Raw genomic sequence first — 70,210 nt, 5'->3', positions numbered from 1 at the left:
CGATACTTTTATGTAATTTTCAAGATTTATCTTTTATTCAGAAAATCTGATTTATTAAACAAAACATAAAAATTTGGAATACAATCTATTTTTGAGTTCTGTTTTTATTTTTTCTATATCTTTGTTTCACCAATTTCAAATTACTTTCATATTTTTATAATTTTTTTTTTGTTTCTTTTCTTTTATTATAATATTTAGTTGGAGAAGAATAATTTTAATATATATTTTTATAATGATTACACAATTACCATTTTGGGGTGTTGTGTTAAATGTAGTTATGAAGAGGCTGTTAATCTTTATACGCCTATGGTTTTTCAGTATCAATTTCAAAAATAACCATCTGAAGTTTGTATTATATTAGCATTACAAAAATTAAATTTGGATTTTCAATGAGAGATTAAATAATATTCTGGAATTTGTGAATTTTGTTTTCTCAATGTTTGGCTACATAATCAAAGGGTTGGCATTAAGCCTAATTCTTTCTTCTGATGTGACTTGTTTTCTTGCAGGTTATCCAATATATTTTATTAGTGAGAATGTTTCTCCAGGGAAGCAAAAGCTATCAAGACCAAGAAAGAAGAGTTGTGAAAGTGTTTTGCTGCATTTCTGCAAGTTTTGTTCATATAGCTCGTATAAAAGACATGATGTGACCAAGCATGAACGTATCCATACTGGAGAACGACCTTACCGGTGTTCGCATTGCGGGAAAGCATTTACACAGAAACAATCTCTGAGTGTACATTATATGACACATTCTGCAGGAAATTAAAAGAATAATTTCTTCATATATCTAAATCTTTTTTTTTTACAAATATTTCTTTCCCATATTCTCAAATTCAGATTTAAAATATATCTACATTTATATTTATTTCCTAATAAATGGCTAAAAACAAAATACTATTGCAATAATACAACAGGGCTAGACAAATCCCAGGTCACTATTGCAACTAAAAAATTAGTGTTAGCACCTAAAATTTTTCATGTGTGAAATAAATTGAGTCTGAGAACAATAAAAAGTTCTTGGACTTTATTTAAGTGTTCCTGCTTACGTGGGGAATAGGTCATAAAAGCCCTAAAGAAATACCGTTGGCCTTTTTTTGTCCGGAAAAACATTGCGAAAAAAATATCCTCAGCTCTCTTGAAAAATTGACTATCACCTAAGTTTTTATTTTTTTTTTGGTTTCCAATCCTTGCAACTACTGCCTTTTTTGCTTTTTTAGTTTATTTTTTAAACAAAACATTTTACTTTCAACATTCCTTTTTTTCATATTTTTGAATGGACTTACTTCCTAACATTTTTCATTTTGCTTTTTTCAAGTTAGACTTTTAGATAAATAAAAATTTAAATAATTTTAAATACTGTAACTTGTTTTTGCTGCATATTATTTTTGTCTGTTTTGTGTCATCAAGAGAACCTGTGCATTTTTTTAGACTTAAAAAGTCCAGTTTTATCTCTGAAATCTCAGTGGTTTCCAACCTTTCATGGTTTAAGGACCCTGCTGGAAGTGCTAGTGTGACTTACCCACTTGTATATTGCATCATAAAAAAAATGTTGGTATCTCCCATTACTTGTTTTTCTGACATTACTTATTATTTTTCATGTGCCATAGACTTGAAACCACTGCCCTGAGTACTTGACATGCATCCCTTTTTGTAAGTAAATCAACGTTTATAATGTAATGTTTCTTGGAGGCTTAGTCTTTTGAAAATTTGACTCTAATCGAGGTTTTTATATATTTTTGTGACTTTTTTCTCATTCCCAGATCAATCCACTCTATTCCAAAATATAGTTCTCGAGTGAATACTAGGATACAAGGTATACCAAGTGGAAGGAGTAAGAAATCAAGTATTTTTGAGACTATCTCTGCAAATTCTGTCTTTACTGTTCAAGCGTCTTTTGTCTTTATTGTTCAATACATCAAGTGCGGCTAAGCATGAACTTCGTCATATTGGAAAAAGACATTACAAATGTCTGCAGCTTGGAGAAACATTTATTCAGAAATTGTCTTTGAACACATAAAATAATTCATTTTGAAAATTATTACGTTTAGAGACAATTATTACGTTTACTGCTTTCTTGAATCAAGATTTAATAGTAAAACAAATGTTCTTCACATTATTATTTAAAATGCTCAATATGTAATCAATAATATATATCTTTTCTAACAAATTAAAATCAAAGTGTATATGTATCATTGCTTTTAATTTTTTTCATTGAACATACATTTTTTGCCTTTTTTTAAATGAAATTACTTTATTAAGCTTTGCTTTTATCTGTTTAGTAAAGCCTTATTTTTCCTTAAAGGAAAATTTTTGCATGATTTTAATTGCCAAAACATTTTTTGCTTCATAGGTTTTTATTTTGCATTGTCAAAAGAACATTTATAAGTACTTTTGTTGAAAGTGAGTGCAGATTTGTGCATTATTGATGTCATTTCATAGTACCATAATTTCCTATATTCACATGTGGAAATTTTATCCGCTAATGATGAAATCTTAAGCAGTTAAAAGAGTTTGAAGGTCACATCACTATTTTCAGAAATAAAATGGTTCCCTTCTGTTATCCCAAACAAAATATTTTTAACAATCTGTTTTTGAATTCTTATCTATCGAAAAAATTATGTGCAGATATTATGCAGTGATATTTCATCTAAGCTTAAATAATTAATTTATATTCTGTGGATTATATATGCAGGAAATTGCCGTAGTATCTGGAGTAAAATCCCCCTTCATATTTATGCCCTAGCGCAGTTCCGAGAGTGACTTTAACCTTTTACCAACGTAAATCACTAAACCCTATTTTTAAAATGTCATCTTTTTAAATTAAGTAGACTTTCTTCCAATTTTCAGCAGATGCAAAGTAAGGGGTATAGGGAAAAACATTTATGATTGAGATATCAATTTTTTTTACTTATCTGAGCTTCTCAATACTGAAATAGGAGGCTTTTTATGAGGCGAGATATATTTTTAATACCACTTAAAGGGTTAAAGTCAAAATCTTCTAAAATATGCTGTGGCTGCTAAAATATAAGTGGGTACTGTGAAGGCAATTGCTTAGCATACAGGGCGGTAACAAAAACATTTTGCTGATATACGAGCCTCTAGCAGCTGCAAAAATCAACTAATGTAAATGAAATTCGAAATACAGGTGTTTACGAATATGAGCTTGAGAATAAGAAGGAAAACAAAATTCTAGCTCATGTTTACAACAAAAAAAACTCAAAATTCAAATAGCAAAGCACTTTTATTCATTGAAAAATGATTGGCACAGTAAAAAACAGTGAATGGTACTGAAACGGTATTCAAAGCACCATAAATGCCAATGCAGGCAAAGAAATGGTTTGTTGCGCTAACCGCCCAGTAGGGGACCAAATGACTAATGCATCAAGCCCTTGGTCAGATCTTTTTTCTTTGTCTTCGTCCTGGGCCAGCGATTATGGTGTTACAGGTATTGTTTCACGATGTTGTTCATGGTTTTTTACTGCGCTGATTACTTTACAATTCATAAAAGTGAGTGCTGCAATTCAATTATTTTTTTTTCAATTAGGTTACATCAACCAAGGGAGCTAGAGTTTTGTTTTTCTTTTCATTCTCAAGCACATACTTGAAAATACCTGTATCTCAAATTTCATTTGCATTAGTTGATTTTTGCGACCACACTGGGCTCATATATTGGCAAAGCTATTTTATGAATATATACCCTGTATATACAAAAACTTATCTGGATCTGTCTTGCCTATAAGCAGATTATTTGTGCTTTTGTCTGTAGAATTTCAGTTTCTTACAAGCATTGACAAAAACACTGTGAAAAGAAAATTGTTTTCTCGAAATACAGTATAGTGAAAGCTTGACATTAAAAAGTAAACATAGTATTCTTGTGAGGTGGTTTACAAGATGTTGCTATACAAACAATGTGTTTCAGAATAAAGAAGACAATATAAAAGCAATATCTATGAGATGGAGCAGGGTATCTTTGTTTCTCTTAGTTTGCCTAATGGGTCTTTGGGTGAGTTCTAACTGATAAAAAAAACGAACTAAACTGTTCTAATGGTGAAATAGCATTGCAATGAGCTCTGTGATTGTAGTACATGTTGTTGAGCTTTTCTTATTTGTGTGTTTTAATGCAATGACAACTAGTTCTGTGGAACAAAAGTTTGCAAAAATTATTTTAACAAGTTCTTTTTTTATTTTGTCAAATGGAAGATGGTAGGAACTACTGATATTATATAGGGTCCCTGCTATCTTATGCTGAGGGGGAAGGGAGCATTTTGTCTCAGACACGAGATTGTACATGCTGGGAATTGGTTGATATACCACTTGTATGAAATGCTTGCTACTCTTGAAGTTCAATAAACCAGATAAGCTTTTTGTCTTATATCTATATAAATACAAAATTGATTTTCTGTATGTTTATGTGTGTGTATATTTTCTCTATACAAATCTACAATTTTTGTCTGATCTTTGCTAAATTTAGCATATAACCCTTTCAGCTTTGAGCATTAATTTTTTTCAAGTTTTCAACATGTTTTGCATTTTTTATCTCAAAAAAATTTAATAAAAACATAAATATTATCAACTCTTTATTTTTTCAATTTCTTTTTTTTACAAGAAATAATTCACTTGTTCAAATTTTTTCTGCTAAGATAATGCAGGGTATATTCATTTTCACGTATAATTTTTTTCATAATTTTATTTCTAAATCTTATGTAATAAACAAATTTTTCCTAGAGGCACTCCCCTAAAGTGCTGCCCTCTAATGGAAGCTCCCAAAGTTCATATTCACCATATTTCCAAACTCAAAACTTATTCAATCCTTCAAGCAAAAAAAAAAATCTATAGTGAGAAAAAAAAAGTAGCAACCACACATTTGTGTGTGTAGAGTCTGAAAGGGATATACCAAAATTGACCAGACTTGAATGATAGGCTACTTTAAAAGTTTGTCAGAGCTGAGGAAATGTCTCAAATGGGCAAAAACTTGTCAAATAACAATGGTTTGTAAGCCTCAACTATGAATTCTGGAATGTGTACTTTGGTTATTACCATTGTTCCCAAACAATGCATTTTCAAACATGTTTATTCCTTTTTAATGGTTGTCCATTATTCCTTTGTCACTTCTTCAATGTATATGGAGAAAACCTGGGCAGGCCCAGGTATTATAGCTAGTATTAAATATAAGCCTATATACAGAGGGCTCAGAAGCCAATCAGTGTATGTCAATAAACATTAAAAATGAGATAAAGGATCTTTTGTTATACCATGGTCAGTATAAGTGAAGCTATCTGTTGTTGCAATATAAAGACAGCAACTTGAATGTTTTGGCAACTAAGTTTTAACAATAAAGAGGCAATTGCAATATGAAAATCATTTTCAGAAAATTGACTTATACTCTCTTCTCTGAATCCTCCATATATTATTATTGTAATAAAAATAAAAGTTTTATTTTCAAACTAAGTAACAATGGCGGCTCGTGGCTAAAAATTTCCTTTTGTGGGGGGTGGGGGGATCAATTGATTTGTATTCAGCAGCTTTAATCAGTACTTGCAGGAATTTTGTTATAGTTGAATTATTGTTGTGTTGGATGTATTATTTTTCACAGAAAAAAATAAAGTGCATTATTGTGTGATAACATTTCCGCAATAAAGCTTGATTTTCATCTAAATTAAATCTAGTTTGGATTTGAATGAAAGCTTTCGTTGGTTTTGTGCTGTAAAATCCTTTGCATGGAAATGTCAAGTTGGAAGGAGAATTCGCTGCAATATAACTTTTGAATAAATGATGTAATCACTGTAGGCAAAAACTTTAAAATGTTCTGCCTTTTCTTGTATTTGTGGTTTGTCAAAAAGTTTTATATTGCATGGAATAATTTTTTTTCCCTATCTGTCTATTTCAAATTTTTACTGTGTAACCTTGCCAAGCCTGGTGGCAACTACCATCATAAATTAAAGGTCTATAACTGATATTATGGGAATTAAATTTAAGACTTAATGCATAAATTAATTTTTCAGTGTGTGTGTGTATACAAGGGTGCATAGTTACTAGCATGAACCACATTTTATTGGTGAACTGTTCATTTAGAGCAGTGATTCCCAACTTGGGCGATGGAATGTTCCAGAGGGCAGTAGAAGCAGCTAGTATAACATAGGATCGTATGGGTTAGATTGCGTTGGGAGGTGATGGGACAAAAAAGGTTGAAAACTATGATTTAGATGCATACTTCCAATTAGGAAAAGTATCCAAACAACATGTAGAATTCAGATGCATTATTCATATTGCAAGAGGTTTTATAGTTATTAAAATAAAAAAAACAGTTGACTTTTTATATGGGCACCCTATCCTCAGAAACACAATCAGAAAGCTGCTGCCCTGTCTCCTGGTGCCAACAAAAAAAATTCCACAGTTTTAATTGCTTAAGGTTAACTGCTGATATGTAGTTTCCCCCAATCTTTCTTTGTTTTTTGAAGTCAAATATCCCTCGAGTATTGCCCTTGTAAACGTAATTTTTTTGTTGGCATCAGGAGAGACAGGGCAATAACTTTCTGATTGCATTTTTGAGCACAGGGTGTCTGTATGAAAAGTTAATTTTTTTTTATTTTGATACCTATACAACCCCTTGCAACATGAATGATGCATCTGAGTTCTATGTTATTTAGATTTTTTTTCTAAATAAAAGTATGCCAGTGTTCACCTATAGGCATCTAGATGCATGATTTATGCATCAAAATTCAGTTTTACTCCTACAGATTTCATTGAGGAGTAAAATACTCCTTTCAATTTTAGATTATTTTTTCAATACTTATTTCTCACTGATTAAAAAAAATACCCCTTAAAATTTTGGGGAGTGAAATTGGTCTTCAAAATTATATTTATGACTAACACTGGCCTCTAGGATCTACAGTTTGCCAGTAAAATGCGGGGCGAGCTGCTAGCTATGCACTCTGTATATATTAACACTCCTAAGTTGATCAAGTTTTTGTGTGTGTTATAATTTGAAAATGTTATTTCATTTAAAACTTAATGTTTCTAATGAGTTGATGTTTTTTAGAATATATTTTTCTAATGATTTGGAAGTGTTTCTAATTCTATACATGTTTTTTTTATAGGTTATGTGAGTTACAATAACAGTGAACTTGTCACTGATATGTTTCAGAATCAACCAAGACAACGAAACAGGACTGGCCGTTCATTTCATTACTGCAAATTTTGTTCTTATCATACATATTACAAATCAGATGTGACTAAACATGAATTGATTCATACCGGAGAAAGACCTCACAGATGTCAACAGTGTGGAAAGACTTTCTCACGGAAGGAGAATTTATCAAGACATTATCTCATGCATATTAGTACTGAATGATGATCATAGTCCAGGGTGTGAATTTCATATTTAGTGAAGGCGTTTGTAATATATATTTCTTATAACATTTTGAAGTTAATCTTGTATTTTTTTCTTTTAATGTCTGATTGATTAAATCAAAAATTGATGTGTTAGATGCATTAAATCTTTGAAATGTAATTTACTTGCATTATTGTCTTTATATAAGTTATATCAATATTGTAGCCATTATAATGGAAATACATTTTTAGCACAATGTAAAAATATAAAGTCCAACAATGTTTGCTAAAAATAAAACATTTATTGTACTGTACAAATATTTTGTATTTTTAGCAAACATCAAACTTTATTTTTTGACATTGTAGCCATGGTTCAAGGTTAATTCAAAATATAATACCCATTTCATAATTGAAAAACAATCAGCTACAATTTCTGAAAATTTGTTTTTTATTTAGTATTGGATAAATATATTCAATTTAATATTCCTTCCCCTTTCTGCATATCTGCATTGTCACCATGTAAATTTAAAAACGTTATATAGTGTAATGAGTTTTTAATACTAGTCTTGTGTTCTCTTTGCGATCAATTTATTGTTCACTTATTTAATTTTGACATATTGATAGTTCTTTATGAATATGGATTGAAACACAGCAAATTATTTGCAATGACAATCACATGTTCTGTACATTCATCATCATGAGCGACGTTCTCTCTCCCTGAGTTAAAAATTATGTTTTAAATTTTGCCACCATTACCTTACAGAACAAACCAAGCACAACCAGGCTCTGTCGCATTTTTTATCCATAGCATTGTTGAGCTCATTGCAGATGATTTGCTGTGTTCAATTAGTAAATTCATAAAGAATGATCATCATGTCACCATTTAGTGTACTAGGGAGTGGCAATGGAGAAACATGAGGCTGGTATTAAAAGACTTATTACACAATATTTACATGGTGACTACGTAGAAAAGTTTAAGTAAGATTCTTTGTTAAATATTAAATAAAAAGTTTTATTTTTTCCTAATATTTTTTCTGACTGGTTATTTTTCAACATGAAACAGGTATTGTATTCCAAACAACCCTTATACATACTGGTATTTATTCTATCGGGTTTTCCTTATAATTTCCACATCTTTCATGTCCATTTTTGTATTCGGTTTTAAAAAAAATACTATCTCAATGTTTTTTTGAAACAGAACAAGTAGTCTCATGAAAAATGAACTTCATAAGTGTAAGCATCTCACAAACTACACACTTCCAGTATTTATATATTTTTTTATTAAATAGGCTTATGTATCTGCATAAATTGAAGTTGATATTTGTGCATGATTTAAGTGGAAATTGGCATAATTTTGTGTGCATAATCCTCAGATAAAAATTTTCTGTCTGCGAGTTTCATCCACCAATTATGAAATCTTGAGAAATAGGAAGGGTTTTCTGTCAATATTTTTGTTTAGAAAAAATTGATTCATTTACTTGCATCTGTTGTTTTTGAAAATATTTATTTCTACTCCAACGTCTTAGAAAAAAAAAAGGCTGTATATAATATATGCAGCAGTCTATATTCTTCACTAATAAATCCAGAAGTTTTAATCATGGGCGAGTAATGACTGTAATAGCAACATGCACTAAATACTAAATGAAATTTTGTATTAGGGGCACTAATGATATATTTTAATTCTGAAACGTGAATATCTTTATTCTACGCTTATTATTATTATTATTATTGTAGTTGAAATAGCCATTAGTTTTTTAATATCAACTTTATTCTATGTTGCACATTTTTTTTTATTTTTCACCTTTTATTATTCCATTAATTTATTTTCTGCTACATCACATTGTACGGCCATTTTTATGACTTATTTGAAACAGTGTGACTTTATTGGTCCTTGTAAAACTAAAAGCTGAAATTTAATCTAATATCTAGAATAGTTGTCTAGAAACTTGAACTAGGAAACTCCCAAAATGCTTTTGTTTCATATCGTATAGTCTAGCTTTATATAGGATGGGATTCTCAAACTTTTTCCATCTTCTGCACCCCTTACCCTAATCAAAGTTTATTTGCAGCTCCCCAGAGCAGTTTTACAAAGAACCTTTGTCAGGATGCTGCTCTGTGGCTCTCTTGACAAAAGTTGTCAGCTCACAGTTTGAAAATTTCCCTGATATCGGAAATCAAGGCATTGTTGCAAAGCTCACTAGGTGTTTGCTATGAAAACTTGAAGCAAATGCAGCACTCTCTCAAAACAGTTTGATTCAATGGGATGGTGAAAATTTTTATTTTATACTTCACTCAAAATTGTTGGGACACAGAATAAATGAAAGATGTTTTAACAGTTTTTCTGTGGAAACAAGTTACATCACTTCATTATTTTACAAGATTTATTCTGTGTGATCACAATGGTCATGAAAATCAATTAATTACAAGTTTCAACATTAATTTGATGTGTTCTCGGGTGCTGAAATATAATTTCTCAATTATTAGATGTTTTTAAGAATTCTATGTCATAACAAACATTAAGCTGATGTTGAAAATTATGTTTCGCGAGTTAAAAATTGACAGTGCGCCCCGTGTGCTTAAAATATCAGATTTTGTTAATTTGCTATGATAATTAAAATATTCACAGGTGTTTTTTCCTTTAGGTGCTTTTGAAGTATTTATCGATGCCTTAACATCTGTGAAACCTTCTCAACCTACTTCAATGTACAGATGCAGATTCTGTCCTTATTCTGTGAAAAGAAGAGCACATATGATACGTCATGAGCGTACTCACTCTGGTGAATGTCCATTCAAATGCACTATATGTGGTAAAGCATTTGGTAGAAACGATTCCTTGCAAAGACATCAGCTGGTGCATGTGAATAAATAACTGTTCAAGATGACGGTCATAAAATAAATGTCCTGTGAAAGAAGACTTGAAGGAAGAATGTGTATATTCAGAGATATTTTCATTGATGTTTAAGAAATTTTGAACCAGTGTCATGTTTGTAACATAAACACAACATATTAATCTTTTTAAGCATTTAAATATTTTATGAAAGCAATGTTATGGTTTGGAAAACTTCATTTTTGTTCACTTAAATTATGATGAAAATAAAGATTCATCTAGCCCAGTGGTTTTCGACCTCACTCTTGATCTGTGTGTGATGGGTTGTTTAAGAGTGCTCAAAAAATAATCAGCAATGACATAATGATAATAACATACACTAAATAAAATTTATTGATTTTTTTAATCTTCTGTAATTTCCTGCATATAATCTGCATGTGCTAATTTCATCCACTTAATGTGATCTGAAAAAAATAGAAGGGGTTTTTTGGTCACTTTGTTTTCTGGGAAATGTCACTTTGTTTTCTGGGAAATGTCAATCCTGCTGCTATCTATACCGGTACATTGTTGTCTTAGGCAAAAAATAGTAATTTACAAATCATTTTTTGAATACAGTAGACTCTTGATAATCTGACAGTGTTTTGATGGGTTTCTCTCGAGCGTAGAAGAGGAAAACATGTCACTGCACGTCTATGCTCAAAAGTTTATTTAAAAATGGGCTTTTTCAACTAACTTCCAGTAATTTTAATGTTTCACAACCCTCATCTGATATGAGCCCAATCAGCAAGAATCTACTATGTATTTGTTTTTATTCCAACCTCTGAATATAAACGCTGCTGATGAGATATGCAGCTACTTAACCATCGAATACTAACTCTAACTGCCTGAATGTCTATGCTTCTGAGATGTAGAAATTTAGGCAGTTAGCATGCCAGATTTTATCCATTTTTATTTCAGTTAGTATTCTAGAATTCAATATGCTTTATGAAATTCAAATTTTTTTTAAGGTGATCCCATGCTTTGTATGCAGAAAATTATGGTATAATATAATTTATATAGGTACTCTTTGGTAATTTTTTAGAAAGCTTAATTATACATCTTACAAAACATGCATCACACAAAATGCTTCATGGCATGGAATTGATAGAAGATGTATGTATGAACAATGCATCTTTTTTTCTGTAACGGCATTGAAAGTCACAATGTTAGTTTCTTATAATTTTATGAAATTTTTCTGTGATTAAAATTGCAGTGAAAATCAATTTATTTCAAATCGAAGCTACAACCTAATTATCGAAATTGATTTTCATTTGAGAGATGATGACTCATGCATTGAAGCATAATTTTATGATGGCTAATTTTCGTTTCTGAATATTGTGTGCTATCTCATAAATATTTACTGTTTCTTGATTGCATGAGAGTAAGCTTTGCACTTAGGAAACATGGCCTATGGCATAAAATATTTTCATGGAAGTGCCACGTTTTTTTCAGGGTGGAATTTAACTTTCATGTAATAACTGTTTTCTCATATCCCAAGAGCAAATAATTATTAAAAATTTGGTAATGATCAGACATAATACTGAGCAGTTGAAATTCTGTTCAATTTGTATTTTAATGTTTTTCTATAATTTTCATAGCTAATTTCTTGAAATTTTTTTTTATTTTTTTAACAATTAACACAAGTAGCATATCGGAGTATGTGCCAGAAGCCTAAAAAATATATATATATATATGTATATTTCTCTAAAATGTAAGCACTACAGTGGATAAGATATAAGGTATATGCTGAAAATCCTTTGTCAATTGTAAAAAGTGGCAGTGATTAAAATTATTCGATTTTGCTACAGTTACTAATTTTTTTTGTTGTTTTTTTCATAGGTGTGTTAGAAGAGTTTGGTGATGCACTGTTATCCATGAAAACTTCTCAACGTACTCTCTCTCCAATGTACAGTTGCAGATTTTGTCCTTATTCTGTGAAAAAAAGGGCAGATGTTATACGGCATGAACGTACTCACTCTGGTGAATGTCCATACAAATGTCCCACCTGTGGGAAAGCTTTTGCTAGAAATGATTCCTTGCAAAGACATCACCATCAGGTGCATGCAAATAAATAACTGTTTGAAATAACCATGAGACTTGATGGACCATGGAAATATATTAATGAATGGGGAATAGGCCTATTTATATTGTTCAAAACTACATTGACATTCAATAATCTATGAACCAATATGTTTGTACCATGATATTCTAACTGTTGACATGCGAACATGTGGTGAATGATTTTTTTAAACTATGTTACAATGTGGAAAAATTGTTTTGTTACACTGAATTATCATTAAAGTAGCTATGTGATAGCGTTTAGCTACCATCCTTCTATATTTCTCAGGCTAAAGAGCCATTGGCTGTTTGAGCATTTCCACCTTACTTGTGATTGGGCATCTTCAGGAGATATTTGTGAACTTTAAAATGTAACCAGAATTTAATCATACATTTTTTTCTATGTGTTTATGCAATACGTTTTCCCCAAATGTAAATAGTGCATCATATTTTTGGGTTTTAGTTTGGAATTTCAATGTTGCAATTTTGCTTCATAGTCACATGTGATCCATAATATGGAATACATCCAAAATTATATTTATTATTATGATTATTAATTTTTTTCTCCATCTTGACGTTTGTGAAATATTTAACACAATTTTGTTTATTATATATATGTATTTTGCTTGGTTCTCTCATGTGTAAGGGATGTCTGTACAAATGCATAATAAAAGGCAGTTTTGGTTGAATATCAGCTTCTGTTAGATCTTGATACTTTTACAACTAAAATATTTGTGTTATTTTTCCCTTAATGAATCTTCTGAACATAAATATTGTGAATTTACCTCCAGTGTTCAGATTAGTTATAACTTTTCACATACTTCTAGATTTTAATTGACTTATATATCATAATTATAGTTTCATTATACAGTTGATGCTCGTTTAAATGAACTTGTATAGACTTGAACAAGTGAACTATAGTTTTGCAAAATAGAAACTTTATGAAACAAAAAGACATTCAAAGAAATGGTATATAGTGTAGGACTGGAGGAGTAGTTCATGAAACGTTTCCGGTCATAAATTGGAGGTTCATAAAATCAAGTGTCTGCTGTATGTAGCATATTCACTCTTTAGAAATGATCCATAAACATATTCATGCATATAAAAGTTTTTGCATGCAGTTGAATTTTCATTTCTCAAAATTCTTTTGGCAGTTATGTTACATCAAGTTCATATAATTTTCAATGATAGAAATAATATTAAATGACATATATTAAATTTATTTGGAGGTACTGAGAATTTGAGTTATGAAGTTAATTTGAAATTTGGCTGCAGTTTTTACTTTGAATTATATGAAGCAGCTTCATATAGCAATGGGGACAGGGGTGGAATTACATGTGCAAAATGCAGAATATGGGATAGTAAAGTAATCCTTTCTGCCTTATATAACCACAAACAGAGAAACAAATGCAAATACACTGAAAAATATGATTGGTTCAAAAAATTTCGTATTTTTCAGTGTATTTCCTTTTTCTGTTGCTTTGATTGTGAATAGCTGATATTTTGGCTTTTCAATAGAGTATATTTTTGTTTCAAGGTTTCTGAAAATAATTTTTTCACATCATTTGAAAAGTTGGTTCTGTTGCAGAAACGCTCACATTTTAGTAGAAGTAGCTACCAAGTTTATCATAATTTCATTAATTAAGAATCTTGCATTTTCAGAAACAGTTTTAATTTTTACTTGTGAAAATAGTTCTTTTTCTCTGTCTAATCTGTTGTATGTATTTAATTGCAGGTCTTGAGATTCATGAAAGTTTATCTCTATTTTCCCAAACATGGCATGGACAAACATTAAAGCCATCCAAGCTACCAATAAGACACTTTTGTAAATTCTGCACATATAATTCGTGTAGAAAAAATGATGTTGCTAATCATGAATTGATTCATACTGGGGAACGACCTCACAAATGCACGCATTGCAATAAAAGGTTTGCACGAAAGTTTGCTTTGAATAGACATCTTCGCGTCCATGTCAATAATAAGAGCTTCTAATGTATATTATCAAGTTATCTGATGGTTTCAAAAAAAAAAATGTATCATATGCGAGCTTTCTGCTGGGGCAATGAGTGATTCAGATATATAATATGTGAGGTTGGTTTTGTATCTGTTCTTATGCCATGAAGCCAGGTTAAAAGAGAATCTTGGTAACAGGATAAGGCTGGGGCAGAGTTCTTCCATTCATGTATAATTCTCAAGATATTCTTTACAAATTTCACGTGCCAGTTGTGTCATTAGCGTGCTCAAATTATTAATTACAGTGCAGGAAACAATCAAAGTGTGACAAAATAAATTATTCCAGACAGCTAACAGAAGATCAAGTGAAGGACATAGCAAAATATCTGTGTGGATTATTTCTTCACAGCACTGTCGTTTCAAAAACTCTGTCCAGGACCTATAGTTCAGAATTGATCCCATATGAGTGAATTATTTCCTTGCTGCTATTCAAAACCAGGTTCCAGATCCAAGCCGCGGGTTTAAAGATTTTTGTTGTATAAAACATGGACATGCACGTGTGTTCAGCATATCCTTTTGAATATAAACTATAACCACTTATATTGGAAAGACAACAGTGATGTGTTTCAAAGTTTTAATTATTTTTAGAAAAGTTTCAATGATTCCAAACAAAATAGGTGTAAATATAATTTATAATTTTTCTTGCCTCAAACCTTTCACCTTAATTTGATACTATGCATCTGTACTTAACGAAATCAGTGATAAAACATCCTTTGTACACTGAAACTTGCACTAAATTACATAATATTAATCTTGTATACAGTCGACCCCTCTCGATTATGGGCACCCATGGTGCAGAAATTTTTGTCTGCTAAAATGAGTGTACGTTAATGGATGATACTCCATTGATTCCTGTTGATGTAAGTTAAAGCGTCCGGTATGGGAGGTTCCACTGTATCATATGGCTTTTAGTTCACAAAATTCTCTGTAATGATAATGTTGTATCAAGTTTAATTTCATCCGTAAACAAACTCTTCAGCAGTAATTTTCTCTGGTCTCTTGAAAATTGCCAATTAGGAATTTCACTGTATTACTATATTTCCCTTGTATGCATTAGCTGGTATGCTAAAAAGTTTGAGTTTCAGATTCAGGAGGCCCGAGCTGAATTAAGTTTTAATTCAGTCCTTAATTCTGTTTTATATGTGAAAGTAAAGGACCTGCTCAGTTATTTAATAAGTTATTGTGTGTAGGTGTATCACATATATTGCAATATTAATTGCATAATAATCTAACAAATAGGAGTATGTGAATACTTACCTATGTGATCCAAACACTTGTGTGAGTATTTACTGATCTTTACACAATGACAGCAACTGAGATACAGTGTCTATTTATTCCTTATTCCTTACTTTTGGAACACAGGATACTTTGTGCTGCTATTGTTATCACACTTTAGAACTAATTTCAGAATATTTTGATACACCCTTGTATGTGTGCATAAGTTATGTATATTTTACAGTAAATGTGATAAATCTGTTATTGTGCATAATAATCAGTTATTATGCATACTCACTAATCATTTTGGTGAGGTGGATAAATATCCCTGAAATAATGTTTACTGGCGAGGATGCATAGTACCATACCAAAGCGTTGCATTGTTGGTAAATGTGATAAATCCTGTTATATGATGTACTATATATGATAATTCATACATGTATAATTTTATTGTGGTACAATCATAAAATTTATCATTATATTGGGGTCCGACTACATCACACATACTAGATTCATTTTGAATTTTTTCATATTTATCAAATTCACCATTTATACTAGGATGTTATGCATAATCACAGATAAAGGCAATAAATTTCAAGTATTTATTAAATTTACCAATGACACTTGGGTATTATGCATATATTGAATGGTAAAAGTGATAAATTTATCAAACTTACCAAGACAATCGATAAGTATGCATAATAACATATTTATCATGTTTACCATTACATACATGGAAGACAGAAATGAAATAAAATATGGTTCATTGAATATTTTGATTGAAAAAAAATTATCATTCTACCAATGTAAAGTTGATTGAATGTTCAGTAAAAAAATCATGATTGTTTTAAAATTATTTTTATTTTAGGTTTTTTATATGATTTAGGTTTATATGAATTTTTTTTTATTATTTGATTTATTTTCGCTTTGAAAATTTATTTGTTGCTAGTATGTTTCAAGCTGAATAGTGAGGTTGGGGAGAGTGTTTGCTATCATAGACTGTGGGTATTGCTGATATTAATTATGCCCTGGGCTGAGCCAGTAAGATGTGTTGTTGTTTCTTTTTATCCCTTATTAAATTGGTCTTCACCCAATTATTGTGATCCTATTCCTGTAAAAACAAATGTTATTTCCTTTTTTTCTGTTCATACATTTCAGTGCAACCCTTGAATGAAATTTTTGTTTTTGAATATCATTTCCTGAATATGTATGCTTTTTATAGATGATTTTTTTGCCGAAGAGCATAGCGGAAAATCACAAATGATAGAGCCTTTGAAGATCAGACGTCATAGTTGCCAATTTTGCTCATACTCTTCAAACAATAAAACAGATGTTACAAGACATGAAATGGTTCATACTGGAACGAGACCTCATTCGTGCGCTCAGTGCGGAAAGTCATTTGTTACAAAACAGTCGCTGAAAAGGCATGCTCTTACTCATTTGAACAAGGATACTTTTTTGTGTTAGAATTACTGCTAAAGTGTTGTAAAATAGTTTGTCTCTCAGGATGAGATCTGATGCTTTAAATTACCGTTAAAAGTTATTTTTTAAAATTACATATAGTTTTGTTATATACCACATTTCTTTTTAGTTTTCGTCAATCTTGTATCAGTTATGCATGTTCAATTGAAAAAAATATATATGTTACTTTTGCGTATTCATTGTGCTGTATATGATAATGACTTTTGGGGCCCCATTGATCATAACTTTATGGAAGTTATTCAGGGGTTGTTCAGCGTAAAAACATGATATATGGATTTTAACAGACGTTGCAATCTTAGTTGCTAATGACTTTTGTATAATGAGTTGTTTTCAGTGTCATCTTTCTTTTTATTTGCTTGATAAATCTCATGCATATTATTTTTTTTATATTTAAGTATGTGGATGGTTTTTCAGGGGGGGGGGGGGTGCAAAACAATTTTTTTTCGATAAACTACAGTCTACATTTTAATTTTACTTCTGTGTTTTGATATCTTTTAATATTAAAATATGTTTCAGTCAAATTTATCTTTTAATACTTCAAAGATATTATTATGCAAAGGCATTATAAAATTGTGATTATCTGTTTATTGTTGAAGAAATTAGGTTATTTTCTTCAAAATAAAGATAAATTATTAGTATTGCATTACCACTCGGGAGATGGCATAGCAAACAAACTACTTATATGATTATCTGTTTATGTATGTTGCAGGGCTTGAAAAATTTTAGAAAATAGTGTAGACTCGAGCATATTTTTCTAAAAAAAACCATCCCGTCCAAAAAAAAAATTTTTTTTTTCAAGAATTTTCCCAAGACTTGCTTGATGATACTTTTCGATGTTGATGGTCACACTAATGTGTAATTTCCAAAACAATTGTGTTGTCCTCAGACTTTGATTTAGTAGTCCCACACACAGTATTGATTCCAATTATTTATTATCATTGCTTTGCCATGTGAACTTGGTATCTTGGATTTGTTTAGTCCTGATATATAGTCAATGTTGGTTGTTTTTTTTTTTTTGGTGTTTTTTTTCACTTAGTGTGAAGTTTATGCACTAATCAATTGCTACAATTTGAATTTCAATATATTTTACAAAATGTTATTATCCCATAATGTTTTCTGTTCGATTGGTCTTATTTGAAAAAAGGTAATTGAATTTTCAGTTTAAAAGGAGGCAAAACAAATCTAAAAAAATCATTTTTTGGGATTTAGGGAGGAAAAAAAAGCTTAACAATATTTTTTAATTTGTTATTTTAGGAAAAACAAATTTCGCATAAGATTGGTCATATTGGGGGGAAAGAGATCCTGATTTTGTTTGCATTGATATATTGGTAGATGATAGCTTTCATGAAAAATTCTCTGGAGCAAAGTATGTTTACAGTTTATGTATGGGTTATAGTAGAGTAATTGATCTACTGATCAGACAGATTTGTTAATTATCAGATGACTTTTGTTCCTTATACCAATACAAATTCATGGCCACAACCGACAAATTGCCAATGTACAAATTTTCACTTCTTTTTGTATCAGCTGGTTTGGTCCTTTATTTTGCTAAGTTCTGCCAGAAACATGAATGTGTATCTCATTGAAACATGTTACAAAACATTTTAGGAAAATGATCTTCATAGATAAATAATCTACGTATATAAGGAATGAAGCAGCATTCAAATACCATTTCTCAAGTTCTTGTTTTTTTTAACCTAATTCATGTTTCCGGCATAATGAGTGATGTGTTCCAATACATAACTATTTATGTCAATCAAAGCAAAAACAATGATGAAAGAAATGGAGAAATCTAAACTAAAAATTGGAAAAAATAAAAGGGATGGAGAATATATCCACTGTCCATAGTATGGTTGTCATCACTGATAATTCAGTTACAATTGCACTTTTTTGACTTACTAGATTTTTGTTCAAAAGTTTTGTACAGAAGAAATAGTTTTAAAAACAAGTTAAATCAGGAAAAAAAGTTGACGTCTCAATAATCCATCGAAGCAAAAAATGACCCATAATTGAATTCAAACTATCCTTTATGCACTTAATGCACAATATGCAGGATTCACTAAATGAACTTCACTTCTTATCAAGGTCTCATAAATGTTTGTGATTCGAAGAAAACTTCTGCACAAAAAGAAATTTTGTTTCCACATTTCTTTATTGTAAAAAATGAATTCTTTTAACAAAGTTTTATCAATATATAATGAATTTATTATTATGAAAAATGCAATGGGACATTGTGCTCTCTTAAATTTCATGAAAATGTCTGACAACTTTTCTTGTAAATATCTTGGAGAGGTTTATGTTAATGTGTATGAAAACAATAGTGAAAAAGTAAATAAAGGGATGTATGACTATTTACTTGTTGTGTGTTCCTTGGAAGAATTACGAAATTGTTTTTTGAAATTATTTCAGTCCTTGGGTCTTTGGTAAAAATCTTGATTTGATCGTTTTCATAAAATTTTAATGATTCAATGGTAGTAAATAATGTATCCACTCATATATTTTTATAATATTTTTTTATTAAAATTTTAAAAGCTTCTACTGATTATTGGCTCAGTATTAGAAGACTGCCATAACGCTTTGTTCTCTGGGGCAAAAAGATGGTCTAATTTGTCTTTCCTCGACGGTTTAATTCAAGTAACTGCAAAACTGTTCAAAACCTTTTTTAAACCAGAACTGTAGTTAAGAGACACAAAAAGTATATGTATGTATAGTTCTTGATCCCAAAGAAAGCGAAGATGGTAAAGCATTTAAAAAAATGTTTTCATTCAGTAGATTTTATTGTGTGCTTTGTAAGCATAATGCAGTCAATACTCGATATAACGACCCTATTTGTCCCGTTGGAAACTAACATTGGGGAAGGGGGGGTTGTATATAAAAAATAAAATATACATGATAGTTCTGTGAAAACACGACTTATCCTACCAGTCATTATAATGGAATAGTCGCTATAGCGTGGGGTTGTATTGTTATAACAAGCATTGACTGTACTTTTTAATTAATTTGAAGCAGTGGACTGTGGTCCGATTCCAATTGAGACAGATGCTTGTTTTAGAATAAAAGGTAATTTTACAGATTAAAAATTTGTAGTATTTATTACAATTTATTACATACATTACTAAAAAATTTGAATATATTACATTTTTCATATATTAAGGTGCAAATGCACTTGAACTCTGATTTCTAGAAATTAATGTTAATTTAACAATGAAAACTTTAGAAGTTAGACTGTACATTATTTAATTCTTTTCTTTCGTTCTTTAGAAAAAATGAACACTTTTACTTCTATCTGAAATCCTGAGAAATTGCTCTGTACAAGAATGAGATTTTTCAATAACAGCTGTATATGTAGCTTTCATGAACAATGAGAAATTCAGATATTCCCCGTGCAGGAAACAAAGGCAAAATAGTTGTGCTAAACTGAAGGAATTTCACTAGGGTGTGTAACCTATGAATGAACTAATGAACTGAAGATTTATGAACTGAACTAGAATAACTCTAACTTTACTCAAATGAACATAATTATAATAATTATCTCTTCTTTCTCAGAGGATTGACTTATTTATTACTAGTTTTTATTATATATTATTTTCAAATGTGAGTGAGAATTCGTCTTGAAGTTACAGCATTCCTAGTTGGCTGGTCTCCCATGTGTCTATGCAGAGCACAAGAGGACCTATAACCTGATATTTACACAACATGAAAAATTCAAGCATTTACTATCTTTTACTTCAAAATATGCAACATCGATAACTCTGACAACATAAATATGCTAAGGCCATGCATATATATACTCTCACATAAAGATGTTCTGATTGTGCAGATTTGTTATGATTGCATAACTCTGCGAAAAATTAATGAATACTGTATGAATTGGTTAGAAAAACTGGATTTTATCTGATGATATTGAGAATCATCACTGATGAAAACACGAGCTGTCCGAAGAGCTGGCTGGCGGAAAGGTTAAAAATGGAAAAGCTATCTATAACTGAAAATAAATCATCAGAATGTTAATTGCTATTTGTGTATGATTATGTCTTATATTGAAATTATATATTTGTGCATATTGAAAAGTTGATTACAATGTTGATTGTTTTTATTAGAAATAAAGTATTTTTTTTTAGGTTTCTATGAGGAGCTAGGTGATGTTTTCTCGAGAGTTGACAATTTCCAACGTACAGTGATGTACAAATGCGGATTTTGTTCCTATACTGCGAAGAAAAGAAGTGATATTTTGCGGCATGAACGCACTCACTCTGGTCAATGTCCATACAAATGCCTAACTTGTGGGAAAACTTTCAACCGCAATGATAACTTACTAAGACATCAGTTTTTGCACATCTCAAAGTAACTGTAAATGGCTTGCAATGCCTTTAGATATTTATGCATTTTGTGTTCATTATATAAATTGTGTTAAATTTTTGTTTTCAATTTGCTTCCATATTTGTATGAATTAGAATTTTATTATGTGTTTCAGCACAGTACTGTGACCACTTTACAGCATTTTCATAAATGAAACAGTATAATGGTGAAATGCACTTATTGTAATTATGTGTTGTCAGACCGTTTCAATTACCACACAAAATGATTTTGATTTTTTGTGTAATCTGGAGAACAGTGGTTCTCAATCTTCGGAAGCCTATTGCCTGGTTTATTTCTGTTTATGAGTGAAAGGCCCAGTCATTCATACAGTCGCCCGAGTGGTGCAGTGTTATGATGTCCGTCTTTCACTATGAAGGTTGCCATCGAGGTCCATGGGTTCGAATCCAGCCAAAAGAACATAAAAAAAAGTTCTTTACCTATCAGGCCTGGGGCGGGACCACCGATAAATGTCTCCTTTATTTCCCACCCAACCCCACTAGTTGGAAATTGCCATTAGGTGATATATGACTGGAGTTGGTGTGTGGTAAAGTAGTCATTCATGCAGCTAATGAAAAAATTATGAATTACTTATATCCCAGTTTGACTGATGTCAGGGCCAGATAGCTCTGAGAGTGAGAATTACTGATCTAGGCACTTTTCAGGAGTCACCAAAGAATACATTTCTATAAAATACTTGGCATGTAAGAGAGCTGTATTTAATATTTCTTGTATTGAAGGTGTTGAAACTCATTTTAATGTTCAGGAGCTGAAGGAAAGTTCCGTTATCCTATAGTTTTTCCACTCTTATGTTATGTATTTCCCTCAAAAAATTCACTCTTGTTTATGTATTTTGTTTCATTGTGTATTTGTGGCTTGTGTTTGGTAATGTGTACAGTAGCGCCTCAATTATCAGAACCCCGCTTCCTGCACAACTCATCGAGGCTCCCACTTGTCCTACTTTTTTGTCAAAATGACCTACTTCGCATGATGCATTTGAAACACACTAGGATCAGATTCTGAAATTCCCCTAACAAGTTTGAATGAATAGGCTAGTAGAAGTAATCACAGAAGGAAAACAACAAAACAAAGACAAAAACAAATAAAGTAAAAATTACAAAATTCCTTCTGTTTTGAAAACAAACAATGAGTACAGCCTTCAGAAGATAAAGTAATCACTAACACGTGTGTGTGCTTATCGGGGCATCCCACTGGGTTGGTAGCCAAATCTTCACTCATGGTTGCTCAGCAGAAAAATGTCTGTTCAAACATCATGGTCAGATTGACTTGAACAGTCATACCTTTCTGCTGAGCAGCCAGGAGTGAATATTCAGACACCCAAGTGAAGTGAAATCCTCCCGATCAATGTGACAGACGTTACATTTATCCTATGAATACCCCATTGTTTGTGTCTAAATGTATGAGGAATTTTGTACTTCCCCCTTTTTTTGTCATTTTCATTGTTTTCCCTTCTGTGATTATATCAGGTAATAGATTATTTATTCTTTCATAATAAAGGGGAAAAGAATGTTTTTCGAACTAAGATGAAACAGATCTCTCTGAATAGGCTGTCACTGATGTGTGTGTGAATAGAACTTAAATCTTAATCTACGTTATTGGGCCGCGTTTGTGTTGTATTCCAGGTAGGCATTGCTATTATTAGCATGGATAATTGATTCCCTACTGTATTTGATATATTGTATTTTTAATGTCATCTCTGCGGGCATTTTCTTGACCAACTATGTTCATTGTTTTAATTTATCTTGTATTCTTTTCTTTGAAACAAATAAATTTGTTTTTAAATTGGAAAAAATTCATTACCTTGGCTGGCCAACAATATTTTTGTGCATATTTCATGTGTTTTTTCCAACTAAATTAGCCCATGAAGCATAAACAAAGTGTCTAACATATTTTGATATTTGTATGTGAAATAATACAGAAAATGATTTCAGAAAGTTGAATTTTTTTGCATTTCATATTTGATGAAATTTTTGAGTGTAGCCACACTTTTCATGATTCGTTTTCTGAAATTTAATCTTGATATTTTTAGATGCATCACATTCGATGAAGTTTTCAAATGGAGTACTTTTTTATATAATTTTTGTGTTATAATTTATCTGTTATTTAATATTTTTTTTTACAATTCAGCAACTGCATGCAAAAAAATCTAAATTCTTGCAAAATAGTGTAGCAATTAGTTAGCAAAACTTAAAGCAATTATACTTGAAAATTATCTTGTAAGATGTTGGCACTAATGCTATTTGAATGAAATTTGTTTTTTTTCCCTTCCTATTTGGTGTGCAAGCTGTTAATTAATCATCTATAACAATCTGATAAGGCAAGTACAGTCTTTAGAAAATACACCATTCAGATGATTACAGTTACTTCAACATATTGAAAATTTGAGTGGAAGAAGTTGGACTGGGTTATGTATTTTCTTTAAAATGAATAGCATTTCTCATCTCCATTCCAGTTTTTGCTCAGTCTTCAAACCATTGTTTCAAAGTTGTTTCCAAGAATAATAAATTTGTTCATAGTTTTTGAATATTATTTATGTATGTTGCACCTTACTTGATAAATGTGAAAAATTTTTGAAACATTGTTTTTCTAATTGTATGTTTTATGAGTATACAAAATATTTCAATTATTTTGCATCTTTACAGATACTTTAAGTTTCATTGTTGCATTTGTAGGTATTAATCATCACCAGAATGTTCTGTATCTGAGTGATTCAACAGTGAGAATTTACAGATGCCAACACTGTTCATATTCTTCAAAGTATAAGAGCTACATGAAAAGGCACGAAGTCATTCACACTGGGGAACGTGCATATCAGTGCTCTGAATGTGGAAAGCGCTTTGCTAGAAAATTTTGTCTTGACAGTCATCGATTATGTGTTCATATGAAATGATTTTTTTTTTTTGAAGCTGTCTTACTGTATATATAATTTGATGCAGTCATTCCTATATAGGGTGTTCTGTTGAAGCTGCAATAAATTCAGAAGTGTGATTTAAGGCATCAAATGAAACAAAAATTGTCATAGAAATGCCATCACAAACTATAGTCAGTGAAAAAAACTTGTGCAATAAAAAATGGAAAATGCTTGTGCAATAAGCTGAGCAATGACAACTTCAGTCGCAACTTTGAATAGCACCTGCAATGCTCCCTTTAAGCTGGGACAGGTAAAAATATTCCTTTGCCAAAAGTCACTAAATACAGTATTGATGCGTGTGTGTATCATATCAGCTTCTTATATACAGAAGAAACGGGTCTGTACAGGTAAAAGAAAAATAGAACGTTGGACATGTGTAACAATTTCCTGCATTCCCTTTTCTATACCGTGACCTGTGTTAAAACGTGCCAGTTAATTAATGTCTTTTGTACTTTTTTTGTTATCCCCATTTGACATCAGACCCTGCTTAAGTATTTTTTATTATTTTCACTGAGTAAACATGGTTGTGTAAACCATGTTCCATGACAATTTTTATTTCTCTTGATACTTGCTACCACCCTCCTCTTAAAGTTTGTCCCCACTTCAATCGAACACTCTGTATATCAGAGTTTGTTTATTTAATTTGCCATTTTTCTTTTTAAGTAAAGATTTATAAGCAAGTTTGTTTTTTGTAGCTGAAGAAATTAAACATTTTTGTTTTAAAATCATAATTAAGGCATGAAGTACATGCATTTTCCATGTCAAATATTTCGGTCATATTGGCAACATATTTTTATTCTAGAAATTTTTTAAGAGAGATGATGTTTTGCTCTTTGTTATTATTTTTTATTATATATACAGTTTATATTTCAAAACTTGTATTGTCTATAACTGATTATTTGATAGTTTTCACTATTATTCATTGGAAATTTACCATTGAGGATTTGATATTGATAATTTCCAATGGCTAATGAGAACATTGTATTTTAGAAGTTATTGGAAATAAAACCTGTATATTGTGAAATCAATGCAGAGAAAAAAAATTTTTTTTGTTCAACTATATTTTTTGATTGTTACATTTTTTTACAATTGGCTCTTATGTTTATTGATTTACCATTTTGTATGTCATCTTCAATCTTTTTATTATATTTTTTCAGATATTATATTATTTAACCATGGCCATGAGATAAACTGTGACAAAGCAAAGTTGGAGTTTAACTCTGATAATACACTCAGTAACTGTCAATATTGCAGTTATTCATCATACTTCTAGCATAATTTTCACAGGCATGCATTGGGAAACGTTCATACAAGTGTTCATTATGTGAGAAATTCTTCAGCAGAAGCGATAGTCTGAAAAGACATGAAATACTTCACTCAGATTACAACAACAAATTTATTATAACAAAAATTTTATGAATGATTGCCCTTCCAGGCCATATTGTATACAGTGAAACAACTCTCTAATTTAGAACAACAATAATTATTTTTCACATTCAAAGATGTTTTCTGAGATTGTGCATGTGAGATAAAGGGCCGAATATATGTCAATTTACATTTTATTTTTGTAAGATTTATTCGAATTAGTCGAACACACATGTGTAGGATTTGTATAAACAGCTTGGTTTTAAAATTAGCTTTGATAAGCATTATTTTAACTTTACTTTTTGTTAACAGTACACACTGATATGTACTGACCTGTATCCAAAGTGATTTCATTCTTTTTTTTCAGATAAGAAAGGTTTCAGCTGCAAGACTTGACAAATTCCCAGGCTCGGGGAATTATTTTTGGCAATTCAAATTTTATTGTATAAAATTTTCCAAGTGTGAATAATAAAATTTAGTCTGACAATAACATAATGTTTTTGGAATTTATCAGCATTTCTCTGTGCATAGATAGGCATTCCCCCGAGTTTTAGTTCTTACTTTTTTCAAGCCGTATTCTATCATATGTGAAGGGTTAGCACAAACCTGTGGGAAGGTATATGAAAAAATAATGTCTAAGAATATAAAATACAATAAAAACTGCAGGTCTCGATCTAATTAGCCCTCGTGTACAGAAAATAATTATGGTGCTATAAAGACAAACGAACATCCTAGTGGAAGGAACCAGAAAATTTCATTCATTATATTTGGCAGTTCATTATAAGCCAGGTTCAAAGTGTATATGTTAATTTGCAAATAAATTTATTATAAGTAACATTTTCTATATTAAAAATGTCTAATTTTCATAGGCATTGAAGTTGATACTGAGTTCCTCTCCAACTCTGAGCGGCACCAATTTCAACGTGGAAGAAAACCTCTGTACTTGTGTAGCTTTTGTTCGTATTCTACATGCTTGAAAACCGATATGTGCAGGCATGAATTGGTTCACACTGGAGAGCGTCCTCATAAGTGTTCCGTGTGTGGAAAAAGTTTTGCAAGGAAATTCACTCTCAAAACACATCAATTGACCCACTTGTGAAAATTCTTTCTGGGAAGTTCCATTAAAGTTCTATTTTGTACTAATAGCTTTTATTATTTATTTATTTTAATGCCTATAATTATTCTAAGTGTATACAAAAATTTGCCATCTTAAATGTAATTTCTAGTTAATGCCATTTAAATTTATTTGAAGCTGTAAAATGCAAGTTATGGATATTTTATTTATGTGCGGTTATAGTCATGGCCAGAGAAATGAATAAAAAATTATTTGTGTGTGTTCGTGATATGTTTTCTTATTTTCTGATTTTTTGAAGAAAAAAATTAGAAGTATACAGTGTGATTATTTCATGTTTTTGTAAGTTTTAAATATGGTACAATGTATTTTACAATCTTTCCTTTTTTCACATGAGTTCTTAACCTCATATGTTCTAACCCCTCCCCCTACCTCCTGTGGCAAAGTTTCATCAGACACTTTTACAAAATCATATTCAGTGCATCACAATTTAAAAACAATGAGTTGATTGCTTTCCTCATCCAAGCTCAGAGATCTCCTGAAATCTTCCAAGGGGTCTGTGATCCCTGGTTGAAAACCTGTGATGTAGATCCTTTACAACTTAGCTATTAAAAGATAATTTTTATGATATACCAATGTAAATTGTGAATCACTTTTCTTATTTGTGTTTGTACATATTTTTTTATTACATTTTCTATATTACAGTAGACTCTCAATAATCCAACCATGCGTTAATCCGGCCCGTCCAGTAATCCAGGGTTTTCTTGCTGGCTCTTTTATTCTTTCGCCGGACAACTTTTTTTACATAAAGAACATGTGCCTGGTCCAAAAATGTGTGGACAAGAAAAAAACAGGAAGAGAAATGAAAAAAAAAACTGCATGTGCTATGTGTGTGTGGCCTCAAGAGACTATATACTATATGTCTCCCGTAACTATCTTATCTATGAGGGTAGTTTTTTTCTCCTTGTAGATGTGGAGAAATGGAAAATGTCACCACATGTCTGCATGCATCTGCTGCTTACAAAAAAACAAATTATTTGATATTGTAACTCACCCATTGGGTCATAACAGTTCAGTCTTTTCTTCAATTTGATTCTCAGGCTCATTCATCTGTGATAGTCTTATTTACATCTGTTGTTTCTCTTGCGTCTGCAATGTTGTTGCAGTTGAAATAGAAACAAACATTAACTCTCGTTGGAAATAATGAGATTATTAAAAAGCTTAAAAAAGTTGAAAAATTGGTTGGCCTTGCCTAGGAATACGTCCCCCCCCCCCCCATTCCAGTGCAACCCCATTTTCTTTGCTCAAATGGAAATAATGCAGTTATCAGGTACATAATTGAATTTTTTTTCATTATACAAACTCAAATTTCAGTAAATTTACATAATGTACAATATAACTTCATATACAAAGTTCAGTTCATTTTTGGCTATATATGACGTTTTGTTAATAAAAATCTGGCGTATAGTGGTTTAAATAATTTGAAAACATTAGTTTTTTTAAGACCTTCCAGTGATCTCTCCCCCCCCCCCCCCCAACTTTTCCGGTAATCTGACATACCTGATCTGATACGTGCTGGATTACCAAGAGTCTACTGTATTGTTTTTTTTCTGATTCAACTAGTTGATTGAGATGATTCTTGATTTTTCTCAGCCCAATGTATGAAGGAAAGACTTTTTCTGATTATTATTATGCTGAGGTGAACTCAGAAAGACAAGTCTAGTAGTTTCTGCTGGAGACTCAAACTCTGTCCTCTTGCAATCTGTAAAGATGGTAATTCAGGAAGGAATGGTCATGTGTTCTGTGATGTATATGGATAGAGCACTTGCTAAGATTGCAAAAGGACCAGGTTTCTCGACGGGGATCAGTAGACTTTTCTTTCAGAGTTCACCTTGGCATAATATCCAGAAAAAAGTATTTTCTTTAATGAATTGATTGTTTTCCTCATCCAGCTCATGGACCTCCTGAAATCTCGCCAAGGGGTCCGTAACCCTGGTTAAAAATTTCCAACTTATCTCTTTACATCTTGATCATTAACAGAGAATGTTTATTATTTACTGATGTAAATTGTGAATGAATAGCTTTTCTTTTTTTTTTTCTATATTTTTGTTATTACATTTTCTATATTGTTATATTTCTGGTTCATCTGTATGCTTTATGAGTACACAAAATAGTTTGCATGTTTACTGATACTTAAATTTTGTTGTTGTATTTGTAGGTATTAATCATCTTCAGAATGTTCTGTATCTGGGTGATTCAACAATGAGAATTTACAGATGCCAATACTGTTCATATTCTTCAAAGTATAAGAGCTACATAATAAGACATGAGGCCGTTCATACTGGGGAACGTCCATACCAGTGCTCTGAATGCGGGAAGGGCTTTGCTAGGAAATTTCGTCTTGAACGTCATCTATTATGTGTCCATATGAAAGGATTGAAGATGGATTTTTTTTTGAATGAACAAAAATCTGGATTTACACTGGACCGATACAATAAGTGATACAATCACAACATTCACAAGAATTAATCAAAAACCTGAGTTTCGGGCTTTTTAAGCAACCCATAAACCCTTTTCACATGTGCAAATATTGTGGTAGCATTGGGAGTTTGAGAACGTGCTTCATTACTTTTCTCCTTCATAGGGAAAGAAATGGAGAACAGTCATTGGAAATTCTTGAAGCAGGTTTTAAACCCGTTTTTTCTATTTTCTATGGGAACGGGGCTATATTGATATCACAGAGATCAGGTCGATGTAGTATCAGTCCAGTGTAAAACCAGCCTTAGTGTAAAATGCAATGCAATCATTCCTATACAGAGTGTTCTGTTTCTGATGCAACATATTCAGAGGAGTGATCTGAGGCATCAAAAGGGACAAGAATTGTCGTGGAAATGCTATCACAAACCATGGTTAGTCAATGAGAATCATGAGAAATACTTGTGACTGTAATCATCATTGCACAACTTTGAACAACACTTGCAATATTCCCTCTGAGCTTGCACAGGTGTAAATACTCCTTCGCCCAAAAAAATTATTAAATTCATTATCGGTGTGTCTGAGTCATATTGCTTTCTCAGACACAGAAGAAACAGATCTATGTAGGTAAAAGAAAACTATTGGAAATGTTGGAACACTTGCAGAGAGGGCTCCCACTTGTGGTAAAATGTCCAACTATCTAGGTTTTGTCTTACTTTCTAGTTTTTATCCTACTTTTTCTACCAAATTCTATCAACAAAATTTGTGTGATTGGTTTTAATTGAGGAGGGATCATTGGTATATTGCCAAATATTACAAATGTTGTAGATTGTAATTAATGATTCTGCCAAAGCAGAAATTGTATTGTTTTTCCGGTTATTTGGGGGGGGGGTGTATGTGGACCATTTGGTTTATTAATTTTTCATTTGCTTATTTTGAGGGTTCAGCAAGTAGTTTTTGAGACAAGGTGACTTGAGGATGTCTCAACAACGTGATTTACCGGAATCCATGGCATGGCGTGTTATAGGCAGACTGAAATCCGGGCAAACACAACGTAGTGTCACGGACGCTGTTGGAGTCGCCAGAAGTGTTGTTGCAAGGCTGTGGAATCGATTCCAAGAAACAGGAAATGTTAGACGTCGACCAGGGCAAGGTCGGCCATGCGCCACTACAGCAACTGATGACCGGTATATACGGTTAACAGCCCGTCGAAACAGAACAGAGAATGCTACGCAGCTGCAAAGACGGTTGCTCTTGGCAACAGGACGAAGGTTGTCCAGCCAAACAGTACGTAATCGGCTTCATGAGGGAGGGCTCTATGCACGTAGGCCAATGGTCTGCATTCCGTTGGCCCCACGACACCGTGCGGCCCGAAGAAGATGGGCTGCTGAACATCGAGATTGGGAGCAACATGATTGGAGCCAAGTGCTGTTTACAGACGAGTCCCGATTTAGTCTGGAGTGTGACACCTGACGTGTTCTGGTATGGAGGGACAGAGGCACTCGAAATAACCCCGCATTCGTTCATGAAAGGTCACAATACAGACGAGCTGGTTGGATGGTATGAGGTGGAATCAGCATAGGCGGACGTACGGACCTGCATATCATTCGGAATGGCACTTTGACGGCCCGAAGGTATGCAGACGAGATACTGCGACCTCATGTCATCCCTTACGCTGGAGCCATTGGAGATTCCTTTGTTTTCCAGGATGATAATGCCCGACCGCATAGAGCTCGTCTGGTGGAGAACATGCTTGAAGCTGAAACAATACAGCGTATGGAATGTCAAGCGTGCTCTCCTGACCTGAATCCAATCGAGCATGTTTGGGACATGCTCGGACGACGCATTGCTGCGCGACCAAGGCCGCCTGTTACTGTCCGAGACTTGCAGATTACACTTCTTGAGGAGTGGAACAGTATTCCCCAAAGTCTGATCGATAACCTCATCGCATCCATGGCAAACAGGTGTGCAGCAGTCTTAGCTGTTCGAGGAGATCACACGCCCTATTAAAACTCATGCATCATGTCTAAACAGTACTTTTTTTTTATCGTTTACATGTAACCAAATTGTTGCCCTAAATCATCTTTTCATGTTTTTTCCATATTTTCAAAGAATTAAAGCTTAATTCCAAATTTTTTTACGTCTTTTTTCTGTATTGCGCATTGATACGCGTGTACTATCCATTGTATGCCAATACGTGGCTGTCTCGCACGGTTTTCTTCACTTTTTTGCTTGCTCCCCTAATTGTTTTGAGCAGTGTACTTCATGGTCTTGGACAAGAACTAACAGTCATCATTCAAAATTATGGTGCACATTTTGTGTACAGGTGAAACAACAATTTGTATAACAAAATGATTGAATACATAGGCCTATTCTAAGTTTTGTGACTCATGCTCTTTAGTAGCATTCAATTATCTTCTGTGTTTTTAGATCATACAGAGAGAGAGATATAAACAATCTTTACAAAGCTCAGCAAAGAGCTTAGAAATTGAAATGCTTCATTTGTCAAAAACGATTACACCTTCATTGAACAGTAAAATGTAAGCAAATCCCTTAAAAAATATAATGTACTTAAACCACCTGATTGGCTTTGACTTATTTACAGTGGACCTTGTAATTTACTCATTTTGCACTGTGCTTCTGGAAGTGGTCTCAAGAGAGCGAGAAGTGTCATTCTTAAAAAAATTGCACGTGTTCATAATTCACTGTGTATTGGCGAAGAGAGATGACAGAGGAAACGATTATTTTCCGGATATCATGCTGAGGTGAACTCGGAAAGAAAAGTCATCACGTCTCCGCCACTGATGACTTTTCTTTTCGAGTTCACCTCAGCATAATATACAGAATATAACTGTTTCCTTGATATCTCGGGCTAAGAAAAAGCCACCTATCTCTCTCTAGAGCTGACAGACTCCACGAAAAATTTTTAATATATATTGTGAGGAAAGACAGAAAAGAATTGCCTATGTGTTTTAGTACACTGTTTTGACCAAAAATGATTTTTGTTTCCAAGCATTTCTTTCATTTTGCTTTGGCGTGAGTCAATCATATAGGATACCGAAATATTGTGTTTTTTGTTGTTTTTTTTTTTCAATTTTTTTTAAAAATTTTGAGGGTTTTCTTATCATAAGTTCTATAACTATTTTTTTTTACTGTTCCAATTTTTCTATTTTTGTTAGTGGGAGCCCCTTTCTATACCACAAGCTGTGTTGTAAACATGCCAATTAATTAATTAATTTTGTATTTTCATTTTTGTTATACCCACTTGACATCAGACCCTATATATGTACTCATGGTTTTTCACAGACTCAACCTGGTTTGTGATACCATTTTCCATGACATTTTGCTTTATGCCTGCTATCAGCCCCTCTGATTTTGTTGCCACTTCAATTGAACTCTCTTTATGTGAAAATATTTTAATAATATAATAAGTTCATTTACTGAAATCTACGCGTGTTTCTCTGTAAGTGAAGATTTATAAACAAGTTTTTGCTGAAAAAAATCAAATATTTTTATTTTACATTTAAGTTTGTTTTATGCAAAAAATATGCATTTTTTCATGTCAAATAGTTCACTTTTACCGATTTCCATCCTAAGAATTTTCTAAAGAGATGATAATATTTTGCTCTTTGTTATGTTTTTTCCATTTTGGTTTTTTTTTATGTTTAAAGTCTTTGTTTCAAATTTTATACTTTCTATAACTGATTATTTGGCAGTTTTTCCAATTACACATCAGGAATTTATCCTTGAGGATTCAGTATTAGTCATTTGCAGCAGCTAATGGGAACTTTGTATTTCTAAAAATGTTGGAAATAAAACCTACTGAAATCAAGATAGAAAATTCATTTGTTTTTGATTTATTGTTTTTTTTTATTGCTATATTTTTACCATTCTCTTTTTTATGATTTATCGATTGACCATTTTGTAGATCTTCAATCTCTTTATTTTATTTTTTCAGATATTGAATCTAACTATAGCCATGAGATAAGTTGTGAGAAGTCAAAATTGGATTTTAACCCTGATAATACACTCAACAACTGTCGATATTGCAGCTATTCATCATACTTTAAGCACAATGTTAACAGGCATGAGCTGACACACAGTGGGAAACGTTCATTCAAGTGTTCATTGTGTGGCAAATTCTTCAGCAGAAGCGATACTCTGAAAAGACATGAAATGCTTCACTCAGATTACAATAACGATTATACATAAATTGCTTTTTAACAAAAATTTTTACAAATGATTGTTCTTTCAGGCTTCAACATTAGTAATATGTAGTGAAACCTCTCTTATTTAAAACAACTATTATATTTTTTTACTTGTGCATATCACATATTGAAAGATAAATGCTTGCCAAAATAGTGTACGCAAGAGATGAGTGGCTAAATGCCTCTTTGTGAACTAATTTTGTAAGATTAAGTAAGGTGTTACCTTTTTTTTTGTAGAAACAATTTAGTGTTAAATTTATTTTCAAAAATCTTGATTTCAACCTTTCTAAAACCAAACTGATATGAGGAAAACTCATAAGCCAATCAGCGTAAGTCAATTTTCTGAAAATGACTTTCATATTGGAATTGCCTCTTCAATGGTGAAACTTTCAGTTGCCAAATCATTCAAGTCACTGTCTTTATATGGTGACAGCAGCACCACTTATACCGATCTCGGAATGAAAAGCTTCTTAAAAAAGATCCTTTAATCTCATTTGTAATGTTTATTGACTTACACTGATTGGTTTCAGAACCTTCCATATTTACCTGTATCTAATGTAGGATCATTCCCCTATTTTTAAAAGAAGGGCACCACTTCTCTACTGTAGGGCTTGACAAACCCTAGGTGCCTCGTTGGGGTGGTCAGATCATGCGACTGAAAAAACTGGGACAATGTTAATTTCGTGAAAGAAACTGGGAGACCTTGAAAAATATATTTCTCAAAGAGCATCACAATGACGAATAGCACAGCAGTAGTTAAAATTACCTATTAGTGATAAAGCCTGGACCTCGCAGCACCCAATGTAAATAATACCTAACCTATAGGAGGTATTGGTATGATTTGTTCAGTTGTGGGTGTTGTATTGCAAACTTACAATACAAATGAAATATTATGCAATTACTTTTCATGGGCATAAAGAGATGCATTATATTGTTGAGACAAATCAGAAGACACCATATTGTGAATATGTGTATGTGTTCGAGTTAGGGCAAAGCATAATAGAAAATATCAATTTAAAAATAATTTTGTGCGATAAAGAGGAGGGGGGGGGCTACTCCAAAGCTATTAAAATATTAAAAGTATGCTGAATTATATAACAAATTATCAAAAAATCATTATTTTTGCATGTTTTGAGCCCAGCATCTCATAAGGGTGACCCTGAGTTATGGTACCAAGTTGGCCTATTCTGTACCATTACGCTGCTTAACATAAGATTTCCATTCAAACTTTCGGCTGTGTTAATGACAGTCCTCCAAAATTGAAGCTGAAAAATGTGTGTAATCTGAAATTTTAGAACAAAACATTTCTGCCAACTAAATATTGAAAAACAAAAGTGCTTTCAAGACTGCATTTTTTAGCAAAAAACCAAGGCTCTCCTGGTTTTCCGCAACATCTGACCATCTTATGCCTGGTCATCATGATGAGTGAGAAATTGGCATCATGCCTATGTGATTACTAATTAAGAATCCAACAGTCACAAAATTTTTTAAATTTATGTCAGCATTTCTCCAAACGTTGGAAATCGGTCACCAAGTCTCAGCAAAATTTTCACAAAAGAAAATGTTTGGCTTCTATAAAATTTAGCTGTTACCTAATATGTATATTTTTCCCTCAGTTTGTCAAGCCTTACTCTACTGTGTATGAAAATTAAAAATCACTATTTTATTCGACTTCATATCATCACACCTACAAACAACATTGTAACTGCATATAGAAATGTCCTCTCCACTTGTCAATACAAGATTCATTGAAAGACGGTTATTTGTGGAGATGAAGATTACAAGGAAGAAAATTCATCACTGCCTCCCCCCTCCCCTGGAACTCGAACTGCTGCCATAGCTTAGATGGTAGAGCACTCGTCTGGCAAGCGAGAGACCGGGGTTCCAGTCCCCTTGGGGGCAGTGATGAATTTTCTTCCTTGTAATCTTCATCTCCACAAATAACCAGTCTTTCAATGAATCTTGTAACATTGTAACTCACTAAGTGCAATTCTGTATTCATTTCTTGAAGCATTAAAGTGCTGGTTGTATTCATGATTTTGGTCTTTGAATCAATATATTATTGCCATGAGAGAGATAATAGTTAACATTTTGTTAGAGTTAAGAAGGTATATATACATTTATACATTGTTTTTGCAGTCTCACAATATCGCAAAAATTTTATTTTTTTTTTAAATTAAATTTAATGCCATAATTTTTTTGGAGTTCAAAACTGGAGTTCCATGAGTTGAGACTCTGCCAACTAAAACTACTGAACTGTTTTCACAATGAATTTTCATATTTACAGCATAAAAATGTTTACTTTGATTTGATGTACTCCTGTGCTTTTTACAAATACTTTTGGGGTCCATATATGTATATTTATAATCACTGCAGCCCTGATTTAACAAATGAATCTGTGAATCCCATCTGATGCTTTTATTTGCGAGTTCTAGTATACTGGGCTTGACAAATTCCAGACACTAGGTCGCAAGGGCAACTAAAAAATTGGTATTGGCCCCTAAAATTTTCTAAGTGTGATGATTATTAAACACTTAAACACCAAAATGTTCAGAATTTATGTCTGTGTCATGGAAAGGGGAAAAGTTCAATAAATTCTAGAAAGATTGGATTTTTTTTCCTGAAAAAATAAATTATGGGCTCTTTAGAAATTCAGCTTGTGCCTTAATTTTTATTATTATTATTATTTTCATTGTCAAGCCTTGCCACTTTTTGTATGTTGAAGTACACAAATCTTTTCTGTTAACACTAGAACTGCTGACTGAGTCAAATTGACCTAAACTGTGAAGAAACAGTGTTTCAAATCAAAAACAGGAAATTCTCTGTTTCCTGGGTTTTCCCTACTTTCATTCAATGTTGTTTAATTGTGTATTCATAAGGGGCCGTTCAAGTATTAAGTAAGAAAAATTTTTAGTCATTTTTTAAGCCCCCCCCCCCCCCCGTCAGCAAAAGTCATCAAAACGCTGACCCCCCCCCCCCCCTTGTCAGAAGAGCCCAATTAACAAGAATCTACTATGTATTTATTTTTATTCCAACCTCTGAATATAAACGCTGCTGATGAGATATGCAGCTGTTTAACCAGAGAATACTAACTCTAACTGCCTAAACGTCTATGTTTCTGAGACGTAGAAATTTGGGCAGTTAGCATGCCAGATTTTATCCATTTTTATTTTAGTTAGTATTCTAGGATTCAATATGCTTTATGAAATTCAAATTCTTTTTAAGGTGATCCCATGCTTTGTATGCAGAAAATTATGGTATGATATAATTTATATAGGTATTCTTTGGTCATTTTTTAGAAAGCTTAATTATACATCTTACAAAACATGCATCACACAAAATGCTTCATGGCATGGAATTAATAGAAGGTGTGGGGCCGTTCAAGTATTACGTAAGCAAATTTTTAGCCATTTTTGACACCCCCCCCCCCCTCCCTCCATCAGCAAAATTTTGTCATCAGCTCTGCCTCCCTAAGTCCTAGCTCATATTTTCATAAAGGGTGGTTGATGAAGTAAGCATTATCCTAACCGCCCTCCCCCTTTGTCATCAAAAGTCAGCAAATCGGAACCCCCCCCCCCCCATCGATGATGACGTAGTACTTGAACGGACGGCCCCTAACGGAAAACTATGTTTGATTAGGAATATAAAATGGGCTTCAAAATTAGCTAGAAAATTATGTTATTCAGCAAAAATAAAATTTAGTATACATTATTTATATTGCTCAGTACAAAAACTTTTTCAGTAATCCCATAATATGACAAAAATGTAAAATAAGCGTGTCAAATTAAGTATGAGAAAGTCTATAATATGATTCTGTCAAATAAGTATTGATTTCTTACTGATAAGTGGAATTTATAATGAGCAGTTTGAAGCAAATGTTTTTTCATTATTCTTGCACATTCACTGCATGTTGATGTTGCACATTCAATGTAAAAATTAACAGTTTTGTTTCCACATGACATCAGATGTTACCTGACATCAGACTCCATTTATTTATTTATTCATTTTTGATGGCTCATGAACAGTTACATGATCAAGAGTACACAAACGTTTCCCCTTGCACAAGGGCAACACGTATGATGAACATAGCTCTTCAATAAGATTTTAGAGAAACTGCATTTGAAAAACAGTTCTGGCCTTCTGTACTGCTCTATACAAAATACAGATTTTTTTTTATAATGAGATCTACGACGCTGTAGAAAACAAATATTCGTTGAATATTTTCTGGCCATTTGATCGGCTACAACTACAGCAAACTTTGTTGAATTGTAGTGTGAAATTGTGTGTTCTGGGAGCTTTTTTTGGACTTCCACTGCCGATATTGACTGTCAGATGAAGCGTGCTGAGTAATAAAACATTTTTATCTTTTTTTCTTTGATAAATTTTCATTATGGCATCATTTTTTTTCTGTAGCGATGTTTCATGCAAGTGTAGTTTCACTATCTTCATTGCGTCAGATAATATTGCTCTTCGATTTCGTCTCACCCTCCCTACTACGTTCATATTTTTTATCTTTTAGAATTTGAGCCAGCTTCAGTGTAGTGAAAAAAGGTGTCTGTTGAGGCATTTCTGCCCTTGTTCTCAAATTTCTTGACCAGTTGCATCACTATATGCTCTGAAAGAGAGAGATTCATTGTACTCTGATTCTTCTCAAGGTTTGGAAATCTGTTTGAAACATATTCGGTGCAAGCCAGAATTTCGTTATTTGTGACATAGTTTGTCTACAGAAATTTCAGCTACATGTTTTTTCTAGACTTAAGTTTTTACTGTCCCAAAACCTTTCTTGGTCTAGTCAGAATACCAGGTATTCAAGTTTAGAAAAGAAAAGAATACTTAGCTCTCTACTTGCCATTCCTTCATTGAAAAAAAGATTATTTTCTCAGACAATAAATTGGCATTGACCTTGAAAGACCTTTATTCTTCAATATCTTTATTTAGAAATATTTTTTAGAAAGGGTAACCACTTCAAATAAAATTCCACACCCTCTTTTTCCTATAGAATAGTATGTAGGGTCAAAATAACCCAAACCACGGTTCTAGATATAAGTGCTTATAACTTTGAAACACGAGATGTGAAGAGAATAAAATTTTAGTGAATTAATATTCATATGATATCATGAAAAGTCATGAAATTTTTTCATCATCTGCGCTTAAGTTTTCGAGATAAATTAAAACAAAGTTTGATTTGGGTCAAATTGACCCACTCCGCAGTTCTCGTGTTAAAACTCTTGTCATCCTACTGGAGGTGTGGTAACCCAAGCCAACAAGCCCACAGTACCAAAGGATGCACAGACGTGTACCCAATTCGTCCTCGTCAAAATCTCACCTGATGCAGAAGTACAACAGAAACAGCAATAACATGATTGCAGAACACATTGTACCGCAGAAAGTCTGCCACAGCAGGGTTAGCGCACCAACCTTGTAGCGAGATACGTGACAAAAAATATTGAACACTGCCATTCTCATATTCACAATAAAAACTGCAGGTCCCAGTTTAATTAGCCCTTGTGTGTAAAATTATTGTGGTGTGGAAAAAGCAATAAAATAAACGAACTTCCTAATGAATAGAACCAGAAAATTTCATACATTATATTTTGAGGTTCAGTATATGCCACGTTGAATGTATATGTTTGTCTGAAAATATATTCCTTATAAATAGCATTTTATGTATGAAGAATGTGTCTAATTTTCATAGGTATTGAATTTGATACTCAGTTGCACTCTAACTCTCAGCACCATCATTCTTACCAAAGAAGAAGATCGCTACACTTGTGTAGCTTTTGTTCATATTCTACATACTTGAAAACCGATATGCGCAGGCATGAACTGGTTCACACTGGAGAACGTCCTCATAAGTGTTCCCTGTGTGGAAAATGTTTTGCAAGGAAATCAACTCTCAAAACACATCTATTGACGCACATGTGAACGCACATTCTTTCTAGGAAGTTTAATAAAATTTTTACTTTCTGCCTGTATGAACTTTTTTTTTCCCATCGGACTAAGTATATTTTAAGTTTATACCCTAAAATTTGCCTTCTCAGTAGCCATTTCTGTTATTGATTGCCTCTAATACTATACCTATGTATGAGTTTGCATATATTATAGGAGAAACCATAATGGTTGGAATAATGCTTTGAGAAAGTGTACCTCATGTACTAAGAATATCTCTAATTTTCATAGGTACTGAATTTGATACTCAGTTGCCCTCTTACTCTCAGCACCATCCATCTCACCGTGGAAGAAGATCTCTGCATTTGTGTAGCTTTTGCTCATATTCTACACATTTCAAAAATGATATGCGCAGACATGAACAGGTTCACACTGGCGAGCGTCCTCATAAGTGTCCCGTGTGTGGGAAATGTTTTGGGAGAAAATTCACTCTCAAAACACATCTATTGACTCACTTGTGAAATTTCTTTCTGGGAAGTTCCATTAAATTTTTATTTTCTACGTTTATCAATTTATATTTATATATATGTATATTCTATGTCTATAAAAAAATTAGCCACTTTATGTTATATTTCTGTTCTGTACACAGTGTCTCATAATATACCAGTATGTTTGTATATATTATAGGAAAAACCATAATGGTTGGAATAATGTTGTGAACTTGTACGTTTTCAGATAGTTTACATGTTGTATATGTCTCAAAAGATGTTGAAATATCAAGTTATGAATATTTTGTTTATGTGCAGCTATGTTACTGCAATCGGAGAAAAATGAATAATAAAGTTATTTCTTACCATTTGCATGTGTTTTATTATTTTGAGCAAAATGTCTTTTTTTAGAAGAGTTAAATAATACTGGACAAGTGTTTTATGTTTTTTGTAAGTTTTTGATGTTATGCAATATATGATTTTACAATTTTTCTATTATGTAGATTAGGGAGTTTATAACCCTTCACCTCAAAGCAGAATGTTTTTTGTTGTTCTGCAACAAGCCCTTGGCTGACTGAACATGTTCTACAGTAAAAATTGCCATAATAGTGTGTTTTCTACATTTTTCATTAAAATTCTTCCAAATTGTTCTGCAGTAGCAGCGTGCAAATTTCTGCATTCTGCTTTGGGGACCCTTTTTGTTCTGTTGCTCTCCCTGTGCCAAAAAATGAAACGCCACAGACTTTTACAAAAATAATATTCAGTGTATCATAGTTTAAAAAATAATGAGTTGATTGTTTTCCTCATCCAAGCTCATAGACCTCCTGAAATCTCACCAACTTAGTTGAAACCTCTATTATAAATCTCTTGGTCACTGAAAGAGAACTTTTATTATTTACAGACATAAATATTGTGAATTAATAATTTTTTTTTTTTTATTTGTGTTTCCCTTATATTTTGGAATTGCTTAATCAGTTTTATACATTATAGGAAATAGGAAGAACTGAAAAACCAAAGGTCAAAATACCATTCTTGTGTCATGATGCAAACATCTTTATCATGGATGCTCACTGCAGCCAATAATCAAATGTCAAAACTCTGAATGCTTGATATTTTACTCGTGATATCAGTCACCTGCCCCTTTAAGCACCTTATTCAAGTAACCTTAAAAAATTTGCAATATACTGATTTGAGTTTGAGCATGCATCAAATTCGCAATACAATAGTACCCCGACTTACATACCTCACATTTACATCGTCTCATGCTAAAAAAAAAATCTCAATTGGGTACATTTTGAACAAAGCTTGAAGGCTTTTCTCATCGGGTTCTTATAGCGAAATGTTTCTCTAAAAGAATTGCATCAGAAAAAGACAATAGGGAAGAATAATGTAAAGCTGCATGTTTGTCTCCTTTCTCCTCCGGAGGAGGGTTGGGCCATTGGGAGAAGTTTACCTCGTTAAGCATTCTGCTTGTAGCCATGTCTGTGTATTTGTAAGTCTGGATATCATTGTATGAATTTTCTTCAAATGATACTCATTGATAGTTCTCATGACTCAAAGTTTAAAAACCTGACATCTATGAGCATTGTAGATATTATTTTACAAGATATTGATACTGTTCTCTTAGAGTTCTGTAAATTTCTAGTGAGTTAATCAGAAATTTTCAAAAGGCAAGACATTTTTTGCACTTGTTCAATATATAAAGAAATAATATATGAATATACATTCTGATTTTATGCTGTATATTTTTTAGGTGAGGAATGGGCATTGATTGATTTGCAGAGAAAAATGTATCCATGCCGGTTTTGCCTGTATACTTCCTGCAAAAGATCAGATATCGTGAACCATGAGCTCTCCCATTATTGTTTGGAAACTCAACACAAGAGCATGAAATGTTGGAAATCTTTAGTGAATAAATGAAACTCAAACAACATAAGTTTGCTCTTCGTAAAAGAAGTGAAACTTAATTTTCTACATGATGAAGATTAAATATCTCCAGGATGGATTAAAATTAAAATGCCTTCGATAAGTACTGTTTCAAAATTGATATGAAACTATTGCATAACTTTAAGAGTGTGTGAATTCCTTTTTAAGAAATAATAACAGCTTTGCCTTAACATTTTGTTTGTATTTGAATGTGTATTGTATTTAATTTATTTCAATCCAAATGTGGTGAAAATTGTGTGAACAATATTTTTTGTATATTTTATGTTACTCTGATTTTCCTATTCAGTTTTATAACTATACATGTAAAATAAAGCCTGTGTTTATGAAACTGTTGAAAATAGATTATATGGGACATGAAACAGCAATTTATGTTAGTTAAATTCAAATTATATTTACTTGAATAAAATTTAATAAATTCTTCAAAATTGAAAAAAAATTATTTTGTGTTGTGATTATTATGTGGATATGCCAATGAAGATGCTCGTGATTAATATTTCATTTTGCTCTTATGCTTTTATTAAAAATGTGATTGTATGGGTCAAGTTTTCCTATCCTGCTTGTTCTCATAAAATTTTTCTGTTAAATAAAAATCTTATTGGCTTTTTCCCTGTATCATTAGTATCAGAATGGTAGGATTTCTTGTCGATGTAAATGACTATATATATGCAATTGGCCCTGCATGAGCCACCAGCCCTTTTGGGAGTCTGTGATCAAATGAAATGTCATTATTCATCATGACCAAAGAGCATGAAATACTTCTCAGATGGTTTTTTCTTGGGATCAGTACCCAAACATAACCTGATACAGTGAATATAACATTTTATATTGAGTTTTTTCCTGGTCCTATGTCGTTCGCAGAGGAAATCACAAATCATCGTAATGAAGCAGAACTTTTTTTATTAGCGTATGGATAAACACATTCAATTAGACATTTCATTTTAGTAATATGTTGAATTTACGGCTCTAGACAGATGAATTCTATTTCACATGTTATAATGTAATTTGTTTATTAATGTTTTGTTTAATAACTTTTATAATTTGATTAATTGTGTGCATATCGGTGAACGTATATATGGTTATTTCTCATTAATTGTCTTTTTTCCCCTCCTAGGTAACCGACATATCAATGGCTTCCAAAATTATCTTCAAAGCCAAAGTAGTTTAAGGACATTTCAGTGCCAATTTTGCTCGTATACTTCCATAAGAAAAGGTGATCTTAAGAAACATGAAACCATCCATACTGGAGTGAAACCATACAAATGTATGAAATGTGAGAAGAGCTTTGGAAGAAAAGATGTCCTCACCAAGCACCTGAAATTGACGCATCTTAACTTTAATAAGTATTAGTTGATTGTGATAGGAAATCGTCAGATTTATTGTGAAAATGACTGATAGAATTTCTATGCTTATCTTATATGCAAAGACTCGTAATTTCTTTTGTGAGGCATTTTTCAGTATTATAAATTTGTTTCAACCTATGCACTGTTTAACCAGAGAGGTGGCCTATGACCTTCATCACGAATAGAGAAGGTTCATTCTTCAATAGGGAGAAGGGAGGGGAGAATTTTTTTTCCGCCATTTCTTCCTATACTGAAGAGTGAACCCTATCTTTCCATGCTGAAGATCATAGGCCATCTTTCCTTGATCAAACAATATTTATCATCGGGCAGCTCCAGATTTGCTTTTAAGTTTTCATTACCACACTTGACACATTTTTTTGTACTCAAAATATGACAAAAAAAGAAAGGTTATACAGTAGAATTTCAATAATCTTAGTTTCAAATGTATGAAGTGCTGGAAACTTTCCCGATCTGTTTTTCAACTAAAATATGATTTATTTTTATTTGATTCTTCCAACAAATTAGTGAAATTTCAGTTTTAAAAAGTGGAGGTCTTGATCCCTAAGCTGCTATCTTCTGTGGACCCCCATGTCAAAATCCCTCCTATTCATGTTAAATTTATGTTGTAGAAAAATAACATTCCTATCAGGTCCCACGAATATGAGAGCCCCTTTCAGTCTCCCTTATAAAGTGGCCATCTGTCTTGGCGGGCACTAATTTTAATAATGAACTAAGCCATTGGTTTAAGCATAAAATAGGTGGAGTGAGTACATGAATACATAGGTCTGCAATCCCCCATTCTAAAAGTTGATTCACTTTTCAGAATAATTCGGGGCTGATTTTTTTGTTCGTGTTGTTTCTGGCATTGAATGGAATAGCTATATTACTAAACATTGTATGTGAAGTCATGTGTTGCATGACCAATTTTTTTGTGTTTTTTTTCTCTATCTAAATTTGATTTGTTTGTGTTTAATGAAATTTTTCTATGTGTATTTATTTTGTAATTTGTATTACATGCTCTTTTCAATGTGCATTGTAATGCATAAAAAATATACAAGAATTGAAGAAAACCAAAGTTTATTTTTCTAAGTTTTTTTCAGCGATTTTGCATGTTTCAGTCATTTTTGTATGTGATACTATTTTTAATTAATAAATTTTTTTAAAAAACGTGTAATTAGAGTTATGTTTGTTTAGAGTACCACAGTAGAAGACAACCATGAAACTGACACATTTTCTAATGGAAATATTTGTGTAAAATATAACAATGTTAAATAAGTTCTATTAATAGCATGTATACCATACTTTTTTTTTTAATTTCTGATTTTCTAAATGAAACTAATTTTTCTGAACTAAAGTTATCAAATTGAATATGTGGTTAATATTTTTTCATTATACTCATTTTTGTCAAGATTTTTTTTTCATACTCACGAGTTCTAAGCATACTTTTCCATCTATGCATTACTTAATCATAGTAAACAAACAGGCAATTTCAGTGTTAAATTGATCAAATTATTTTTTTCTCAAAATCACTCTTACACTTTGCAAATAGCAATTCATAACTTTTAGTATGTAAGGCCGGCTGATGTAGTTGACATTTTGTATGCATGACTGGCAAGCATTTTTCAAATTTAAGTCTCTTCTGATGTCCTTCACGAACGAAGCTTGAGCTCACACATTTTTTCTGTTTGGCTTACACTGCTCAGACAGGATTGTTTGATTGAATGAATGTACTTATTTCTTGAAAATACTCACCACTTGTGCAAATGAAACATTAAAAAGTAAAACTTTCAACCATCTTGCCCTAATATACAGAAAGGAATAAATTGTGTTTTTGATGATGGTCATGGAAGCCTTGTTTCTTAGACCATGTATCCATCAATATTGCATATTGATATTTTATTGCATTGCTATTTCATTATGCAAATACACAGGCCAAAACAGACAAAATCCCAATAGGTGGCTGAAAAAGATGCTCATAAAAAATATGGATGTCGAGTATATATCTGATATTGAGTGTGAACTTTCACAAGTTCGCAGCTCTATTCATAAAATTTGTTCACGTTCTAGCCATTGGACTTTTCTAAACAAACTGAAGAAAGCTGAAGGTTTTAAGTACTTATCTGTTTTCTTGCTTTTCTTCTAGGTAAGCACTTTTACAGGTAAATGAAGTTCCAACCACTTTAGCTTCAAAATTTAATTTCACGTTTCTAATAATCATAAAATATGTCAGTATGAAATACATTGTATGAAATCAATACAGAATTACTTATTCATCTAAGTATGAGTTACTTGGTATACTGGTGAAACTTTCATTATGTGCTTGCACGTGTGCGATAGTAACCAAAATAACATTGAATGCATGTTATTGATTTCCTTATGGCATTTTACATTCAACATACATTATTTCAGAAGTGCTATTAACATATTTGAGTCTCTTGCATTTCAGGTATCTCATCTAAAGTAATGTTTATGTGTCTTGAAATATTGTGAATGCATTAAATCAGTCACGTGAAATAGAGTTGTAAGCATGAAGATGCTTTAATTTTTCATTCTTTCCTCATATTTAAATATTTTTCTAGATTTTGATTGGTCATATGATGTTGCTCAAAGACTTTCTCATCAAAGAAAATGGGGTCATCAGTGCCAATTTTGCTCATATTCGTCATACAGAAAAAATGATGTCGCCAAGCATGAACTTACCCACACAGGAGAGAAACCTCATAAATGCATGGTGTGTGGTAGATCCTTTGCAAGGAAGCACCATCTCATCCAACACAAGATAGCACTACACCTCGTAAAATAGATGACGTCATTGCACAATCACACTTTCAATTCAAATTATTTCAGAAGTACTTTTGACACATTTGAGTGTCTTGCATTTCAGTCGTGTCATGTAAACTGATTCTGGAATGTCTTTAAATATTGTGAATGCATTAAATTAGTCATGAATTAAAGTTGCTTATAATATGAAACGATTTGATTTTCTGTTCTTTTCTCACAACAAAATATTTTTTTAGATCTTGACTGCCCAGATTATGGTGTTCAAGGACTATCTCATCAAAGAAAATTTAACCATCGGTGTCAGTTTCGCTCGTATACTTCATGCAAAAAAACTGATGTCACCAGGCACGAACTTACCCGCACTAGAGAGAAACCTCATAAATGTATGGTTTGCGGTAGATCTTTTGCAAGAAAGCACCATCTCATCCAACACAAGATAGCACTACATTTCGTAGAATAAATTACGACTTTTTTTGCAATGCCACAAATTCAACACATTATATTTAAGTACTTTTAACATACTCGATTTCGTGTCTTGTATTGCAGGCGTGTTGTGTAAAGTGATTTTAGAATTTCTCGAAGTCCTAGTATTGTCAATGCGTTAAATCAGTCATAAAAAAGTTGCTGAGAATAAGACGCTTTATAATTTTCTATTCTTTTCTCACAACAAAATATTTTTCTAGATCTCAGCTGGCCAGATGATGGTGCTCAAAGACTATCTCACCAAAGAAAATGGGGTCATCGGTGTCAGTTTTGCTCATATGCCTCATACAACAGAACTGATGTTACCAGGCATGAACTTACCCATACTGGAGAGAAACCTCATAAATGTATTGTGTGTGGTAGATCCTTCGCAAGAAAGCATCATCTCATACAACACAAGATCGCACTACATTTTGTAAAATAAATGACATCTTTGCAAGCTTTTTATTTCCCTTATAAATGATATATAATTCATAATTTATAACTCTGAATGATTTCTCCCAAACACATCAAGGTGACAATGTTCAACTGCATATCATACTGAATATTTTCACCAAACAATGAATAATATGAACGAAAACTATTGCTTCTAGTCTTGTTAAAGGAAAATATTTGAATGGGTATTTTTTGAATAAAGTTATGGAATTGAATGGTTCATGTGATAATTTTTGTCTATGTTTTATTAGAAGTGTTAAAAGGACTCCTGATTTCAAAATTGTTAATGCGCATTTGGAGTGCTCAGAAACCCATCAGTGTAGGTTAATTTTCAGAAAATGACTTTCATATTGCAAGAGCCTCTTATCCGAATAAGAGTGTCCAAAGATGATGTGTCTCTCAACTAAGGATAGAGGATTTGTTGCCCTTGTAGTCTAATGGTCTAGGACACTCACCCGATAAGTGAAAGCACATGGGTTCAATTCTCAGCAAGGGCAGTTGAATTTTCTTTCCTTGATTTATCTTCGCATCAACCAGCTGTCGAAACCTTTCAAGTGCCTCTTTGTTGTTAATTAACACTTGCAGTTGCCAAAACATTGATTCACATCGCTGTCTTTAAATTGCAACAGTAGATAGCACTACTTATATTGACCACAGAATAAAAAGATTCTTTAAAAGATCCTTTCATCCCATTTTTGATATTTATTGAATTAGTGATTGGCTTCTGATGATTTTCATTTATTGATTCTTTTACTTTTCTTCCTCCTTGCAATATTGTATGTTATAGCTTGATTAAGTTCTGAATGGTCAGGAAATTCAGTTAACTGTATTCACCTATCCCGAAGTCCTGGTGAACATTTAATCACTGCCTTTTGCAGTTCTCTTTTTTCAGATGAAGAAATTATAACTTTGAACAGGGCTTCCCAACCTACCTGCTATATTTCACCCAGAACAAATACTTAATAAAGTCAGAAAAAGCACTTTCACTCCTTTATAAATATATATGTATGTATGTATATAAATATATATATTGTTCTAATATATTAATACTGTTTAGGGGTAGATTTTGAGTATATTTTCCCACAAAATGGGAAAGGAACGAGCTGTAATTTTGTGTCCTACTTGAAGTATTAATCAGCTATAATTTGCTATAAGTGCGGCCGAGTTACTTTTCTTCCCAATACAACCCAAAAAACAGTTTCTTCTAATGTCGCCCAAAAAACCGAAAAGGTTTGACATCCCTTGATTTAGATCATGCTATGGGCATTGGTGATCACGGTGAAATACTGGGGGAGAGTAATTGCCCCCCCCCTATTCAGTGAAGAAATTTTATTGCCATAGGCGGAAGGACAGAAGGTGGGCATTTGCCCACTTACCCCTCCCCCTTTCGAGGAGCCTGTATCTGCTTATGTTGTTGCTTATGTAATTGAGTATTTTATTGACTTGTGTCATAACTGTTTATACTTATATGCAAGTTCAAATTGTTGTCCATAACTTGCACGTATGTGTGTGTGTCATGAATTTACCTATTTAGTTATGCACTGATGATTGTGATTCGTGTATCATCATACAATAGTCCCTAAGGAATATCTTCAACATGAATGATTAATTATCTCGTAGTAATTCTATTAAAACTGCTTAAAAAAAGTAAAGTTTTCTTTTCAGGTTATAAGTATTTGTCCAAAATATTTTTCTGAAAGCTGGACAATTTTATTATATTTTGATATCTAATCTCGTCCTCTCATTTTTTTTAATTACAAGTTAGTATAATATCTGTGTCGTGGTCTTGCATCAGTCCTGTTTAATTTTTGTAGAAATTAGTGATTGTTTTATACTTATGCTTTCTTTCTTTTCTTTCATGAGATTTCTTCCATTCATAGGTTACAGTGAGGAAGAGTTTTCAAACACGGGAGAACCTTCAGGAAATTCAGGATACATCATTAATGCCAATGACTCACGAATTGCACAATGTGAATTCTGTTCATTTTCGACTCCTTACTTTGGCAATATGAAGAGACATAAATTGATTCATTATGGATTGAAACCTCATGTTTGTAATGTGTGTGGAAAAGCATTCACTCAAAAGGAATCTATGAAGCGACACATGATGATACACTTAAAATGAAAAAAACTAAACCTCATGACTTTTGATTTGTATTTTTGTGCCAGGAAATCTGCATGATATTGTAATGATATGTAACATTGTAAATGAAAAAATGTCTTTCTTTGGTTATTCACATTGTTCTTGTTTTCTTCCTGTTAATTTTTTTTAATAGCACCTGGTCTGTCATAGAGCTAGGCTTAAAGTAAATTCATTGACTAACACATTTTTTTATGTTTATCAGCAGCAAAATTATTTTTTTCTGCTTGAAAATGTATCAAAATACTTTATTTTTATTTCACAATTTAAATATGTATCAATACCATGAGCAACCAACATATTTCCCATTATTTATTTGTGTCTATTGGTCCAATCTGCAGGTTATTCAATCGATTGGGAAGACTGTCTTTCGCCATCGACTGACATCTCGAAGAAAAAACCTCGCCAAAAAATGCATGCTTGCAAATTCTGTCCTTATTCGTCGAGTAACAAAACTAATGTAGATAGGCATGAACGAACTCACACCGGAATACGTCCACACGAATGTCCTCATTGTGGGAAAACCTTTGCTAGAAGTTATACCCTCAAAACTCATCTACTCACCCATCTAGCATTCTAAATCATAAAATTGAGTATGTATGTGTAACACTTCCTAGTGATTTGCAGTGTAATTGATGAATCTAATCAAGTATATTTTCACATTACTATGCATTTATTTTGATTTCTGTGTAAATTCTCACTCATTAATAAACATTTTGTTTTTTGAAATTTTTTGGGGTCTCAGGATAACATTCCCCTCCCCCCCATTTTTCTTTCAAATAAATAATACTGCACCTTTATTTTCATTTTGTATTGTTATTGAATTTCTCTCTTATACCTAAAATAAGTTTTACAAGTCTGGAACTTTAAATCTGCTACATATATTCTTTTAAACATATTTTTGTGATTTGAATTCCCATACAATGAAGGTAAAATGTGTGTGTGTGGAATGTATATGTTCTTGATTGGGATCAAAATAAAATATTTAATAGTTATTGTTTTTTTAGTTTAAATTAAATGGAGGTGTATATGTTTCCTTTGTTTTGTATGAGCTTCTCATCCGTACCATTTATTTTCTTTACAGGTGCCCTTCATGATCTTGAAGATTCTAGTATTTACCCCTTGGCTGAAACTAACCGTCCGAGAAAGTCCAACCGTATCTTCTCATGCCAGCACTGCAGCTTCACCTTTATGAGCAGTGCGGCATATCGTTCACATGAATGTTTTAACGTCACTGATAACAAAGGGTTTCAGTGCGAAACCTGCAGTAAATCCTTTGCAACAAAAGCATCCCTGAAAAGGCATGTTGTTATTCACTCTGGAGAAAAGCCTTACCACTGCGACCAGTGTCAAGCAAAATTCAGTGATCCAAGCAGCTTGAAGAGACACGCCATCAGGCATTTGCCCTTTGACTAGGAGTTCAACCAAACATGGGCAAAGATATGATTCTCCTCAAACCCCTTCCCCTCCATCTCCAGCATCCATAAAGTGGACTGACTGATCTAATATATTCTGTTTGTTTATATGTGTGTATTTACGTCATTGTGACAAAGTTTATTTCCAACTATGCCACAGAATTCTCACATATAGTGATTTTGTATGATGTTGAATTAATTCTCTAATAAAAACCTCTGTTTTTATATGTTGTGCCCACCCCCTAAATAACTCATGAATATACAATGAATGGCACAGCCCTTCCTTCCCTCATACCAGGACCGTCTTAAGAGTATCATGGGTTTCTTTGAGAAAGTGATGTTCTGTGAGAGCTCCTGCCTAGCTGGATATACCTTCTTAACTACTAATTCACATAATTACTCTCTACCATTTTTGGTGAGCAAAGTGGTGAGGACACGAATAAACATGAACTAAGGACACAATGCATTTAATCAGTTGTAATGTGAGGCGGAATGTTGGCATTTAATTAGTAATTTGCTTTTACATGTGAATAGATGCTCACCTCAGCAGTGCAATGAGTCAGACTCGCCATATTTATTCTCTGAGGGTGCTTCTGATCAACGAGAGAAAAAGGGGCTTAAGTTCTACTTTTGGAGGGGGGGACACAGGGCAATCCTCCAGAGAAATCTTGAGTTATGCTTGTGGAAAACATATTAAATTTACAGAAATTAAATAGAAAACAGCATATATAAAGGCAGTCTCACTTCAATATTTCAATTTTTTTACATAAATACAGTAGAACCTTGATTATCCAAACATATCGAGACTGAAGGGTATTCGGAAAATTGATTTTGAAACGAATTTGACAACGTAAAGGAATAAATTGAATTTGTCAGACAAAAAAAAAAAGGCCACTCTAAATCACATGTTTGTTTACTTGTCAATCATTTATAACTACATGCACTGTACCCAGATCTGCCCCCTACTTACATCTATAGCTCACAGGTGCGGTATGTACAATTGTTTGGAAGTGAATTATTGTACAGTATTAAACAAAGCTATGGAGTTGAAAGATAAGAGGATTCAAGTTCGAAGAAAATACCAACTGTTGAGCATCATTGACTATAGAAAACTGAAAATGAGTTCGATTTAAAAGGTGTTCATTGACCAAGTCGTTCGGAAAATTGATGTTTGGATAAACAAGGTTGTACTGTATTTAAAAAAAATTTCATTTAATTTCTATCTCTTGGTGTGGTGTGGGGGTACAAATTGCAACGTCCCTTATGGGAGTTGCTTGCCCGGTTCGAAATATCCAGCAATAAAGTGGCAAACGACAAGTGGAAAATAATTAGAAACAAACTTTCGCATGAAATATTATTATTTATTCAATTAATTATATGGGTTAGTTAATTTTAACAATTGATTAGTATATCTTGGAGCCCTCTATTTGACGTTAACAGTAAAGATACTGGCTCACCAATTGATGATCAACAACAGTCAACTTGCGCAGTGATCGGACATCCGATGTTGTTAGCTTTTCCGTAATTACCAGAGGAGTTTTCTCAGTTGAGAACCGGAACACCTTGATCAGTTCCTGGGGGCCTCTCGGTTGAGGGCCGGACCACCTTGCTCAGCTCCGGGGGGCCTCCTGGTTGAGGGCTGGACCACCTTGATCAGCTCCAGGGGGCCTCTAGGTTGAGGGCCGGACCACCTTGACCAGCTCCAGGGGGCCTCTCGGTTGAGGGCCGAACCACCTTGATCAGCTCCGGGGACCTCTCGGTTGAGGGCCGAACCACCTTGATCAGCTCCGGGGACCTCTCGGTTGAGGGCCGAACCACCTTGATCAGCTCCGGGGACCTCTCGGTTGAGGGCCGGACCACCTCGATCAGCAATGAAGAATTTTGACTGTGAAGATGTTTTATATTTTGATTCCGGACCTGCCGGAAAACGGATTCAAATAATGTAGATTATTGCATTTTAACAATTCAGCCTAAGGCCAATAGATACGGTAGTAAGACGCTGAACCGTCCTACTAGAGGGCTTCAGTTGAACAGAACAAGACTAGACGAACGCAATGTGAGAGACAAAGAGGGAGGAATTTATACTCCCCTTTTACAAGAAGTTTGGGACCACATGTCCTCGCATGGCCTTTTCGCCTCAACAAAATTATCGAATTTGCATATTCATGCGTCACTATTATAAACATTACAATTTAATTACATTGGAATCTGGCAACATGACATAATCCGGAGAGCTGATCAGACTCTCCCGATTATGTAAACATTACTAACATAACAATATGAAATGAATTGTTCCGACGGAGGTCTGCAGCCCCCCGCCGAAAATAAGTGAGTACAACACTATATTTTCGTATCCGCACAACGAGACTTGCAATAACTCCCCCGGGAGGTTCTTCAATAAAAATAATTTAAACTGGGCTAAGCCTCGCCCAACTATACATATATTGGATCAAACCCCTCCACGAAAATAGCGGCATCGTCGTCATGAGGGAAATTAATTTATGTGGGACATCAGTAGCCCGACCTCTGGCCCGTTCTCGTTCGACAGCCGAAAGACCCCACCCGCCGACTGCCGAACTAATCGAACATTCTGGCCCTTACCGGTTCGCCAGTGGGTCCTCGGGTGGTTTCCGGTAACTGAGAGGTCCCTGGGGTCTAAAATAAGAAGGAATTTCCCACATAACGACAAGATCACCATTAACGTAGAGGGATCGGATCCCGATACGTTACATTCCCCCTCACCACGGAAGAATTTTTCCCAAAAAAAAAAAAAATTCTATAGGTTAAAAAAAGTTAATTTACAGAAATACATGCAAAACTATGTTAACATATCCCCTGGTATATTAAACTTCCCACTAAAGGAAAAGTTATCGACAGCCAAATCAGTATCCTGATTTTGTAAGTATCGCGAAATTTCAACACTGCTTCTGAATTTTGTCCCTTCGGGAGAGTAATAATAGACGTCAATACGAGGTTCTTTTTTCCTCTTAACGAGAACCCTCTGCCACCCTCTCTGAATCGGAACCAAAAACTTAGAGTAACCTACGGAAGATTTAATGAAATTCGTTTTCACCATATTAGGAGTGGTGTCCTCCTCGGGATTTTGCCGTTTAAAGGACGTACTAGAGTTAGTGCAATTAGCACTATTTAAGGGCGTTTGTGAAACATGATGTCGACTCGGATTACTGGAAGTGTGTTGTACAAGGACCTCTCTACTCTCAGGTGACTGCGGGATAGGCTCAAGAACGATTTGGTCACTACTAACGAATTTTTTCAAGTCACAAGCATTGACTTTATAGACATTATCATTGGATAAATCCACTATCTGGTAGACAATAGGTGAAATTTTTTCCAGGACTCTACACGGGCCGTCCCATCGTGGTTTCAACTTCGCCATAACATTGCCTTGCGCACTAGAACGGAAATGCGTTCTCCTTAATACCAAATCATCCTGATTAAAGGTGTGCAATAATCTTTTTTTGTCATAATATCTTTTTTGTCTCCTTTGTTGTTTTTTGACATTTTCCTTAACTTGCTTAAGTAAGTTTTCGGGCAAACTCACCCTTTCCCAAACCGGTATGTCCATAGCCCAGTCAAATGGTAAAACTAATTCTCTACCAAGAAACAATTTAGCTGGCGACTGACCCGTAGTTTCCGAGGGAACCGACCTAATAGCAAGACCAAAAAAGGTTAAATTTTTGTCCCAATCTTTATGCTTATCACCAACATAGCAGGAGATCATCTGTTTAATTGTTTTATTAAATCTCTCGGTAAGGTTTGATTGAGGATGATAGGGGGTTGTGAACCTTTGCTTGACCTGGAGAACTTTACAAGTTTCCCTCATAAGGTTTGATATAAAACAAGAACCATTATCGGAAACTAATCTTTTTGGAAAGCCATATCTCATACAGTACTCATGAACAAACTTTTTAGCAACTGCACTTGTCGTAATTCGTCTTAATGGAAATAACTCTACCCACTTTGTGAAATAATCGACGACGACTAACAGATGCACGTTCCCTCTGGAAGAAACGGGAAAGGGACCCATGGTGTCAATCCCAACCATTTCTCCTGGATGATCAACAGAGGTTGACACCATGCCTCCCCATCGCCTCGTATTGTCGAATTTGCATGTTTGGCATTTTTTACAGGACAGGACAAATTTTTTTATATCTTTACGCATACCAGGCCAGAACGCGCGTTGTCGGCATCGCTGAAGAGTTTTATTGACTCCCATGTGACCTGAAATGGGATGCATGTGCATTTCAGTCAAAAATTTCTCTCTACATGGTGGAGGAATTACTAGCAATTTTTTATTCCTGAATCTAAAAAACAATTTTTGATTTTCGAAAAGGTAATACTTTTCAATTTTTTCATCAATTTTTTGTCTTCCGACAGATTTATCATTAAAATACTGTATAATATCTTGGTAATTTTTTTTCTGTTGAACAATTAACTCAGGTAAATCCAAAAACGAGAACAAATATAATTTATTATCAATTTTTTCCTCGAAATCAGTTTCAGCGGTGACAACAGCGGGCATTCTGGACAGGGCATCAGGGGCCTGCATGGTCGAACCTTTTCTATATTCAAACTTTAAAGGATATTCCTGTAGTAATTGAGCCCATCGGCTTAACCTCCCCTTCAATTGTTTAGCCTCAAAATACCAGGCGACTGCCCTGTGATCTGTTACTATAGTAACAGGTTCTCCTGAAAACCAGGCTCGAAATTTATTACACGCCCATATAACAGCGAGTCCCTCCTGTTCTGTTACCGAATAATTTTTTTCTGCTGAATTCAAGGTACGACTGGCATAGGCTAACGGCTTTTCCCCGTCAGGCTCAACTTGTTGCAAAATGGCTCCAAGCCCAATTCCCGAGGCATCTGTGTAAATTTTTAATGCACAATCTTTTTTTCTTGTGGTTAGAACGGGAGCACAAGACAAGAGATGTTTCAATTTTTCGAACGCCTGTTGGTGTATTTTGTCCCATTTGAACCTTTGCCCTTTTTTTGTCAGGCCGTAAAGGGGGTTAGCGACATCACCAAAATGGGGAACAAATTGCCGGTACCACCCGCAGAGTCCCAGAAAACGTTGCACCTGTTTTACTGTTTTAGGCCTAGAAAAACTCAAAATGGCGTCGGTTTGGTCCTGTTTTACGTGCCATCCTTCTTTGGTCAAACAAAGACCTAGATATTCCAAATTTTTTTTATAGAGATTACATTTGTCTGGCTTAAGTGTTAAGCCTGCTTTTTCCAAACACGAAAATACTGTTTTCAAGTTTTGTAAATGTTCCTCAAAATTCGAACTGTAAACGACAATGTCATCCAAATAAAAATCGGCACACTTACCGACTAAGTGGCCCAGGATTGTAGTCATCATGCGTTGGAACGTGGCCGGGGCATTGTTGAGTCCAAAGGGCATTACCTTAAATCGGTACATTCCAGAATCGGTTATGAATGCCGTTTTGTCCCGATCCTCTAGCCGCACTGGAACTTGCCAATACCCTGAGGCCAGATCGAACGTAGAGACGAATCGTGCGTCACCCACTCGTTGTAGAATTTGATCGATGAAAGGCAAAGGGTACCGATCGGGTGCCGTAATTTTATTCACCTTTTTATAGTCGACGACAAATCGCCAATCACCAGTTTTCTTTTTGATTAAAAAACACGGGGAAGCCCAGTTTGTGGAGGCAGGCTCAATGACGTCATCACAGAGCATCTGTTGCACCTGCTCTTCTACTAATTGTTTTTTCCATCGCGGGAGAGAAAAAGGGGATCGGAAAACCGGTTTTCCGTCAGTCACGATCTTATGCTCAGCAACGTGAGTTCTACCGGGAGTGTTTCTGAACAAATTCGGAAATTGTTTTAACAATTCAAACAAACTTTTTTTCTGATCGGAATCAAATTCCGATTTACTTACTAAATTTTGCATTTTTTCCTGATCAACATCTCCTTTATACGACAACAATCCTCCTTTAAGTTCAAAGTTTTTGAAGTCAACTATAATTTCAGTTTTACTCAAAATATCACTGCCGATCAAGATCCCAAATGGGACCCTGGCGAGCACTATCAGATCTGTGTGCACGACACTGTTTCGTATCTCCACTTGGGCCCGAAGAATCCCCACAGGCTGACAGTACTCACCGGATGCCAACTGAAATCTATCACCGTGATAGGGTCTAACTTGATTAGTGGGTGAACCAACCTGCCGAGCCAGATCGAAACTGATCGCTGAACAATCGGCACCGGTATCAATTTTTGCTGTCAAAATCTTATTGTTAACTCTCACAACTGGATTAAGAAAACTAAATTTTTTACTAGGGGTCTTTTTACCCATGGATACACTACCCCTTCTCATGTATCCCAGGTCTAGTTTCCCTGATTCCCATTTGATTTACAATTTTTTACAATATGGCCGATTTGACCACAACCAAAACAGGTAACTTGTCGAAAAAATTTATTTGTCCTAAAAGGCCGTCTTGAAGGTTGTACTACATTTTGTGTAGGTCCCACACAATTTTTTCTAACTTCAGGTTGAAATTTCTCAACACAATTTTCACAAGATTCAAAATTTTTACGAGATTCAATTTGAACATTTTCACGCGTTGCAAGAAATTGATCTAACATTACAAATAATTGTTGCAAAGAATTAGGCTTCCTAACTTCCAAAAATGTTCTCACATTATAGGGTAATTGTGACATTATAAGTTCAATTTTGTCCGACTCCGGAACGGTTAAATCGAACGACTGAAAAAGATCTAACTTATGTAATACGAAATCAAGGTATGAGCCCGTCGAAAACTTTTCAGAGAATAAAGCACGAGCTAATTCAACCCTGGTATGATACCTTGAAAAGGTTTGTAATAACAAGCCCTTGAAACTTTCCCACGATTTATGGGGGCCCCATTTTTCCCATTCGTGCCTGCCTATCGTTTGCCACCAGGCCTGAGCACGACCTTCAAACGTGCTTACAACTAACTCGATCTTATTAGGAACACTGAAAAGATTAAAATACGATTCACATTTTAATAAAAAGCTTCTAACGTCTTCTCCACTACCTGAAAATATAAGACTACCAATACTGCGTTGGGTCAATGGAACCAAAGCATTTGCGGGATTTAAAGGTAATGCCGGGGGAAGTATTACATGCGTCTCGTTATAAGGATTTGACATTGTTGGATAAGTAAAGTTCATTTGTGAACCATTATTCGATTGTGAACCACTTGGTTCCGGTTCAATTTGTACACGAACATCATCACCTAAATTTCTAGGCGTACTATGATTATTAGAATTCATCTCTAAAATCAATGTTAAATATCAAAAAAAATTTTTTAGCGAAAGTACTTTCCACCCGCGGTTTGCCACACTTACTGAGAACCGGTCGAGCCCCCAAAATTGCAACGTCCCTTATGGGAGTTGCTTGCCCGGTTCGAAATATCCAGCAATAAAGTGGCAAACGACAAGTGGAAAATAATTAGAAACAAACTTTCGCATGAAATATTATTATTTATTCAATTAATTATATGGGTTAGTTAATTTTAACAATTGATTAGTATATCTTGGAGCCCTCTATTTGACGTTAACAGTAAAGATACTGGCTCACCAATTGATGATCAACAACAGTCAACTTGCGCAGTGATCGGACATCCGATGTTGTTAGCTTTTCCGTAATTACCAGAGGAGTTTTCTCAGTTGAGAACCGGAACACCTTGATCAGTTCCTGGGGGCCTCTCGGTTGAGGGCCGGACCACCTTGCTCAGCTCCGGGGGGCCTCCTGGTTGAGGGCTGGACCACCTTGATCAGCTCCAGGGGGCCTCTAGGTTGAGGGCCGGACCACCTTGACCAGCTCCAGGGGGCCTCTCGGTTGAGGGCCGAACCACCTTGATCAGCTCCGGGGACCTCTCGGTTGAGGGCCGAACCACCTTGATCAGCTCCGGGGACCTCTCGGTTGAGGGCCGAACCACCTTGATCAGCTCCGGGGACCTCTCGGTTGAGGGCCGGACCACCTCGATCAGCAATGAAGAATTTTGACTGTGAAGATGTTTTATATTTTGATTCCGGACCTGCCGGAAAACGGATTCAAATAATGTAGATTATTGCATTTTAACAATTCAGCCTAAGGCCAATAGATACGGTAGTAAGACGCTGAACCGTCCTACTAGAGGGCTTCAGTTGAACAGAACAAGACTAGACGAACGCAATGTGAGAGACAAAGAGGGAGGAATTTATACTCCCCTTTTACAAGAAGTTTGGGACCACATGTCCTCGCATGGCCTTTTCGCCTCAACAAAATTATCGAATTTGCATATTCATGCGTCACTATTATAAACATTACAATTTAATTACATTGGAATCTGGCAACATGACATAATCCGGAGAGCTGATCAGACTCTCCCGATTATGTAAACATTACTAACATAACAATATGAAATGAATTGTTCCGACGGAGGTCTGCAGCCCCCCGCCGAAAATAAGTGAGTACAACACTATATTTTCGTATCCGCACAACGAGACTTGCAATAACTCCCCCGGGAGGTTCTTCAATAAAAATAATTTAAACTGGGCTAAGCCTCGCCCAACTATACATATATTGGATCAAACCCCTCCACGAAAATAGCGGCATCGTCGTCATGAGGGAAATTAATTTATGTGGGACATCAGTAGCCCGACCTCTGGCCCGTTCTCGTTCGACAGCCGAAAGACCCCACCCGCCGACTGCCGAACTAATCGAACATTCTGGCCCTTACCGGTTCGCCAGTGGGTCCTCGGGTGGTTTCCGGTAACTGAGAGGTCCCTGGGGTCTAAAATAAGAAGGAATTTCCCACATAACGACAAGATCACCATTAACGTAGAGGGATCGGATCCCGATACGTTACAAAATTCCCTATGTACTCCTCTAGAGAGGCAGCCAAAGCCTCCTTGGTTGAGGCCAGTGTCAGTCTAGCATACTTTGGCCCCAAACCTACTTAATTGTGCTAACGGAAGGGTGAAGCTGTTCTTACATTTGCACACTGCTTACAATTTATAACTTGGGGGGGGGGGGAGAGAGATTAAAAAATGACAAACTCTCCTTATGCAATACTTGAACGGCCCCTCAAATGGTATTAAAAAAGAGTGGTGTTATTTAACCTTGGGATGCTTGGACCCATCATCCACAGAGAATCAGTGTAGTAGCATGTTCAATCATCCTGTGATAACCAGAATTATTTTTATCTTTCAACATGAAGTTCTTAAAATGATGTATAGATGGCGTACGCATATACAGTGAAACCTTTCCAACAAAAGGAATGTCAAGAGACAAATAATTCTCTGGCTTATATTTCAGTTGTATAAAAGTTCACATTAATTGAAAAGCATTAATGATGGGACTATTTTTTTGATTCCGTTGAAGACTGGTCTTTGTCTTATATAGAGATCATAAGATGGGTAATGGTAGAGTTACTGTCTGGCACCAATTACTATTTTATCAGTGATTGACAGAGAAAAGCTGCTCCCAACGCTGCCGTTTTCAGATCATCTTTTCTCTGACTATCCCTTCAGTTTAAGGGTATGTGCATAGTTCACACGTGCTTCCAATCCAGGTAGTGGGCATGGTTTACTCTCGTTGGGTGGGTGCAAATAACGGTTTTCGGCTGCTGTACTTTATACTGTACATATTTTTTTACTTGTCAATCTGGCAGGAGGGGTAAAAATGCTGACATAAAGAAAAAAGGCAGTTTCAATTCTGGAGTTGCTGCAGCATCATGTATTACAGCCATACCAGTGAAATGACAGACACTCAGAAAACTCGCCATGAGTACTTATAATATGGCGAAACAGAGGCAGCTTAGTAGCTAAACTTTTACACTGTGATCCTTTCATCTTCAAAAACATATTCATCGTTTATTAGGTTGCTTTCTCAGCACATGTAATGCATCAAAAATTAGTTCATCTACAAATTATTTCATCAATTCTATTCAAAGTTTGATTTTCTCAACATTTGTTCCAATTATGTTTCAATTATTGTTTGACACAACAGACAATTAGCCATACAAGGTGGCAGAAAAATAGGAAAACAAATTGTCCATGTATCATTATATGAGCTATATCTGTTTGAAATGGAAAATGGTGATAACCAGGACCCGGGTGTTGATGACATTTGCACTGTTGGAGCATTTGTTTTTAGTTTTTGGGTGTTTTTTTGGCATTTTCAAGATATTTGCCATTTTCACAATGTTTTTCACTTTTCAAGTTTTTTGACATTGGGAAATTGCGAGGAAATTATATGAATCCAGACTGCAATAAGAGAGAGCACTTACGAAAAATATACTTGAATTTCTTGGAAAATAAAAGATGTTTTTTTGCTTCTTAACACGATAGGCATATACTACACCAAATTTCCTCTTGGGGAAGGGAGATTTCATTTTTAGTTTTTTACTGGAAAAACCCTACTCCCGTTCTCCAGTATGCCAGTCATGGCCACCACGTCTAGCAACAGGCTCTTATCAGATTTCTCGTGGGACTCTCAATACTGAATTCCTTGTGAAAAAACAAAAAATTATTAGAATCGTCTCTGGCCCTAAAGTTGGAGCCCTGTCACCCTTGTAGGGGCCATACTGTTTCCTAACCGAATTCATGAATTATAACTCGTTTATTAAAAAAATTGTTATTTTTTATGAAATTTGAGAAAAAATATGCATATGATTTTGATGCTGTCAAAACTTTCTTTCGACATATGGAACGTACTTAGTTTTTCAAGAAAAATTTGTTTTATTACTTAGATGTCATTTTTTTAGTCATTTTTGAAGATTTTTAGAGCAACATCATCCGGGCCTTGGTGCTGACACAGTAAATTATTTTCGTCACTAATAATAATGAATGCTAGTAGTTTTCCACTGTTGGAATGAGAATAGCTCGAATAATGATCACAAATTCAATTTAACACCTTGTAAGTGATTAATTTTAACTTGATAATTAATTTTACCTTTTGCCCGTGGGCCCAGCTGTTGACCATAAAGTATGAAGGAAAGAGAGATCTCGAATTTATTATTTCTCCCATCTATACTCTGGGCCCAGTAAACTCGCCTCGGGAAGAGGTTCAGTCACATAAAAAATAATAAAGTTAACTTTTTTTTATTCGTTAATTAATAATATTTATAATTAATAATCAATCTGTTGGTTGGATTCAGACGATTGAAAATCCCTTCAGATCAGAAAATGGATGCATGTCAACTGTAGGGTTGATATCGCCCTTAAAAACCAAATATAGGCTTAGTACAGTCGAATCCCGTTATAACGAGCTCCAAAAGACCGGACAAATCACTTCGTTATAAAGGAGTTCCAGGGTTTTGCATTGTTCCTATATAAACTTATATGGGAGATTAGAAAAGTATTCGTTAAAACGAAATTTTCGCTATAACGGCATTCGTTAACACGGGATTCGATTATATAATTATTTTGTAACTATAAACGATATTTTGACTAAGTTCTCTGTAACAAAAAGAAACGTAGTGAATATCGTCATCTTTTCTCGTAACTACTAACTGATGTTGAGAACGACTTCAATATTTTAAAATTTATCACAGTACCAATTTCAAATTTACCAGAGTACCAAATTTCAGTTTTCAAAAGAAAATTTACAAATATTTTATGTTAATCAGTTTCGTTTATCGCTCACAATCTAGTTTAAATACTAGTTCGACACGCGCGGAATGTGTAACCGAAAAGAATTTTTATTTCCGGGGAATTTTCTGCTTCTCACAGCCGGTTCGCGCAAAACAGTAAAACGCCATGCAAATGAACGGAGCGTTTCAGTATTCCGATTGCGGAAATAACAAGAAATTTTTCCCGTTAGTCGTTCGGAACCTGAAAACTAAAAAACGGAATTCTCGATTTTTACCAATCAGAAACACATGCACTATGCGCGTATCCTAAGGGTTGGCCTCAAATGATATTAGGCATGAGATCGAATACCGTCTTGGACATCTGCAGAGCCACTAAGGGTACTCACATTAACCTGCAAATAAACTTGAGATTTATTTTGCGCTCTCCAATGCAACTCAAATTTATAAGTTCTTATGTGTGGTTCTCCCATTGCTGCTGTGGTGGTCGAATGGTAGTTAGTAGCGGAGTCGCATCGCTAGGTCCCGGGTTCGTACTTCTCTGGCGCCACAGTGGTAATCGGCTGAAGTTGGTTTTCTGTGGTTCCCGACCTCGAGGCGCGAATGCGAGCCGATCTTCCCGTTGAAAAGTCTCGCCACAGAGAGCAACAGGCTTAAAAAACGTGCAAATATTCAGTCATTACACTTCACTTCTGAAATATGGATGGCAGAACTGAAAAATCAGACAACCCACTAGGTAGTAAATTGCCCATGACTATAGACCTGAGTTGTGATCGGTTTGAAGGAAAAAAAGTTCTCCCACTATAACCCGTTGTTTTATTTGTATTTATTTATTATTTTTGGGATGTTTTTAGCTCAGCCGCCCTGTATAATCTGACCTCGATATCACGTCACCTTTAAGGACCGAATAAGAAACTCTTCATAAGCGAGGTTGACAGTAAGCCCTATAACTGAGATCAGACTACCCGTAAATATGCTGGTACAGCCGAGGCCTTTCGATTCGTGAATACCGTTCATTATTTTCAGCAGCGAGCCACTGCTACATAGACGAAGGATATACATCATAAATATTCCCTTTCGTACTACACCCAGGGCAGCAACAAGAAAGAAAATTTGCTCGGTCGCCCGGAATCGGTATCCATTTTAGCCCCTGCCCCCGTAATTTTTAACAGAAAAATAGTAAAATCAACTCCCTTCATATGATCCAGCGCCCCTGATTGCAACCCCGAAGAAGACGTGCTTGTTGGAACCATACCGTAATTCGTAAAATTCCTACGTATTTCCTACATCATTCCATCTCAAAGGTAATTGAAGAGTATTAGATAATCAAGCCGATCTCCACAGTACACTAAAGCAGTGTTTCTCTTGCTTTCTAGCCAATAGTTTATATTGTCTTAGACCATACTTTTTTCTTATGGCCCCTGTCTCCCCCCTCCCATCCAGGCGAAGACCTTTTGTACCTATTGAATTCAGACATATCCAAACATAATGAAAAATTTTATCTTTTTTTTTTGATAAATAAGGTCGATTATTTAGACCCTAGGGCCAGTCGCAGATCAAGGGGTAGGAAGAGATTATCCTTCTCAAAAGCCGAATTGTATGGAAAATTTTTTCTATATCCTAAAATACAGTGACATACACATGCCTTTACAATGGTTTGTGACTTCTTTAATCCTGTCGGTATATGTATGCCTTTATAATGATTTGTCACTTTTTCAATACCCCCATTAATGAAAAAAAAAACCCCCGGGCAGCACCGGGTATTGTAGCTAGTCATAAATAAAATAAGAGAAATCGTGATTTAAACTGATAGCACGCGTAGGTGTGTAGATCCGCACGTGATTTTATATAAAGATAAGTTATACAAATATTTATCTCTTGCCGTCGCGAGTGTTTCCTTGTATAGATGTAATAAGAGATGTCGTACGTTCGGCCAGACATTAACAAGATTCATTGTCTGAGCAAGCTTTACGTGCACATGTCAACTGATGCGCGCGTTTGCGTTACTTTATTCCGTGTAGCATTTCCTACAGTATTTTGAATATTCGCGTGCGTTTTCGTTATTATTATTAAGCAACGAACATCAAAGCCGTCACTCGTAAACACCGTTTTTTTTTACGATGCTTTCGACAGAAGCACGTTTCGGCTTATCAATAATTATGTGAACCGCTTCAAGCGATTCGTGTATAAAATTGATTTTCGGTGTGTGTGTGGGTGGGTGTATGTTCTTTATATACAAATCTACAGTTTTAGACCGATCTCTGTGAACATTTTGCATATATACCAAGCAGGACCCGAATTGAACGATAGGCTACTTTAAAAGCTCCTCAGAGCCGGGAAATTCATGTCTCAACAATCACTTTGGTCGCCGTTGTTCCCAAACAATGCGTTTCACACGCGTTTATTCATCTACAATGGTTTATATAACTTCTTCAATGCTCCTAGAAATGGAGAAAACTTGGGCAGCGCCGGATGTTATAGCTAGCTAGTTTACCATTTTTCGAGCCTTAGTTTTCAATTTTGTCGTCATCTATGCAAAATAATTGGGATTTAACCTTTTAACGGCCAATGTTCCCAGTTTTACAAAAAATGGAGAAAAATTTAGAAAAAAAAAAACCAGCATAAAAACTCTTTCTAACGGGAAATGCGTTTCTCTCATTTATGCTGGTTTTTTTCATTCAATTTTTCTCCATTTTTTTAATTCAAATATCTCAGCAAATATTGCACTTAGAAACAGAGAATTTGGGATTCATGGGTTTTTGAAAAAGCACAGAGTGGCCATAAAAAAAGTTAATTTTTATTTTAATAACTATACAACCTCTTGCAATATGAATGACGTATCTGAGGTCCATACGTTATTTGAATACTTGTTCTGATTGGAAGCATGCCGCCTGTAAATTGTGGTGCTAGCTTTTAGCTAAATGAATGAAAGCCAGAACTTTGCCACTGGACTTATCCCGTTGCAGAGATCTCTTCCAGCCCAGCTTCATGGCAGAGTCTGATCAGAGCAGATAATTTATCTAGGTATCAGGGAACTGGTATTTCAATGAGATGAAAACGGGACTATCAACCAATTCTTCCCAAATATCGACTACTTCTACCAAATATTGTCTATAATTAAGTCCTACTGTAGTAGGCTACGTCTGGTCACCGGAATTTCATACCTGCTACGGTATATTCATTGGAACTTTCCGATAATGGACACCCATGGAACCGAAACTTTTCTCCGCTAACGGGGGAGTATCTGTTATGGGAATACCGTAGCAGCATTTCTCAAATTCAATGATACATTGATAGGAGGTTCCTGCGAGAAATTGAAGAATCACAGTGACCACATACACACACACACAATGGCTCCATCATTGTTTGAATATAAGTATTGTTTTTAGGTCACTGTGTGGTGATTTATGTGACAACATGATTGTTCGTCCAATTAATCCAGTCATTATGGTGTCGAACATAACCCATCAAAGCTTTTCTTAAAAATGATGTCCGATTAAATATTTTCGTACTTACACTCTACCAGACGAATTGGAGCATCTGCCCACCCCAAAGCTCCAATAGCCGGTCGAGAGAGGAAAAAATGCACAGATTTTAAACAATATATTTCAATAAACAATAAATTCAATATATCTGTGACCTTTGTCGGGGGGAATCCAAAAGATATGAAATTTTTTTTACAATGAAAAATTATCAAACCTTCCAAATATAGTTTTTCTCCTCTCACTTTCACTCTCTCTCCACTACACTAAACTTTTCCCATCGTTTTTGGAATCCCCTTTGATGTTCAAGGGCTTCTTAATGCAGAGGCTCACCTGGGCAATGCGCGTGTTTGTCATCGGTGCACGATTAGCCTTAGATAGCAATTACCATAAATTGTGTCCAATTTGTAGAGGGTCTCAGTGTATTTCTGGCCCAAAGAACTCCCCCCCCCCCCCACCATGATGCTGAAACATGGGACGTTCGTGGGCCGAGTTTAGTGGTTTAACACGCTTGGCAGGCCAGAATTAGGGCTATGGGGAAGGGGGTGTGATAAAACTCGGGATGAATATTTGAGGGGGTTTCAGATTTGCTGACTTTTGATGACAAGAGGGGGGGGGGGCGGTTTGAAGGTTGCTTACGTCATCAACCACCCCCTTTGAAGATATGAAGGGAGGGGTCGAAAATGGCTGAAAATCTGCTTACATAATACTTGAATGGCCCCTAGGGTAATAACCATTATACTCTTGGAATAGATGTAGTAATTTTTACATACACCACATAAGGATTCCAATAAACGAAAATGCATACATAATCAAAAAACAGGTCATGAATTGTCATAAAAAGAGATAAACAAAAGTCACTAATGATTTTTGGTACAAGAATGTACAAAAGACGGTCACCGCTCTGCATCTTTCGTTATCTTGCTACTATATTCAAGGGACTTTTTTACCGCTTATTATTCAAACTCGGATAATAATGTTTCACTCCTAATATTATCACATCGTAGAAAGAGGGAGGGATATATACTAATTTTATTTAATCATCCAAGATAACGTGTTTTTATACCATAAACCACTGTTGTCTTATTTATTGCATTTACATACTTTACATTATGTAATTGTCATTTTACGCATTAACAAAAACGCGGAAGTGAACTAGTCTTCAGTTCTGACACAGTATATAAGCCTGATTGTCGGTATCGGTTTTATCATCGTTTTCTCGCCTTCTAAAGACGAAAAGCATCTTCACTTCTCGTTTGAGAATCTCAAGCGCTTAGATCGTAAAAACAAGCCAATTCTTACTTCATCATGAAAACTTTGGTAATTTTCGCTGCTGTTATTTGCTGCGCTCTTGGACTGTCTGTACGCCAGGATGATGATGAGGATGTACCGGACCAGGAAGCTTGTCGCGAGGCACTCTACTTCATCTTCATCGACAGAATTTGCGGTGAGTGTAATTTTTATTATTATTTTGTGAATCCTTTAACCCCCTTTGTGTGTGTGCTCACCGTACTCATTTGAGTACATGTTAACAAGAAAACGCTTTTTATGTGTTGCAAATTTTTTCGGAAAAATTTATTCAGGTCACAGATGGGTTAATACGAGAGGATTTTGGCTCATCTGTTTCTTTACACGTAACCCAGATTAGCAACACATGCCAAGTGTCCCATGGGTTCTCCTTCGTCATTCTCTATAAGACACGCAATGGAAAAAGTTCTAGAAAAAAACTCAAATAATATAATTCTGATTATTATAATTTACGTAAGATGTACGTGGAGTGATATTTCGATACACAATACAACAATATCTGAGGTGATTCCACGGACCCCTAACTTATAGCATGAGTTGCGTGAACATGTGCCTTGTATTTTGTGGGACATTCCCGTGGTTTTGTTCGTTCGGAATTCATACAATTGTTCCGTTTTCCTCAAAGAAGCTTATTCAAATTTTTAATCTCTACTTGAAATGGTAAATGAAGATGAAACTTTTTCATATAACTTACAAATTTTATTATGATAATTATGGCAATATATGGATACTCATCTCACATGCTCGCCATGATCAACGTTTTTTCCGTGAACTACATTTCAAGTATTACTCATTCATAATTTTCAGCCATTTCAGAAACAATTGGTGATTTTGCCTACTTGTGGCATTGTTTAAGAAAACAATTGGCAATATCCCGTATTTTGCTGTATTCCAGATCACAATTTCCTGTATTTTTCTCAATGCAAATGGCCCCCAGTTATGGTGAATGCTTTTTTACATGAAATACACTGTAATTAACTGCGATTTGCTGCAGTCCTATGTTTCCTTCATTCTTCAGCAGCTTTATCAATAATCATCAAATATGTCGTAAATTGCATTTTTTAGCTACAATTTACTCCATATTTAGTATCGTGATAAACAGCATTTTCCGCAATTAGGTATGGTTACCTTAAGTGTGAAAGTCTAATTTCTATTTGAGCCCATAGGAATATTACAAAAATCAATAAAATTTGTCGATACAATATTGCCAAAATCAGTAACAACATTTTTGATTTAGTTGGGATTGAAATCGTCGTGTCTGCCTGCAGACAACCTGCACCATCGTCCCGGACCATAGGATGAGAAACGCTGCAATACAGTATAGCATACTTTAAAATTGGTATATGTCAAATTAGAGTTTTGTTCTTACTTTTTTTTCCTTATAATTTTATTTGCATTTATTTTATCGTGTTACAATATCTGAAGGGAATTAAATGAGTTTGTATTTAGTGCTAAACTTTCGGCCAGTCAACTACATAATCGGCTGTCAATCCCATATTTTCTAACATTTTTTTTTATTTAAAATTAATCCTTATATAGTCAATCTGTTACACTCGGTTTTTTCCACGTTATCTAGCATTGTAACAAGTTGTAATCAAAGTTGTACAAAATATCTAGCATTGTAACACTAGAGTTCATTTCTAAGCATTTTGATGTGGGTAGCATATGCCTGAACTTTTGTGGCCTCACATTATACACTGTCCAGATGCCGGTGTTCAGTTGTGAGAATCACACAGCCAAATATGCGTACAGCCTGGGGGCTCGACGTCGACAGGGTCAGTTACTGGTACAAATGTTTTCAGCTACTATGATAACTGACTAGACGGAAATGAGTTGAGCACTCCGAAAAGTGGCACAAAAGCACCAATGCCTGAATTCGAGCTTTGATACATCTTTCCTTGATGTATCAAAGTATGTTGTTTATAAGGTTTTTAACAGCTGGCTGATGCGAAGATATATTTAGGAAAGAGAGAAAATTCAACTACCTTGCGGGGAATCGAACCCACGTCCTTTCACTTTCCGGGTGCGTTCAAGGACGTGGGTTCGACTCCCTCGCAAGGTAGTTGAATTTTCTCTCTTTCCTAAATATATCTTCGCATCAGTCAGCTGTTAAAACCTTCGTATGGATAGCGGAGAGTGACACCATCCTAAGATATCGTTTATACCTCGATACATGAAGGTATAAACAATATGTGGAGCAGGGTTTCTAATGTTTTTTCTAAATTTTAACAATTTGGGCACAGAGATTTACAGCTAAATAAGAAGTTTAGCCTTATTGACACGTTGTGTTTGGAGACAGCGAAACTTAAGTCTATCATACTCGCCAAACGAAACATTTTGTTTCGATTTTGTACAAGGACGATAAGCAGCAGAATCCCTGATATGAAAATGTATGTCACGCACTGGTAGTTGATTACACATTAGTTTTAGATAACATTCTTGTTTCAAAATCGATATTTCTAGTTCATATATGTTTCTGATTATGATAAAAAAATTTGTACCCAATTAGTAAGACTACCCATATTTTTTAAGGTCATTCTTTAGTACCTAATTAGTAAGACATCCACATAATTTTTATGGGCATCTTTTTTCAGCCACCTCGTTGGGCAATTTGCCTGTGTGTGTTGTGGCATTTGTATTTAATGTATATAAACAATTGAAGAGTACAAGGTATCATAAATGATGTTTTTTTTCCGCTTTCAGTGGATGATAACGAAATCCGTGAAAGGGACCGCGAATGCGCCGCCAAGACAATAACCGATACAGTACGTAGCATTTATTAATGTTTTACTGTATGATTCAATAGTCATTTTTTTCTCGTTGAAATAACAATCAATGTCTCTGAAATGAAATTTTTCAGGTTAAAAACGTCCTTTTGGAAGTGAGCGGCGAGGACAGCTTGTCCGATCGGGCTTGGGACAAACTCTGTGATGACCATTCCCTTATCAAACAGGTAAATAAATACATACAAACAACTGTTTATATTATTTATTTTTACATTATAAATGTTTGTTTATTGATAGGTATATCAGAAATATTCATAATCATGTACAGAAATGGTTGGAGAAAAATTTTGTTTGGGTATACATGCACCATTTTAAAAATTAATCTAATGAAAAATCAACAGATTAGTCACGTAACAGCAGTTATAAACTCTTCAAACTCTATTGCGAATTCATTTTTCATCCCGTAGTCCGAAACATCAGTAAAATTTTCCGAATCTCGATAACTGCGAGTTTATAAAAAATAGTTCTTCTTAAATTTGTTGCTAATTAAAAAGCCTGGTCTTGATAATAAGTATATTTTTTAAAGAATTGTGTATATCTGTAATTTCGAATCTGACATCATCGGGCTCTCCGAGACCGTCCATCCCTTTGGAAAAGAGCGCAAACCATCCCAAGATGCGAAGGTTTGTAACAGCTGACTGATGTAAAGATACAATTAGGAAAGAGGAAATTTAACTTCCCTTGCGGAAATCGAAGAATCCCTAGACCGGTGGTTCTCAACCGGGGGCCGTATGGCCCCCTT

The 70,210-nt window shown here is 34.3% G+C and overlaps 2 protein-coding genes across 2 annotated transcripts in view; both read left to right on the top strand.

Moving 5' to 3' along the window:
* The first annotated feature begins 13,994 nt into the window (after positions 1-13,994).
* LOC149077293 (zinc finger Y-chromosomal protein 1-like) lies at positions 13,995-40,083 on the top strand. Its single transcript, XM_089242369.1, has 3 exons — positions 13,995-16,946; positions 21,088-21,189; positions 39,513-40,083. Exons 1-3 carry the CDS (start codon positions 16,694-16,696, stop codon positions 39,782-39,784), a joined length of 627 nt encoding a protein of 208 aa, XP_089098495.1. The 5' UTR covers positions 13,995-16,693; the 3' UTR covers positions 39,785-40,083.
* A 26,494-nt stretch (positions 40,084-66,577) lies between these two features.
* Positions 66,578-70,210, top strand: part of LOC149077292 (uncharacterized) — a 6,198-nt gene continuing 2,565 nt past the window's right edge. The window contains exons 1-3 of the mRNA XM_089245066.1: positions 66,578-66,821; positions 69,386-69,447; positions 69,543-69,635. Of these exons, the coding sequence (XP_089101192.1) occupies positions 66,683-66,821; positions 69,386-69,447; positions 69,543-69,635 (294 nt within the window). The 5' untranslated portion in view covers positions 66,578-66,682. The remainder of the gene's footprint in view (positions 66,822-69,385; positions 69,448-69,542; positions 69,636-70,210) is intronic.

This window comes from Pholcus phalangioides, unplaced genomic scaffold (assembly GCF_987345545.1).
Source record: "Pholcus phalangioides strain wild (caught in Gottingen) unplaced genomic scaffold, Ppha-v1.0 ptg000015l_1, whole genome shotgun sequence".
Taxonomy (NCBI): domain Eukaryota; kingdom Metazoa; phylum Arthropoda; class Arachnida; order Araneae; family Pholcidae; genus Pholcus; species Pholcus phalangioides.
Note: the sequence above shows the minus strand (reverse complement) of the source record. Positions and strands in the feature narration are given on the sequence as shown.

Bases quoted from the DNA above. Each gene is read 5' to 3' on its own strand.
- LOC149077293 (XM_089242369.1), top strand. From the start codon at position 16,694: ATGCTTTTTATAGATGATTTTTTTGCCGAAGAGCATAGCGGAAAATCA. The intron at 16,947-21,087 runs GTTAGAATTACT...ATTTTTTTTTAG, and splicing joins GAACAAGGATACTTTTTTGT to GTTTCTATGAGGAGCTAGGT. The intron at 21,190-39,512 runs GTGATATTTTGC...TAATGCTTTGAG, and splicing joins CTATACTGCGAAGAAAAGAA to AAAGTGTACCTCATGTACTA.